At 45.0% G+C, this 71,016-nt stretch overlaps 6 protein-coding genes and 1 long non-coding RNA gene across 8 annotated transcripts; 5 read left to right on the forward strand and 2 right to left on the reverse strand.

The window, feature by feature from the left end:
- Positions 1-649: 649 nt before the first annotated feature.
- LOC135812530 (uncharacterized) lies at positions 650-3,881 on the reverse strand. Its single transcript, XM_065325860.1, has 3 exons — positions 3,734-3,881; positions 2,592-3,098; positions 650-2,014 (listed from the first exon to the last, which is right to left on the reverse strand). Exons 1-3 carry the CDS (start codon positions 3,774-3,776, stop codon positions 1,290-1,292), a joined length of 1,275 nt encoding a protein of 424 aa, XP_065181932.1. The 5' UTR covers positions 3,777-3,881; the 3' UTR covers positions 650-1,289.
- A 2,033-nt stretch (positions 3,882-5,914) lies between these two features.
- On the reverse strand, positions 5,915-8,676 carry LOC135811656 (uncharacterized). The gene is made up of 2 exons (XM_065324892.1): positions 8,581-8,676; positions 5,915-8,211 (listed from the first exon to the last, which is right to left on the reverse strand). The coding sequence occupies exon 2, from the start codon at positions 8,138-8,140 to the stop codon at positions 6,425-6,427; it is 1,716 nt and encodes a 571-aa protein (XP_065180964.1). The 5' UTR covers positions 8,141-8,211; positions 8,581-8,676; the 3' UTR covers positions 5,915-6,424.
- Positions 8,677-10,356: 1,680 nt separating this feature from the next.
- LOC135811659 (uncharacterized) lies at positions 10,357-42,822 on the forward strand. The gene is made up of 4 exons (XM_065324894.1): positions 10,357-10,658; positions 10,740-11,282; positions 11,850-11,978; positions 42,078-42,822. The coding sequence occupies exons 1-4, from the start codon at positions 10,649-10,651 to the stop codon at positions 42,632-42,634; spliced, it is 1,239 nt and encodes a 412-aa protein (XP_065180966.1). The 5' UTR covers positions 10,357-10,648; the 3' UTR covers positions 42,635-42,822.
- Positions 26,456-31,440, forward strand: LOC135811658 (uncharacterized). Of its 2 annotated transcripts, XR_010552678.1 has the most exons (3): positions 26,456-26,599; positions 26,948-27,033; positions 29,205-31,440. XR_010552678.1 is itself a non-coding variant. In XM_065324893.1 (2 exons), exons 1-2 carry the CDS (start codon positions 27,421-27,423, stop codon positions 30,587-30,589), a joined length of 1,425 nt encoding a protein of 474 aa, XP_065180965.1. In that variant the 5' UTR covers positions 27,391-27,420; the 3' UTR covers positions 30,590-31,440. The 2 variants fall into 2 exon arrangements, 1 of the variants encoding a protein (XP_065180965.1); XM_065324893.1 differs by lacking the exons at positions 26,456-26,599; positions 26,948-27,033 and adding an exon at positions 27,391-27,460.
- A 2,767-nt stretch (positions 42,823-45,589) lies between the features above and the next one.
- LOC135812532 (uncharacterized) lies at positions 45,590-47,941 on the forward strand. Its single transcript, XM_065325861.1, has 3 exons — positions 45,590-46,299; positions 46,742-47,507; positions 47,555-47,941. Exons 1-2 carry the CDS (start codon positions 45,855-45,857, stop codon positions 47,479-47,481), a joined length of 1,185 nt encoding a protein of 394 aa, XP_065181933.1. The 5' UTR covers positions 45,590-45,854; the 3' UTR covers positions 47,482-47,507; positions 47,555-47,941.
- A 2,105-nt stretch (positions 47,942-50,046) lies between these two features.
- On the forward strand, positions 50,047-53,517 carry LOC135811660 (uncharacterized). The gene is made up of 2 exons (XR_010552679.1): positions 50,047-50,374; positions 51,241-53,517. It is a non-coding gene; the product is annotated as an uncharacterized LOC135811660 (long non-coding RNA).
- Positions 53,518-68,177: 14,660 nt separating this feature from the next.
- LOC135812533 (uncharacterized) lies at positions 68,178-70,657 on the forward strand. Its single transcript, XM_065325863.1, has 3 exons — positions 68,178-68,297; positions 68,607-69,104; positions 69,527-70,657. Exons 1-3 carry the CDS (start codon positions 68,261-68,263, stop codon positions 70,261-70,263), a joined length of 1,272 nt encoding a protein of 423 aa, XP_065181935.1. The 5' UTR covers positions 68,178-68,260; the 3' UTR covers positions 70,264-70,657.
- The last annotated feature ends 359 nt before the right edge of the window (positions 70,658-71,016 follow it).

Genomic DNA, 71,016 nt, shown 5'->3' on the forward strand with positions numbered 1-71,016 from the left:
CAGAGAGGGGTTTAGTCCCACTTCCCTGTGTGAATCGTGATAATGCGTTAAGTGCAAAATGTGAGGAAAATGTTTAAAAATCATTGCTGAGATGACATTTACAGCATAGTCCAGCAGCAGAGAATCAGTCTCCTGCCATAATGTCACAGTCCCTTGTTCCCCGCACTTCTGAATATCTGAAGTATAGGATTTGCTTTTCCGGGTGCTTCACTGGGCATAATGTGTCGCACTCCACAGCATGCACCAAGCTGGACACTGACCTGGATTGTCTTTCAAATACAAGCTGGTTGCAGCTAAAATAACCGTGCATTGTTGGCGAGTAATTTATGAACCTTCCGAAAATGTGACCACAGTCTCTTATAAAGCTATGCCCCTTGTTGCCATATTAAAACTGATGTCTCCAAAACGCTCGTTTACAGTCTGCTATCGCTATTAAAAAAAATGAAAATGCGTTAATGAATTGACTGCTTGTCATACATGTGTAAATTTTGGCGTTAAACTATCAGTGCCAGAGCATTCACTACACGGTTGGCCGGCACGCATGCTGGCGCTACACGCAATTTGCACACATTGGGGGCCTTTTGGGGCCAAAAGATAACGCCAGTTAACTCGTATGTAACGGATCTTCATCATCTCATCTGTTCAGCAATTGTGTTTATCGGCATGAACAACTTTTTTTGACAGTATGGTTTGTATATCTAAGCCTTCAGTCGATGCAAAAACAAAGGCAGAATCTAAATAAGGTTCTAACAACCTACTATAAATCCATGTATAAACGTGAACGTTTCCTACTGCATGGTGACATGTTGAAATCGGTCTAATTAGGCTCCACACGAGCCGCTGTTCGTATTAGATATGAATAATATATTGATAACTAAGGAAAGATAATCTGAAATGGTTAGAAATGGTGTGCCTAAGCAAGTGTGACAAACGTTCTCCCTATCCTCGCGAAATGCATTGGACTGTGTTTCAGAGAGCACAGAAGAACACATTCGCATGGGTATGCTAGTTAAGCCAGGTTAACATTGAACACAAAAGTGCAAAACTCTTACATACTGTAAACTATCACTTGCTGCAACTGACGATGTAAAAGTGAGAGAAACTGTGGGTGAGACAATGAGCCGCACACATTCATTTTGTTCCAGACGTACGGTGCATCACTTGTAACTTTGGTAATTGGTATGGATATCCAGCGTAATCTCTTCCTCATTCGATGTGCGTATGATCTTCAAATTTAGATAATTTATCTTGAAAAAGAATGCTAGAGTAGACTAGACTAGTAAGCGATGTCATTGCTGCACGCTTGCCAGGAACGTTGGCTTCCTCATCGCAGTGTAGTGTGGTTCGCATTGCAGTTCATCAAAGCAGCAGTGGGGGTCCGTCTGTCGAACAGATGATGTCACATTGACGTAGCGATCAGACTCGTTCCGGGCAGATGGCTTTCCGACTTCACGCACGGTTTGTCGCTTACCCAGCTTATAGGCAACATCCATTAAGGACTCAGCCACAGCGCTGTTCCTGCCATGGAATTCGCCCACACTCGAGTTCTCTCCGACCCTGTGTACAGTGCCAGGGGCCGCATGGGATGTGTGAGTGTGCAGCGAGATCAGAGAGCTGCTGTGGTAGTCCATGCTGGTGCTCGGAAGCTCACCTGGAGGCCATTCTGCTTGCGTCTGTTGACTTTGCGCTTGAGTGGGCTCAGTTTCAGTTGCTTTCACGTGCTTGGCTATGAACACGACTGATAAAGAAATGATCATGAGCCCTAGTATTGCGCTACCACAATAAATTACCGTGAGATAAAGCTTGGAGTTCGTTTCTCCACTCACTGCACTCGCACGTGTACTGCTTGTGTCCCGATCGGGCTTGGAAGTAAATGTGTCCGGGGCATGGATTGAGGGCTGGCAGGAACAATGTACGGGATGAGCAGTTTGGCATGGTATGCATGCACCAGCAGCAGCTGTTGCGCTTGGGCACATTCGCTTGCATTCGTCCCAACAGTGCTGTGGCGAGGCGTCTATGAGACAATATTAGTCAAGCATCCAGACACAGAATACAACCCGATATGGGATGAATAAGAAGACAGTTCTGGCAGATCCATTAAATGATCAACATCACCTCACAAGCAATAAGAACATTAATCCAAATTATGCTTGCGGCCTTGTCGAGGCTTGGACTGTGGTTGTGGTGGTGATAGTAACGGTATCAGTATCGGTAGTGGGTATACACTGAAGAAGTGCCAAACTACAGGCTCTTGTAAAGTGGCAGGGGCACCCAAAAAGGAGTCGACGACTACAGATTACATGCATCCTTATGACAAGCTAATGCAATGCTAAATGTATTTCAACATATATGTATCACAGAAATATATATAAATCCTAGCAAAAATGAGAATATCGAGAACAAGCGCGCAAACTGGCATAGTGAGTTTTTCTGTAATGCGTCCGGATTCATACAATAGTCCACTGCTATTACCCCGTGGTAATGAGTTCTTTATTCCAGGTATCTTAAATTCAAGTTTGCCACCTGACAAAAACGATTTCCTCTTTTCCTACCGTAAACCCAACAGATGGAACAAGTAGGTGTGTACGTACCTTCAGCCAATATACGTATGCTTTTGTCAAGATCAACAATGCAAGTATTGCAGCGGTGTTTCGTGAACAGCGTCACCTTCACTTCAACCCTATAATGTCCTTCAGCTAGCCTGAGATTATCCGTCACAGGCACCGTGAGGAGAAGGTTAGCGCGTCTTCCACACTTTCTTACACTAGAACTTGCACGAACAGTGGTTTGGTATCTGCAGCAATTCCCGTAGTTGACAGTGCGTTCGATCATGGCGTTACAGGCGCCCGACCCATGAAACGTAATTTCAGTGATTCTGCCTCCGCAGCCTGGTTCAAGGTTCAGCGAAACGCTAGTGGTGTTATGCGTTCTGTTGCTGCTGGAAAGGAAGGTTGTCCCAGCGGATGTAAGGAACTGCTTCTGAGGTTGGTCACTGCCGTGACTTGTCCTATTGACAGACCATCCTGGTGAATGGCATGACCATGGGATTGCAGACTCCGCCAGAAGTGTCCTGGTGACCGAAACAAGCAGGAGTACAGCTGGAAAGAAGAAAAAACGCCCACAAGAGTTGGCATTAATTGACTTGACCGTTACCAAATACACTGTAGGACATCTGCATGTACTTAATAATTAGTGCTCCAATGCCGAGTGCAAAATATTCAATAACTTCACCATCAGGTATTGTGGCCAAAATACATACTAATTTTACCCAAGAGAGAGACTGGAAGCTTTGTTACAACTCTGAGTTTCACGTATTACTACGATCATCAGGCAACTTACTAATTTTATGAATTTCTCCCAATGTGAACTCACTAAACGTCTTAGTGGTCTTGACGAGCCCGAAACTAGTTGGCGCTCTTTTCTTGAGTTTATTGATTTTTGTATCTCAATGGAAACTGACATCTAAAGGCAGCATTATGATATTGACATACTGTGTTCAGTTCGGCTCCGAGGACCGAAGACCCTGTTCTACCACGATCTGCATCTACATGCGACAAAGCATTTTATCAAGGGCGGTTATCCAAACTTGTCCAACTGACTCTCTATCATTGAATCCATCCTTATGTGGCAACCTCTAAAGGCCCACACCTACGTTACTAGCATTGGCGGATATCCAAAACCAAATGCGACTACATACAATACTCTACCATTGAAACTTGCAATGCATTCTTACCTTGTAGAGTTTCAGATGACGATACCATGTTCACAGCTTCCATTAACAAAGCATAACATGTACGAATTGTTCAAACGTACTAGAAAGAGGTAATATCGAATGCCTTTCGACTCTAATCACGCAGACCTCTGGGATGGAGCACCCAAAGATAAATGCCACCGCGATAATGTATTTAAATGAGTTCTTAGCTTGTCATGGGAACTGTACTCTTTTCTCATGGTACATAAATCTGTCACGAGCAAGCTTCCTTGTGCAATATTGCCTCCCAGCAGATGGTAAGGAATGTTAATGCCAAAAGCAGTTTGCTAACATCTGTCCAATCGCCTGGGGACCTGTAGCGTCTATCCCCCGAAACCAACACTTGTACCCGACTTCAGACCAGATGTTGAATACTTTATTGATTATGGGAATCAATACAGGCCATGAAGCGAGGGACGTCAATACCCGAGGTTGCTATTATCATGCAGTGCAGTGCAACGATGACCGGGCTGATACAATTGCCCAACGATTTCCTTCCATGGTTGCCTGCCTCCATGAATCTCTTCTCCAATTTCTGCACGAAATGTGCGGGAAGTTATAATATAAAGCCATAGACACAGACATCTGGCAGTCCAAGATAGCAAGGAATAGCACTTTTATCAAAGGACATTCTATCCCAGAATTTCCGTTATTTTCAAACCAGTGCACCAGCGGTTGGAACTCTCTCCCTGTCGCTCTCCTGTCCCAGCCTCCCCAAAGCAAGAGAATACAATCATTCAAAACGCTCTGGGCAGTCGATTCGCTATGAATAATGTGATACTATGATAGTTTCTGACCCACACTCGCTGGTTTTAGGCCTTGGGGTTTTGCATCTTTTTGACCTGTACAGCTCTATCTTCTCCTTTTCACATTTTTTGGCCTGTGTTTTTGGCCTTGACGCGTAGACCTTAGGTCGGCAAGGTCATCAATGCCCCACCATCCCTGGTGCGTGTCGGTGCAGCGCCTGCTAAATAGTTTTCACGTTTCTCTTTCGAGCTGGTTATGTGAACATAGTAAAAAAATATAATAAACCACGCTCATCAGGTGTTCAGGAATGGATTCGGATGGAGAGTCAGTGTCGTGCAATGCTATCGCATGAGCTGATTGTTTAGTAACTGGTGGTTTTAGTGGACAGTATAGCGTAACTTGTAGTTTCTGGGTACTTTCGCATTCATCTAAAAAAACGCTCAAAACATTTTCCTAGTCATTTTTTCCTGCGAGTTGTTAAATTCTGTAAGAGCAGCGTTTAGCGAAAATACACTCGTGCATTGGAAGCATCCGTTTGGATTCAACCATGCCATTAGGAAGTGAATATTCAATAGATTTTTGGTTGGAGGAAAGCAAATCAGCACACGAAGCACAGAAGCCATATAATTTTTTCGACTACGCCTTTTATTCCATTACTCTTCTGCCTAAGTGCAGTCTGCAAACATGGCACCCACTCTCACTTCACCATTCAAGCGCGTGCGCGCAACAAGTCTCACCTTGCTGTGCTGGAGGCAGTGTACATTGGCAAGCTGAAGCCTGAACAGTGCGTGCAAAAGAAGTATGTTGCGAAAGTTGTCACTGTTTTGACAGTGCAGTACATGTACCATGGTCCCCACTGTTTTCTGATACTGGTAATATTCATTGTCTGATACTGGTAATACTCATTGGCTCACTGTGAAGTTGGCGGCACTAGCGCTGTCTTTTAAAGTGCTATTTTGTCTATCGTCGGTCGAGGAAAACACGGATGCAGTGAATGGGATTTTCGGTCATTGACCACATGCTGGTGAGCTGATCTACTCACCTCCCACCGCTTTAGGAGCTGCATCTGCGCCTTGATCCCTGAAGGGTGGTGGCGTTCCTACGGATGCGGAAAACTCGGCCTCTATATAGAGAAACCGAGTCTGACGCGAACCGTGAATTTGTTTTGGTCTATGCTCTGACCGCCAAATATGCTGTTGGCGCCACTAGCGCTATTTTTCAAGTGCCATTTTTGTCAATGCTCTGCCCGCTAAAAGTGCCGGTTATAAGGACTCGCTTACTACCTTGTTAATCACCATTGTATTCGACCTGAAAAGTTATGGATGGCAAAGGCCTAGTCGAAAACATTATATGACTTCTGTGCTTCGTGTGCTGAAGTGAATATTCACAAGAGATGATCACTCACATTGGACGGAATGAAATGGAACACATTTCCAGTCTTTTGAATTGGCACGATAGTGCCTAAATGCGTGTACTATGTACATAGGTTCAGTGTAATATGACGTTTAGCCTACTGGTGTTACAAGACTTTGTTATTTGGATACTAAACCTGTGTGATGACTGAATGCTGTAGGCACACAGGTACATATAGATACACGTATGTGAAAATTGGAAAGATGTTAACGACCTGCTGCGCTAGGAATACTTCTGGTTTGTGCTAACAAGCGTCTAGCCTAGGACTGCTGGCTTTATAAATGCCCGCGGACGATAAGGATATAACAAGTTAAATTACTACCTCGGTCAACTCAATCTACAATTTAAAGTTTTCAAATGGATGAAACAATGATATTGCGAAGCAATAACCTGCAAACATTGGTAAATACAAGCTCAAAGGCAATTCAAAATCCTTCAGAGATTTATTATAAAAAAGGAGAAGGACAAAAATGTTACGAGTTAGGACAAATCCGAGGTTAGATATATTGTCATTCAACTTTTCTTCAATTCGACCATCAGATAGGGCTGAACAGAAACAGGACGGTCCACAGAAGTAGTCTTGCAGAGTTGACGTGGTGAGGCAGCAGTAGCTTTCCCCAACTCCGCACTGTTGGATGCACGACTTTCCAACGTGTTCCTAGGCTTGAGGTTCATCGGTTTCGGAGTCTGGAACTGTCCAACAGGTCGTGTAGGAGTACGCCGTGAAAGAACACTACGATTTGGCGATGGAGTCGATCCTCCTGGGATGTCGGGTTTAATCACCAAGGCTGGTTGATCTTTCCAGCAGTCAGCGGAGTGGCAAGGATTGCCGGTTCTTGGGAGCTCGACTCGATTTTGCTGGGGTATGTCAGGTCGCGAGGATTCAGTGGCGTTGACTGGGTTGCCAATACATATATTTGTCTGGACTGATTCTGCCTGCGGACAAATGCCTTTGGACATGTGCTCTTGGGGATAGCCAGCCACATCTGACGGCAATAGGTAATCAGAGGGTATGAAGGTGCTTAGGCGTGACACAGTGCAGGGTGGCTTTGATCCATTTCCATCATCAGAAGGCAGTTCAGAGGCGGACAACTTTTCAAAGCCTAATCCAGGCACATCCTCGTCAACTGGTGCGATCTTGGCGATACTCCTTTTACTAGCGTTTCCCAGGCCTTTGGAAATCCGTGAAGGCTTTCGAAGAGCAGCCGACATTTGTTTAGTACCTCCAGAAAGAGTCCTTCTATCCGCCATTTCTCCATCGCGATTGCCTTTCTGGCTGGGGAATCGAGCCCATTTGTAGTTGGCAGCAACGTTGGGTTCAATTGCCGATATCGTTTCGCATGAGTGCACGTGATTGGTTCCTCCATCTGATTCAATTGGCTGAGCTGTGGGCTCTTTGCATGACGTGGAGTACTTTGATGCGCATTTAGTGAATTCTGGCAAGCGTTGACTGGCATTGTGCTGCGCCGAAAATGATGACCCAACATTGTTTATAGAGATTTCTTCGTATGGTTTTACCATGGAATGCCGCCGAGTACAGTCCAACGCAGATGGTCGTGAAGCGACTTCGGAGCTAGGTAGCGAGGTAACGTCTTGCTCAAAGCAAGTTTGGGAGTAGTCTTCTGTTTGTTGCAGCTTTATGCCAGGACATAGTGACGAATTGCCGTCGGCTAAAGGAAGTTCACTGTACGGAGAAATACTACTGCGTCTATTACTCGCATTGGCAACGGCACCGTCTTCATCTGTCTCGGCTTTGGGATGCACTTTTGCGGATTGTGCCAGTGACGAGTCTGATGCATATGATGAGGTAGGATCGGTGACACTGTTTGGCTTAGATGATGCGCCAGGGGATAAAATACCTTCTTCCAATACTTGCTTCTCCGTGTGCTGCGTGACTGCAGTCCTCTCAGCCTCGTCTGGGAGTGTTTCATCTGCACAGGCGTTCTCAAACTCATTTCCAAGATCTTCAATGTCTTCCAACGGTTTCGTATTCACATCACTAGCTTCTTTTTCCAAAGTCGAATCGAGAACAATTCCATCGATGTGCGAATTGTGCTTCTCCACATGGGTGCACTCAGTCTTCGCGCTGGCATTCCGGCGACTTCTGTTAGTCTTGCGTCGCTCTGGCTCTGATCTGCTCAGGCGGAAACACCAATAGACGCAGCATAAGAGAACGACCAGCACTAGTACGGGTGAAAGCGATATCAATAGCACAGTCTGCGGTCCCATGTTGCTGGTCAACGTATTCAGCTTAGAATGGAGTTGAGACTGTGTCCACAGCTTCGGATCACACGTACTCGCTGTAGGTGTGCAGAAGGGAAAAGAAACACCTGGTCCACAAATCTACCGAACTGTTGCACCTTTTACAATGTTCCCTGTATCCCATGCTTAGAATTCGAAAAATCTGCGTTAGATCAAAGCTCAAACGCTATGTCGCGTTCCGTGATCAGAATCATGCTCTGAAAATAGCATACTTTTCCATTGCGTTTGATATCAACATTACAATTGCTTTAACTCCCTACAAATTTTAGATCCCCAAAGAGTGTCTTTGTTTGAAGTTTTCGAAGGCACCCCAACAGAGAATCCCTAAGCTGGGGAAACATGTTATTCGTTTGGACAGCGATTTATCAGTATTAAGGAAGGAAGGCCACTAAAATAATTATACTTACAATGATTGTAAGGAAGACCAGAATCGGCACGCCCTGACAATGTTCTGCAACAAATATCCGGTACCCGTTGGTAAACAAAAGAGGCAATTTTACCCCGGTGAAGACGAAGGAACTTACGCTGCTCTGAAAATAATCCGGCGAAGTCAGTGAACCTTTACTGAGCACTAGCTGGCTTTCCCTGGAACCTTGCCATCAATACAGGAGTACGCATGCAGTTAGTTTAGCTGCAGCTAGTTTGACCACTCAGCTACGTGCCGCTACAGGATACAACACAGATGTTTCCATGTGATTCTTGTATGTAACAGCTGTTGCCTGGTGGATTTCCTGTACGTTATGGGTACATATCCGCGACACGATTTCACGAAAACAGACATGAGGTGAAGAGGTCCCTTCGCGCGTCTGCGTGCATATGCAGGACATATACAACAGGCATTGTTCCCAGTTGAACCTGCTTTGTTCGTGATGCACACTGTATGTGGTCGGTGCCATCTCCTATGGGATCCGATTCCGCAATGAAGTTTCTATACAACTTTGGCATTTCGATGTACGTTTGAAGCCGTGCAATGCAGCTTGGCATATCGCTTTTGCCCTTTAAAGGCATCCTCCTACGTCCAAATCGGAAAAACACACATCATGTCCCCGTCAAGAGGCTTTGACACAAATACGGACGATAACCGGGCCAATTTAGAACCGAATTATTCTGACAGAGATATTATTGATATTTAGTTTAGGCTACATACTGATCTCTAGTGGGTGCAGATATCTATGGGGCTAAACTAGCATCAGCGTATGGCACGAATGTAGTACAACAAAAAAATAAATAAGTCAGATGACGAAATCACATTACAAAATAACGTTAAGGGAAATGAGCGTGCAAGCTGTTGCCATCTGCTTGGCTACAAAAATCGCACTCACTGAATACTCTTTTAAGTTGGAATCTGGAAACGTTGGGCAGATGTTGACCTCAACAAAGCCTCTGGGGAATAGTACTGATCTTGTGCTCCCTTTGAGTTAGCAGAAAGACGATTGATTGGTTTCACTTTTCCTGTAAGGAGAACAGTTGCACAACTGGAATGCCATGCTCTGTCGGAGCACCTTAGCCTACTTTCTCCAACGTCGTAGCCTGATCGAGAATGTGACTCGCAACGAACTGTTTTCACTTCTTAATTGGCCCCCGTCCTAGCTATACACTTGCCTACGCATGATTTCTATCACGAATCGTTATGTGATCATATCCATGTTAATGTCTAAATATGTGGTTGAATGTGAAGATATAGATATCCCTTGGAAAACAAAACTAAATTCAAGTGGCTGTTTTCCTACATGATTCACTACAGCCCATTTCTTTAGAACTTCTTTTTTTCTCTCTCAATAATAGGAATGGGATGCGACAGGCCTCGCAATAGCCAATTAAGTTAATATCACAGGGTGACCACAACCCGATTGTCACGTCACTAATGCCATCCTAGCGGCACGTAGCTGCTATTATGAAGATCTATCAATATGAACTCAGGGAGAGATGTGCCGAAACCAAGAAGATGCGATGGCTTTTGGTCCAAATCTGCCACACCATGTACTGGCATTGCAAGGTAAAGGTTTCCTCGCCTTCCGTTTGGATCTATCACGTTTTTAGTACTTCGAAGTAAGTTGAAGCCAAATCACAGGAGGCTCAACCTAAATTAGCCTAGCCCTATGTTGGTTTGTGAAGTGCGCTCTGCCTGAGCGGTTTTCGACACTCTCAGCATACTGGGCTGACGTGTTGAGTAGATTGATGCGTGACCGATTTCCTGCTTCACTTGGTTTTGGAATTTATTTTTTTACGAAAAAATACGAACGTGGAGAGCAGAAAACTGCAAGATAAAGTTGGCTGGAGACGCACCTGTGGTGGTGAAGTTAGGTCAAGCTTACACACCATTCTTTGTTTTGCAATTGCGTTTCCTAATTCACCTTCTTTTGCTTCCAGTTTGTTTGTGATTTCAAGAGTAGTTGGTTACTAGATCTGTACCTATTTCTGTAACCCCTCCTAAGAGCAAAAAACAGGCTACCACTGTCCATACCATCAGTGAAAATGAATCTAGGTAATTGATGTTGGATGTATATGATAAATTGCACTCCGGTATTAATAAAATGTTGTCAATGTATACTTTTCTACTGTTCAGCTATCCTCACTATTCTCATAGTGGTCACTGAAGGCAGGGCTACGGGTACAACTCCTTCAGTAGCGTCTCAGTGTTTTTCGCCTGGATATCCTGCACCCCAGGTGATCCGAGATGATAACAAGGGGCATCAACTGCGCTATTCTAGTGTTCCCAGATCGGCAGCGACCCAAGTCTTCCGCTTTGTATCACCAAGGAGCCTGAGCTACGTTTTTCACGTGCCGTATGGATGCTCACTGAAGCTAGAGAAACTGACTATGACCGTGTTCGGTTTGTGCTCTGTGAGTGTTATTCTTCGACCCAGTCAGCATTCTCCTGTAACTAAGGGCTTGTTTAACGCCCCACTTGCTCAATGTGACAACCCAGTACGTGGCTGCAGTGGAAGCATCGGCCTCTCCGAAGTTGGTTCTACCAATGTAAGGGGAAGACAGTTGGGTGATGTGGCGACATTAACGGTGCAGTTGCAAGCATCGGCCACATGCAGAGTTCGTTGCGCTGTGCAGAGTGAGGGTCAAATCACGCCTGTGATGTCAGTGGACTGGAAAGGTAAGGTAGTAAATCGCGACCTCTAAGGGCTGTAGATATTGATAAGCCCAAACAAAATGATTTCCAGGACTACAGAGGCCGGAACATTGTGAATATGTCAACGCGTTAGTGCGGTTTTGCATGTACAGCCAGGCTTCGCTTAACCGCACACAACCATTTTCCACAAAAATATCAGAATAAGCGAGCGAACCGGATAATCGGACACACATACTGCATGTCCGTGTACGCATTACATGTGCTGTAAATTGGTAACCACCGATTTTCTTCCGAATGGCGAGGATCCGAAAAAAGAGAGGACTGGATGAGCGAGGTCTGACTGTATACTACACTCTCGATTATACATGTGAATGGTTCTCTAATTCTTCATTACTGGGTAGTCGTCAGCAGTTACAGACTTTTCCTTGTGACTTTATGCATCTAGACCTGTCAGTGCCCGGTGCCAAGGGGAGTCTGAAGAGGAAATAAGTAATCAAACCGAAACTGGCACTAAAAAGAATAATATGTTCAAAATCAATCAACAATTAAAGACGCCTGACTATTATGTCGGTATTTCTTCTGTACTCCCAGATATCAACGAGTGCAGGACTCCCGGATTACTGGGACCACGCTGTACAGGGTCGGCTTGTGTCAATAACATGGGATCGTTTCAGTGCTTGGGGGAAGAAATAACCGTAATTCCTGCGACGTTACCCGAAGGCAAGTCTTTGTGTTTCTAAGAATTAAATCAGGATGAATGTTACAAAACACAGCGTAAATTTTTAGGTTGTTACCAAAATATAGCTATTTATAGGATGAAGGCCGCAGACATCACTCATCTACGTTACTAGTTCGAAATGCACGTGTATTTTTCTCGTTCCTATCATCAGGGGCGAACAAATACGGAACTAAATAATCGATTTTGGGTTTCCATAATTTTATTTATTGTTATAAAATTCACATACACTTCGAACAATTAACGTAGTTGCGTGATGTCTCCGACCTTCATCCTATTCATAGCTATATTAAAATTATTATCTTCACGAAGATTTTTGTATGTTACCAATAATCACTTGTTCGTAGTTACAATGTAAAAAAATGTTTCAAGGCTGACATCGAACACAACTTCATCCCTTTGTTCTTTTCGTATCCCAGGTGGTACAAGGCTCGGAAGGTCAAATACTAGTCAGTCTTCCAGTACAAGGAACATGGTCGAAGATGCACAGCTACACACCAGTATGGTTCCAGCCAGGACCTCAGAGCTTGTTACCACATCATTTCAATCCACCGCACTCACTACCATTGCTGACACCACAGTGGGCGCGGCGGCTAATCCTGTTGTTCTTCTTGCTGCATCCGTGTCCGGTGCCATTGTGGGGACTGCGATTCTGTTCAGCATCACGTTCTTGGTTCTGCGCAAGACATGTCCGTCACGCAACGCAGATCCGACTGGGGATGTGCACTTGCGTCATGGAGCCAATCCTCCCGACACCATTGATCGCTATACCAGTTCAGGTCGGCGAAAGAGTCCCGCTCAACCACAGGTTTCAAACTTGGAATTGAAAGCCGGTCCTCCGAATCCAGTCGTGCCTCACTGCCAGAGTACCGTTCTTAGATCATCGTGTGCATGGCACGTGGAGCCCACTGAATGTAGGGCTTATGGATGCACTAGCCAGCAACCAGAAGAAGCAATATATTATGAAATACCTTGAATGTGACGTGCATCTAAACAGTTTCTCCATTCACGCAGAATTCCAGACCCTTTAAATCAATTTGATTTTAAATTTGGTTCCAAACCCGGATCTACAAGTATGCTACTATTATTCTTTGCTAGGTATTTCGTAATGCACATACTATAGTGTCGCTTGCCTGAATTTCTCACACGTTCAAGGGTTGTTGTGTGACAATGGCTTTTCACACCTTAAAGCTTAATTTTGCCCAGAATATTGTTTTGATATAGTAGCGAAAGCTGCGATACCAAATTATTTGTACACACACTTGAATGTACTTGTTTTCCCCCAGCCTATTTCTACATCATCTTAGACTGTATTAGGTGAGCATTCCCTTCACGAGCACTCTCATTCGTAGGGTTCAATTTTCCTCTTGAGATGTCGTGAATGTTTGGATATTTGTTCTTTAGCATTGACGTTCATGAGATACATGTAGTTCGTGGAGTATAGGATGTGGCGTTGTCGAATAGAGTTAACCTGCCTGCATAGCTTGGATAACCCGTCCAGACATGTTTTGTGAAATCGCACACTATACAGCGCTGCGAAGTGCACAGAAGACCTGACGCCTCCGAAAACAGACTATCATTATGTATACACTTTACCACCTGCTATTTTCTTCCCCGAACCGTAGGCACTGCGTGCCTTGATTATTATTTGCTAACTTCGCACTGTTACACCTTGCTTGGTTTCTTGCGCCCTACTATATACAATACATATTTGCCATGTGAATTATTCTTTTACTTGAAGGAAAGATACAAACGGGAAAATTCTGAAACAAAATATTAATATTTTCTGTCGCCACAACGATTCGAACTAGGCACCTTCGCTTGAGGCCAGCGATGCGTGTAAATTGCATAATCTTATTCAGAATCATTTCCCATGACGAGCCTGTGGTAGAAAAAAACAGCTTTCAGAAGGAATATTAGCAGTAACCATACTTGAAGTATCCGCGTTCACCGATTTGACTGGGCAGAAGTCGTGATGCAGGGCTGTGTATCTGCCGCTAGTTGGTGGAACATTTTTGTGTGTCTTCTAACCACACGCAGGCTTCATTTCAGCCATTCGCACATTAAAATCATTAGACCTCAATACACATACTCTAGTACGGTCTCTTTGGTGCCTGGGTTTCCTCAACAGATTTGTAGTACGGTTATTAGTTTATATACATTTAGCCTGTTTTAATTACCATGAAGATAAGCCTATTATCAAGAGTAGATAAACAAGAGTGTGCAACTCGCGGATGGGTTGGCCCACGGCGGAATTTTTTGTTGACGTAATCTTTTCGACGACGCACGCGCTGCGAGCCTTTTGGAGAGGTTTCCCTCGTGCACTTGGCCGGGCTTTACACTACAAGGTCGGTGCCCAGCACGTGCTCTCACACTGCTGTGCGGCAAAGTCCGCGTTTCTCTGAAAAAAGGTGACGTCAACAAAAAATTCCGCCGTGGGCGGGGGTATCTGCAGATTGTGCAGGAGAGATCCGGAGTTGCACACTCTTGTTTATCTACTCTTGCTATTATACACGGACTTGTGTCTCGGAAATGCGTTTTCAAATATGGAAAACGTCGGTTTGATTTGTTTAAAAAGAACTTTCCGCATTGGGTTTGACCCGGTGAAAACAGAAACCCCATTCTTTGTTTGGAATATGAAATTCATGGCAAGACATTCCAGAAGCTGGAAAGGTGATCATGTGACTACTGTCGGTGGAACTGGGAGTTTCAACATAACGATTATCTCTCTCTCTCTCTTTCTCTCTCTCTCTCTGCCGTTCCCTCTGTCTCTGTCTCTCTGTCTCTCTCTCTCTCTCTGTTTCTGTTTCTCTCTGTCTTCTCTCTAGATATCTTTGTCCCTCTCTGTCCCCTCTCTCTCTATCTCCTTCTGTCTCTTTCTGTCTCTCTGCTTCTGTCTGTCTATGGCTGTCTCTGTATCTGCCTCCTTCATTTTGTCTCTCCCTGCTCCTAATGTGTGAATGGTTATGCTCGTGGGGTTCACCGTGAGCTCTGATAGCGGCAGTAGCAAATTTTGTGAACTGAAATCAAGCTTGTTTTGCATGTGTCTGTATATACCATTTTATAATATAATTACTACTGTTACATCGGTAATGCGTGATGTACTCTAGTTCGGGAAAGGAGATGTCTTTCCTGAACATCTTGTCACACATACCTTTTACTTGCAGATGCACACAGATCTGCGCCACTTTTAACTATTCAGCATTCGGAGATGCCACAAAGTGCGTCAATAAAGTTTTTAATTGGCTGCTGGTACGTGCCCAGTCCTGTACAGCGTCAGATATGCCAAACAGCGGCTTGCACACATTTGGAATTGCTTTGGTAATCAAAGGGTGAAGAAGAGTATGACGAGTTCAGGTCGCGACTAATTTGACGCGAAATCTACCACAAACCTGCCCGCTGGCATGGTCCTGTGAATGCCTTACATCCGAAGTGTCTAGGCTAGCCTGGCTAACATCCGAACGCCTTCAGACAATCACAAATACAGAAGTGGCCAAACGAAGCACGTTTGACTAATTTAGACTATGTATGGTTATTTTGGCAGATCGCGTACTGAACAATGGTCTGCAGAAACATTGCAGGGCAGATATGCCAAATCGCCGTTCTCCCCAACCATAAACTGCAGTGGTTCAACTCGTAACTAACGTCGACTTCACAAATTAACCATGGAATTTAGGCTGAATCAAGTTGTAACTCGGAGTTTTACAGTCATCGTCAGACTGCTGGCCCTGCCCTCGTTCCAAAGAGCACATAGTTTGTAAAGTCAATTTAAAGCGTCCCAACCCGCATTGTAACTTGCTCACGACTGTCGATATGTCCAGTAAAATACATTGTGACTTGATAGAAATACAGCGTTAACAGGAGTGAAATTGATAGTGCTAGTCTCCAATGAAGCATTACTGAGCAGAAGAAGAGTACAAATAATTGTCTAAAGTTATACACGCATGCGAGGAAAGGCGAAATATTAAGTGTTATAACTAGCATTCTGTAAAACTAAATTCATAGTCATCTGTCACAGAAAGGCTCTAATGGTTCCTAACGTGAGTGAGGTTTCGTCGTGAAAAATGAGTCGGCACTGGATCATGGGACTGACCACGACTGGTAAGTGTCTTTGGTTCACCATTCAATAAGTACATGTATAGCATTAAATACACATTAGGTAAAACAAGTCAGCCATCATTCATTTCCTTCTGGAAAAGCTGAAAGTGTCAAATCTAAGAACCCTGTTACGCTTTTTGAACAATTCTGAGGAGGCTGCTCTAATTATCCATTCGTACTGTGCCCATAAGCGTGCGTACGGGTTACAGAGTTGTTACAGTCCATGGCGTATAGCATGCGTTGGTTTGGTGCTAACTAGGCCGGTTGCAAGTAAGACTTTGCTTCACATTCTTTGTTTTTTGTTCTATGCAGGAGTCATCTTACTCATAATCAGCATCACATCATGCCAGTCACGAAAATGTATGTCATTCGATGGCCAACGTGGCTCACCAGATAGTTCCTACGACGGGGTGGATTTTGACAGTGATCCGACTCTACCTCGCGCGTTCAGGAACGTAGGGTTTGTCAATGAAGACGTGTCGACTTTTAGGTTTTATAGTACATGCAATATGAGACTGAGGAAATTGTCCCTCCGAATGGGTCCCAACACAGAATGTTTAGTATCCGCTATCATAAGAAGAAGTAGACTGAGGGTAGCCAGGACAACAATGTCTACCATCCACCGCTGCTTGTCGAGCACTTTCTGCGACAAAGTCATAGATTTTTGGAATCTAGGAACGCCCCAGGTTGACATGAGAGTGCCACCTGTGCTCGAGGTGACGGGCAGAACGATAGGTCTGCGTGGTGCGTACAATTGCACTGTTCTCACATCTGGCTCCGGCAAAACACTTTGGACACTAAATTTGCGTTGTAAGTACATGTACCGGTATCCTTTTGCATTTGTCAATTATACATATTGTACATCATTGTCTCTCTCTAACTCCCGGCGGCCCCGTTATGCATTTTGATGGTGAACGATGTGTGTGCCATGGATTTAGAAAGTCACTTCGGCTCTTTGGGATGCCGCATGCGGGTAATATATTCGGTCGAATCCCACTAATTTTAAATTTCGTGTAGACAGGATAAGGGACCCATGACTATGAAAAATGAGCATATGTAAACCCTCTTACTAGACTGTACATGTAATGGAATCAAAAACTGCAACATATAGATTATAAAATCACCGAGTATCTAGACATTCCACGACAGAGCACTAGTAGGTCATACTGTCCCGTCTTCTTTCTAGATTTGTAATATTAGCTAGTAGTAATTCTAACTCAGTTTTTTTCATTATGTCTTTTTCAACACAGTTTGGGAAGATACGCCACCTCCGATTTTCACCACGGCAACCGCACAGCCCACTAAACCGTCGTACGCAATGACGTCCATTCCGAATACAGAGACTCAGACTCAGATCGCAAAGAGATATTATAGTTCGTCTCATTCACCGATGACGACCACCTCGCCATGGTTGCCGACATCATTCCGAGTTACCTCACCCCTGCATTACAAATCCACAGCCAAGCCATTCGAATCAGTTTCGTTGACTGCGTACACGGCCTCGCAATTGAAAAGAACAAATGCGGACCTGGCGTCACTCACACCAACTACAAGCAAGGACAGGCGTAGAACGCTCCGAGTTTCAGAGTCGCCAGTGTGGGGAACAATAGTTCCTAGATCAAGTTTCACAGTGCAGCAAGGGACTCGAGACTCAAAGTCTACGTCGTCCACACGTGACGCCGCAGTGATAGCTGGCGTGGCTGCAGGAGTTCTGATGCTGATCATTGCACTGGTTATTATCGCGTACCGATATCGTGGTTTAATTGCCAAGTTAACTGGCAGAATAGACAAAAATGATCATCCGGTAAATGCGAAAGGTTCGACTACCCAGTGTGATCCCGAGATCACACGCCCTACAGTCAATGTTCCGATGTACCAAAGCGTTGCTTATGTGTCTTCTACCAGTAGTTCGTCAGGTTTGACAACCAACGAAGCATATGATTCAGCTAACCAGGACAGAAGCGAGCACCTATATACTTACATTCACTGATAGATGTACAGTCCATTCCGTAGCACCTATATACTTACATTCACTGATAGATGTACAGTACATTCCGTAGCACCTAGCCGGTATAAAGAGGATAGTATTTTCGGATAGAATTTGAGCAGTCCAGTGATTTTGTTTGTTAACACAACCACCTCATGCTTCTTTATGAAATCGTTCTATTTGTTGAAGCTCTTGGTTAAATTAGCTTATTGTGTTATTACATTAGTATTATGTTTATAATTTTAGATTAAAATTACCTGGCCCGTTAGAAGCTCACTCTGAATCATGCACTACGAAAGGTGTGACATTGATAGTGTAATCTTCTAAAGACCTTTTAGTGATCAGTTAGGCTAATAAAACTAAGCTTATGGCTCAGAAACAGCCAGCAGCGCATAGATAACCGTGAAAGCCTACAGAAGGTCAAGTATATTCTATCTTGGTTGATATTTTGTAAATCTTCTCACTTGAATTTACTTAGTCATAATCTTTTTTGCCAAAATGTCGAATTGACTAAAGAACACAGTTTATCAAAACAAGTCTGAATCGCAATATGGCAAAGACCTAATGGGTATAGGGAAAATACCCCGTGCGAGATCACGTGTGAACGCGGCCTAACACGTTCCCTAGAGTACTAAGTAAAACACGGAGCTCCCATTCTCACTGCCGCCCCAAGTACCACAACTGCAATAAATCTGAATATAGCGGATGGTTCATGAGGTCGGTTGGGTGTCTGGCATAATGGCCTGGCACATCAGGCAGCAATCGGCACATTGAACATGCTGAAGACAGCTTAGGCGTCGCTTGATTGGGACACACCTTTGGTCCCAGCTGGACTCATCACCGGACTTTTTGTCAGGGAGAAAATAATTACAACCTTACAGGATGCGATAGATGTGTGCAATGGCACTTGTACACGACACACTAGGATAATACGCACCTTGGTTCGTTATTCCAAACTTGATACGAAGGTACAGGTTCTCAAAACTGACCGCCAACTAGGAGTGCAGTATCGACATATCCAACGGAGGTCCCTTTCATCACAGCGCTAACTCAACCCTCACTGCAAGCATCCGCTCTTGTGCCAATACTGATCGCCATATTTGCAGTTTTGATCCTGCTGACGCGCTGCTGTGCTGTGATATAGTTCTATTTGCTACGCTCCGGCAAGATACTACCATACTCTACGTCAAACTTGGTTACATACATTCGAAGAGTTCACTTTCAAGGCGCTAGGCCCTCTGAGAGGCCAGCCGCAAGCAATTAGGATGACGGGATCAGGCGCGAATCGCAGCTGTCCAATGTGTCTATTCGTACAACAGAAGAGGCTGTAGCATATTTTGCCTCAGGCCCTGCTGGTCCGGTGACATCTCGTCGCCTTTCCACCAATTACAGCTTTGAGGATTCCTGAGCCAGCGTGTCAAAAACAATGGGAGCAACAGAAGAAGTACAGACGTGTTCTTCAACATTTCAAAGCCCTGCCAAGCATGTGGATGACGTAAGAGGTACGAGTAAAATGGAAGGACAACAACTCAAGCATGATGATGTTTTGATCGGCGGAAAGGCTGCACAGTCTCCAAACAACCCACCCCACCTCAATATCTCTCGTGTAAGTCTGCTGACACGAAATGCCACGGTGGGACAAGCTTCGGCGGAGAAGAATGAAAGCGAAGATGGAGTGTTGGATATCTATGCAATGCTAATGAAAAAGAATCCTGCCTACGAGATGGCAATGGCTAAAGAGGATGGCGCAACTGGCAACACGGAAGACGGATCAGCAAATACGATGGCATCCATAAGTGAGAGTGCTGCGCTCCCAGGATCAGATCTGCCATCGAAGAGTACGCGCGTTCCTTTGCCTTCCGCCTCCACTACTCAAAGAGTAGGTCATCCAGATGACGTCATCTCCAGTCAGCCAATTTACACAGCACCAGACAAGTTGCAGTTCGCGTGCAAGGATGCGTCAGCGGGCGCAAGTGGCCTAGGGTTAGGTCCACAGCCGGCGGGCACGGTTATTTACAATAAAGTCATATTGAAAGTGAACATTGGCGGAAATCCAAGTTCAGCTGACAACATAAATTCCACGCTAGAAGCCACAATTTACGCAGGAGTTAAGAATCTATCCAAAGCGAGGTCAGAGTAACTTCGGCCACCATTTGAGATCTCTCTTCCAGTAGTTGGTATGGTCCTGCTCGCCTAAAATCACCGTTAGAACAATCTCCATCTAGCTTTGATAAGAGAAAAGGGGCTCAGAATGCAAAGGGTTAAAAGTTCAGACTTCAGCACGTATATTGCAGCATGTTCGTAAAGTAGCATCTTCCATTTCACGTTAGTGCCTTAGAGGATTCACACAGGACGAATTACATTGTTGCTCAATATAGGATTGCCGTTCTTGTATCACCTGCATTTTTTTACTTCGTTGTTCCCCTCTTTCTCCCCCTCCCACCCGTATGACCGTTATATAAACAATTCCAAAGTACAAACTAGTCGAACACACGTTTGAACAAAGCATACTGCGACTTAATTTCTTCCTTTTCAGGCGCTAGGATTGAAAAGCACACAAACATTCTGACTTACTCTGTCTGTAACCTGAAGTTTGCGTTCGCATCTATGTGTACTTATGGAACTTGTCTTGTTGGCTGGTGTGTGAGTGGTGTGCTATACACACCTCCTACGTGACACTTGACACAATCATATCCATACTTTACAGTATTGTGCATTAGCACCTGTATTGCTGTACTGGTATTTAGAGGGCGTCTGATTGTTGATAGAGGCGGAGTTATCCTGGACAATACAACCGTCTCACTGGTAGCAGCAGCTAGAGTCAACGCAAGGAAGAGGAGGGCAGCGAAGTTCAAGCACGAGTTTGGAGCATCCACAACACTGAGCGAGTGGAGAGTAATCGTCGCTGCATACGGGAGTACAAAGGCTCTCAACGACAAGCTGAAGGACGTGTCAGGAGAGGCCAAACTATGGGCGGAGGATAAGGAGTTCCGGGCTCGAATGATTATGCGACAGCTCCGGGGGGAACCGCTATTGTGGCTGAGCCAGGACGAGAACAAAGATGCCCTAAAGGATGATGAGGAAGTCATGAAGCTGCTGGAGTCACGGTATGGCCACACTAAGGCCAGGGTGGCCTACATTAACGATTTCGAAGAATCGTTCCAGGAAGGGAGAGAAACGACTCCAGCTTTCCTCAGACGTCTACAACAGCTGGCTGGCACTGCATTCCCGAACCTCTCTGACGAGGCTCGGCGGGAGAGAGTACTATCAAAGTCTGTGCGCAGTGTGCGGGACCAACGTCTAAAGGAGGAACTACGGGTGTTTGGATTCATCAAGGAGGAGGTGCTGAGTGGGCCAGGAGGGTGAGAGTTGGCGGGAAGGCGAGGTGTGGATATGCTGTTGGTGACACCGTGAGAATCAAGCTCCAACCTGCACAGCGCATGAAAGGAAAGCTTCACGCACACAAGTTCGAATTGTATACAGTTGTGCACAGGACTCGCAATACCTACCTGGTGAAGCCTTGCGGACCCAATGCCCTCACTTGCACGCTACAACGACACTGCGATGAGCTAGAGCCCGCACCCCCTCAGCGGTTGAGCCGGGAGCACAGTAGCAGCACCCACGAAACGGGGACGGAGGGGGAGCTTGACGTTTCTCAAAGTGGAGTTGCCGAGGAAACAACCCTGATTCGCAGGAGTGGAAGAGTTAGACGGCCAACCAAGTTTCTGGCAGTAAACCCCCGGCGGGTTCGTTATGGATCAAGCTCGGCCTGTAGTGGTGCCAACGCGGATGCGTCGGACGATAACGAGAGTGCGGGCGAGTTCTGACTCTGACCTGAGATGCTTGGTGGCGAACCAGGCAGGTCACATGAATGCTGGGTGGGAGGCCGGCTGTCGCGGAAACACTTTCTTCGAGTCGGCAAGGTGTGCCTCCATTTTGAGTTGGTGTTCATATTGTTGAGTTTGAGTGGGGGAGTGTGAGCGGTGTGCTATACACACCTCCTACGTGACACTTGACACAATCATACACTATTGTGCATTAGCACCTGTATTGCTGTACTGGTATTTAGAGGGCTTCTGATTGTTGATGAAGGCGGAGTTATCCTGGGCAATACAACCGTCTCAGGTGTGCACATCTTGGCACATACTGTGTGCTGTCGCAGTCCACCGCAGTACATAGTAATCCACATATAACTACCGATATTATAACATGATGTCACATACATACATATATGCATGCGCGCGCACCCACACCCACACGCGTGCGCGGACACACACACAAACATGAAGAAGCTGCCGAGTCCGACTATGCAGTCTCCCAGGCACGCATCCACGCGCACACACATGAACCAGCTGCCGAAGCCAATTATACAGTCTCCCGGGCACGCTCGCACACACACACACATGAACCAGCTGCCGAATCGACACAAACACACGCGCGCGTGCGCACACACACACACATGAACCAGCTTGCGCGACTATGCAGTCTCCCAGGCACGCGCGCGTGTGCGCACATACACACATGAACCAGCTGCCGAATCCGACTATGCAGTCTTCCAGGCACGCGTGCACAAACATGCTTGTGCGCACTCGTGTGCGCACACATGAACCAGCTGCCGAATCCACACAAACACAGGCGCGCATGTGTGCACACACACATGCACCAGCTGCCGAATCCGACTATGCAGTCTTCCAGGCACGCGCGCACAAACATGCTTGTGCGCACGCGTGTGCGCACACATGAACCAGCCACCGAATGCGACTATGCAGTCTCCCAGGCAAGCGCCCGCGTGCGCACACAAACACACATGAACCAGCTGCCGAATCCGACTATGCTGTCTCCCAAGCACGCAACCCCACTGGGAGAAGAACAGACTCGAGGAGGACGCCGGATCGGGAGGAGCACACACCTCAGTGAGTGCAAACATTTTTGTTTCCGGTTACCTGTCCCCTCGTGTGAGGGGCCGACAGACATGGAGATTTTTGCTGAGGCGAAGTCTCGCATCAACGTCCTAGCGAGATCTCCCAGACTTTTCTTGAATCCATTTGTTGTAGTTGTGCAGCTGGAATCCTCAGGTTGACTTGCAACCTGATCGCATGGGCTGCAGTGAGCTTTGCAGCAAGGTAGGAAGAGACGTTGACGGGTGCCACACGATGGTCCAACAGAGGTGACTTGGCCATGCACTGAAGTAGCAGATGGGGGCATATCCAGTCATTTGCGGACTGTCAGTCTGCATAACTGGGAAACCAGCGAAGTCATACAGTGCATTGGCTGCTGCAAGACTGGTCCGCCACAGGTTTGCGACGCTGTTGAGGACACTTGTGGCGTGGCAGGCCGCTCTTCGAAAAGGAAATGTTACAAATACTACACTGAATCCGATCACGGGAGGCCAGCTGTGGTGTTGAAGCAATTCTGAATTCTGTGTGCCACTCTCCTCGCTGCTGTGCAGTGTCGAACCAATGTCCTTCAAGATGTAAGTGATGGATGTCTCTTCGGACAACATCACACCAATTCAGTCGGGTTTCACCCACCCACACACACACACACACACACACACACACACATACACACACACATGCGCAAATACACTAACGCGTGCGCGGATACATAAACACACGCAAACATACATGTGCAGATATGCGCACACACACCTTGCCTTGCATACATCTGCCAGCGCCTGGCCACACCGCTCTCGAAGGGAAAAGTTAATGACATGGCATTTGTGACGAGATTTGTCTCCTGGGTGTTCGAAAAGCAGCGCAGCCACACACTAAACCGTCAGTTATCTACGCTGCTACATCCGGCAGCGTACACCTTGTCGATAATAATAATAATAATACAGCACGCATATAGCTCATATGAAAAATCAAATGAGGGTCATGCATCTGTCAAAAACGTCGAGCCAGTGCGTTCTGTCTGAGACAAGTTGCTCCGCTTCCAAAAGAGACAGTCATATTGAGAAGTAAAAGGTAATTCCTAATGTTGTCTACCCATCTGGTCACTGGACGACCCCTGGGCTTCTTTATATCTGTTATATTCATTGCCATGTGAAGGGCTTTGTAGGACACAGCGTCCTTCCCTTCACGAATGACATGTCCAAACCATAATAAACGCCGGAGTCTACAGACTGCACTTATTGGGCATTGAGCAGTTTTAGCATAAAGAGCATTATTCGAAATTTTATTTGGAAAGATGATTCCAAGTATGTATCCGAGTTTACGGCGGAGCCATACATCAATTTTGCTTTCTAAGGCTTTTGTTAGAGTCCGTAGCACGCAGTTGTATAGGAGAACTGGCAAAATGAGACAGTTGAACATGCTTAAGCGGGACTCCTGGGTATGGCGTTTCCATGATACACTGGCAAATGGCCAGTTCGCTGCTATTATATGTGCACCAATGTCCTCCGCTGACCCCAGACGAGAACCCAACAGTTTGACCGACCTCCAGGAGGCATCTGACTTTGTAGCTGTTACAAATTGTGTTTTGCTGATGTTTAGTTGTCGACAATAGCGGAATCTTAAACCCACCACCGACCTGAAACACCGATCTCACTGGCCGCAGTGGCTGGGGCAACACCTTGCCCCAACACCCACCATCTGGCCCGCAGTAGTAGCCTGGGGTGGTGTCACCAACAAAGGAAAGCGCCTAGCACGCACATGCACGCGCGCACACACACACATGCACGCTCTCACACACATGCACGCGCACGCACACACACACACACACACACTAGCGCACAAGTGCGCACACACACATACACAGACAATTCTATGATATGTTGCCCGCAAAGCAGCCAGGTGATCTGGCTTGGACCTCCAGCAGCGCTGGTTTTGCCCTCGCTACTTGTCGTCTTGTCCTCTCCAATGCTGCCTGCAACAAAACATTCCCTTCCGGAAACTCTGGGTGAACAAGTTCTGTGTGTTGTGTTTACACCGTGCTCTGCTTTCATATGGCATTCGTTGTTCGTATCAACCCCTAAGCTCCTGGTAGGTGGCCCCTTATTGGCCTTAGGATGTGGCTCTGGGTTCACTTCAACATGCACATCACTCTAAGCAAGTACAGACAAAGCAAAATCAGAGGCACTGGTCTTTTCCATTGTTGTAATTCCTATCAAATGCGTGCAATTGGTGTAGCACTTTCCATGATACCAGCCACACCATTTACTCCTCCCTGAGGTCTTGTGCTGGCAGAGAAAAGCCCAGACATGGTCGTCCTTCTCTCGAGCAGCGCTGACGATGCGACACCAATTTGTAGACTCGATATAACTCACTGCAGGCTTCTCGTTTCTGCTAAAATTGGGCGCTGTCACACAGACACAAAATTCCAGCAATATTACTTTGCTGGGCTGTGATTTGCCCCTTCGTTGCCGTCAGCTGCCTCATCCGGCACCTCGTCTTCCTCTTCTTCCATTGTTGTCAAACAACATCAAGGTACACGAGACTAAGCGGAAAGGAATACATTTCAATAAAGTGATCACAATATCCGAAGTCCATATTGTTGTCAACGTCGTCATCTTCTAAAAAATACATTATTTTTCCTCACCTCACGCGAACTCGTGTTTTGCGCTTGCTCATACGATGCACAACTCAGCACTCGCGTAAAAATATTTGTTCTCACGGTGGAATGTGGAAAAAAAAGAAGCCATCGCGAAAGTCTCTGAGTCGGTTCTGGAACGTCCAACAAGCGAAAACGTATCCCGGCTTTGTGATGTCCTTGACCAACAATGTAAGCGATTTGTCCCTCCGAGAGTGCAACGGCACTTGTGATTTTGAGTTTTGGCTCACGGACTATAAGGGCCCTAAGACAGTAAGAGATACATATCTGACTGACTTACACCACGGACACACAGGGTCAACTTGGTATGATACATCACTTACACACATCATGTCACGCAGCCAGTTCTGGATTCAAGGACAAGACAATCAGATATGGGACCATGCTTACCCATCTGTTTTCTTACTAAAATTTCCGAAAATCCGAAAAAGGACGGCAACGAGCTCCTAGCGTTAGCACACCAATACAGACGTTCACCCTCACGAATGACACGCAAAAACGATTTTAGGCGTACAGAAGGCAGCACATGTTTGATTACGTGCCATACTATGACCACCTGGACATTGACGGACTGAGCTTCCTGTGCCATTCATGTTGTGCGATCCCATTGGCAGTGTGCGGCATCCTTGTGCGACCGCCATTTTCAAAATTATGGCCTGGCCCATAACCTGCCTCATGCCAGGTTGACTGTAACGTCAGAGTGTGAAAATCACATGCACGCACAAATCCTGCTACGACCGTGGAGCCTTCCCGCTTGGTCGATCACAAGCTAGGCTGGCGGCATTTCACTGCGAAGTCAACGTACAGTTCATAGCTCTAAAGTTGTCGCAGATACATGAAGAGGCGCTGTGCACCCAGTAACTTGTGAAATCAACACATCGTTGGGGAACACCGTCTATGCTTTGCCCACGTTGTCTCAACTCCTGAGTATTACTGCCGTTATGATGAGGATCTCTACAGCACTTAGTAAGTCTGGTTTCTTTGATGTCTATTTATTTTAGGCAGGGGTAAATTGGATGATTCCCCCACGTCAGTGACTCCACAGACTCCCTGGATAACAAACCAAGAATATCTAGTCTCTTTTTGTCCGCTGAATTGAACCCAGTGTTTCGGTGTTATGTGTGTATGTTCATATTATATATATTTTTGTACTTTTTTTTAAAAGTATCAAACAAGGCCAGTCTAGGTAGGTCCAGGTAGAATGCTCAATTCACAAATGTGCAGAGCACTATATACGCTCTGTTGTGTGTTTGAGTATCTATACATTTCCTGACGGCAATCGTGTTCGATCTTCTCTTTTGCCCATCTCTACAGTGCTTTTCCTCTCGATTACATTCACTCTGGTATCTGCCACCGAAATCCGTCCCGCATGTAAACCATCGAATGTGCAGAATGTTCAAGTAAGGGAGTCGAGTAAAGGACAACTCAGTCTTGCATTGAAACCGTCTGATGAGGTAGATGTTGTTGCAGATACAGTTATTGGACGGAGGTGGTTAAATCTTACCTTTGAAGCTCAATGCAGGGCCTTCATCACATCTATAACTCTGAGAACAATCGGCAGCTGCACTGTAAAAGTGGAGAGAAAATATCACGGTTTTGAGGGTTCCACAACCATATTCCAGAAATCCTCGTCGCAGTGTGGATTGCAAAAATTTCAGGACTCGAAATATGATACTCGGAGACCTGTTCAATTGTATGAAGGTGCTAGCCCAGTTCAGATCAGAATCTTGGTCAGTAGCAATAGAAGTTGCGCAGGACAGTGCGGAGTCAAAGTAGACCGTCTTCCAATGGCAGGTTACTTACCCGTAATGATCATCCAGGCTCGTGGTAAGACACATTACATGCACATTCCCAATCATACTCTAATGTCCTCTAGATTAGGCCAAAACAAAACCAAAGTTTACATGCATTACACCTGCCTTCTTACCCGAACCCATACCACCAAATCAAGATCCCTTCTTGAAAGGACTCAACCATCACTGTTTTTCTCACCACTGCTACTAGCTTTCTGAGTATTTAAATTCCTTCTCACAACTGATTTCGGAATGAAGAATAACAGGGTGAGGTGAGAAGTAAATATAAATGTATGAGCACCTACCTTATACAGGGAAATGGCGCACAGATACACACCTTCCCATTATCTAGGTGGTGAATTTAAAATGAAATAATATGCGTGGAGACAGTGACAAATGGGGACCACCGGCTTGTGTAGTTGTGAAGCATGAGTTTCGAAAAATCCAGTTTCAGCCGAGAAGAATTGCGTTCGTTGCGCACCTCTGTGCATACCCTGCAGGAAACCATGCCATTCGTGGTAGTCCTCAAAGGCTTAACTAACGCAGGGTCTATTTTTTTCCAGGGTCTATCTCCTTGTATTGTGTAGTCAACTTGCAGCATTCCTTGACAGCGAAGCACAAGAAGCCATATACCACACTCACATTGAAGTTGACGAAAAATCCTAGTTAGGCAGAAAAACGTTAGTTCTTCCCTGACTCACATGCTTCCGCCAGACACACACACACACACATACACACACATACACACACATACACCCACCCACACGTGCACACACACACGTGCACACTTCACACGCAGACTTGTACTTGTTGCTCATTGCCAAAACTGGTCACATGGGTCTCCCGGGAAAGGGGAGAGAGACCCAAAAAGAATCTTGGAAAGATTACTCAATTGGCTATTGAACCGCGCAACAGCCGACCACCCCCCCCCCCCTGAAATCCCAAAAACTCTGGGTGGATTTGAAAATGATCCCACTTATGGGCTCACCACACCTCAGTACGTGGGTGAGGACAAGGTGCAGAAAAAGGATTGACGGCATCAGGATACCCGTCCAGAGATCCAATTGCAGTTGACCCTGCCCCCAGTTAATACTTGCCACTAGTGTGGGTGGCTAAATCAGGGTGGATCGGATACAAGCTTCACTAGCATCATGATTTACACAAGAATCTAGTCAGAAGTAGTCCATGGTAAACAGGTATGTATACTTCAAATAGAAAGTATATGAACTCTGAAAGCAACAAAGGTGGTAGGTACAACATTTCACCTTCCAGCAGCCGAGCTTGTCGGCAACAGACCCAACACCACCCGGCATAAGTGTACCCAAGGACCAAACTAACTCGCACACACACACACACACACACACACACACACATCACCAGCTTACAAACAACTGATGGGACAGCCACAGCGACGCAAGGTCTATATTGTTATATGGTGTAGTCAACGTGGAGCATTACTGCACTGCCAAGCATTACAGGCCACAAAACAGACTCGCATTGAAGTTTACGAAAACTCTTAGGCAGGAATAAAATATGAGATCCTGGTCTTGAATACGTCCATTTCTATAGATTGCGAATTAAAAGTCTTGGAGAGAGCAGTTTTGATTTACATGTAGCGACAAGGTGGACTAATTTGGCTGTAAGCATTTCCTATTTTTCGACATACAAAAAGAAAAAAAGAAGATCATTTCTCATGTGTTTGTTGATTTTGATCATTATACGTGGATTTAGGGAGGCTGTTGAAGATGTTCGTCCTGCCAACTTTGCTTCCCTTCTAGATGCTGACGAATGCGCTAATCAAAATCATGTCTGTCAAGCGCCTGAAATTTGCCATAATACGCTGGGCGGATTCAAATGCAGCTCTTCACGAAAACCGACATCTCGGGCGTTTACCTCCACTTCCCCCACTCTTCGGATGACAACAGGTTCAATCACATCAACTCCGTGGCCTGGTACTCTCCGCATGTATTTGACAAGCAACAAGTCCTCAAAACTGAATACAGGCTCAACTAGCAGTACCGTATTGATATATCCAACGGAGGTCCCTCTCATCACAGCGTTCACTCAACCCTCAGTGCAAGCATCCGCTCTCGTGCCAATACTAATCGCCATTTTTGCAGTTTTGATCCTGCTGACGTGCTGCTGTGCTGTGATATCGTTCTATTTGCTACGCTCGGGCAAGATATTACCATACTCTACGTCAAACTTGGTTACACACATTCGAAGAGTTCACTCTCAAGGCGCTAGGCCCTCCGAGAGGCCAGCCGCAAGCAATTGGGATGACGGGATGAGGCGCGAATCGCAGCTCTCCAATGTCTCTATTCGTACAACAGAAGCGACTGAAGAGGCTGTAGCATATTCTGCCTCAGGCCCTGCTGGTCCGGTGACATCTCGTCGCCTTTCCACCAAATACAGGTTTGAGGATTCCTGCGCCAGCGTGTCAAAAAGAATCGGAGCAACTGAAGAAGTACAGACTTGTTCTTCAACATTTCAAAGCACTGCCAAGCATGGGGATGACGTAAGAGGTGGGAGTAAAATGGAAGGGCAACAACTCAAGCATGATGAAGTTTTGATCGGCGGAAAGGCTGCACATTCTCCAAACAAACCACCTCACCTCGACATCTCTCGTGTAATTCTGCAGACACGAAATGCCACGGTGGGACACGCTTCGGCGGAGAAGAATGAAAGCGAAGATGCAGTGTTGGATATCTTTGCATTGCCAATGGAAAAGAATCCGGCCTACGAGATGGCAATGGCTAAAGAGGATGGCGCAACTGGCAACACGGAAGACGGACCAGCAAGTACGATGGCATCCACAGGTGAGCGTGCTGCGCTCCCAGGATTAGACCTGCCATCGAAGAGCACGCGCGTCCCTGTGCATGCCGCCTCGACTACTCAAAGAGTAGGTCACCCAGATGACGTCATCTCCAGTCAGCCAATCTACACAGCGCCAGACAAGTTGCAGTTCGCGTGCAAGGATGCGTCAGCGGGAGCAACTGGCCTAGGGTTAGGTCCACAGCCGGCGGGCACGGTTATCTACGATGAAGTCATATTGAAAGTGAACATTGGTGGAAATCCAAGTTCAGCTGACAACATAAATTCCTCGCTAGAACCCACAATTTACGCGGGAGTTAAGAATCTATCCAAAGCAAGGTCAGAGTAACTTCGGCCACCATTTGAGCCCTCTCTTCCAGTAGCTGGTATGGTCCTGCTCGCCTAAAGTCGCCGTCAGAACAATCTCCGTCTAGGTCTAAAGGTTCAGCCTTCAGCACGCATATTGCGACTTGTTCGTAAATTAGCATCTTCTATTTCTTGTTAGTGCCTTAGAGGATTCACACAGGACGAATTACATTGTTGCTAAATATAAGACTGCCGTTCTTGTACCACCTGCATTGTTTTACTTCGTTGCCCCCCTCCTTCTCCCACTCCCACCCCAACGAGCGTTATACAAACAATTCCAAAGTACAAAGTATAGTCCTAAGCACGTTTGAACAAAGCATACTGCGACCTAATTCCTTCCATTTTACCCGCTAGGATTCCAAAGCACACAAACATTCTGAAGTTTTCATTCGCTGCTATGTTTACTTATGGAATCTTGTCTGATTGGCTGGTTTGTAAAACATGGATATACTAGTGAAGTGGTATGCTCCATGGCAATGGATGGAACTTTATGTGTTGCTCGCTGGCTGATTCGAGGGTGACATTGTATTTCCCATTTAATTGCCAATATGTATTATTAGGCGTGAAAATTTCAGCCTGATAAATGACCATTGTTTTGCTTTGTGTCTGATTCCAGGTGTAGACTAAGCCAATGTGTTGTAACCTTTTTTCAACTTTTTCTCTTAGCTTGATCCTAATGCGCCTTCCTGTCACGCATCCAGTACTTTTCATCATTCATTCAGAATTCATTTCACTGGCTTACATGTTCACTTCTTTCCATTAAGCATTGTTTCAAGGTCAGAGAGCGAATTCAATTTTCCGCTGGATTTGGAATCACGACATCACGTGAATTCGTGTCCTTTGCATTGTTTGTCATGTTGTTTTGCGTCTTGATCACGTTATTGAGAAATAGAACGGATCGATTAGAGATTGGAGACTCCATCCACATGGAGGGGTAAACTTGCTGTTTCCGTCATCTATGCCTCATGAATGCAGCTACGAGCTTAACGTGCATGTAACTGGTTCAAGTTCATGATAAGTTCATTTGAACCCATCATGTGTTACGAATACTTGGCCCTTTCATGGATCTCTTTCTATGAAGATCCGTTACTGGAATGCATTCCAGCTTCCAAAGCCCAACCATCACGATAACAGCATACCCCTCTAGCTGATTTCAGCAGTTCGAGTGAAATGCCAAACGCTGAAATTATAAAAATCCAGAACCTGTACGTCTTGACTGGTGATCATCCAGCAACCGTGTCTGTGTTCAGTGTAGGCACTGTCTCTTTGGTGCATCGGTACCTGACGGTAGACGCAACAGGAGCTAGGTCAAACAGTTAAAGATACATATCTGACTGACTTACACCACCAACACACAGAGTCGACTTGGTATGATACATCACTTACACATGTCATGTCACCAAGACAGTTCTGGATTCAAGCACAAGATATGATATAGGACCATGCTTACCCATCTGGTTTCGTAGTAACATTTCCGAAAATCTGAAAATGGAAGGCAACGAGCTCCTAGCGTTAGTACAAAACTCCAGACGTTCACCCTTTTGAATAACAACCATGCTCCCTGAAACCTAGACCATGATCACTTCCATGTGGCACAGAATTCAAAACGTGTATTTGTAGTTTAAATGTCTTAACGCGTATACAAAAACCTTGTAGACGGGATGACCATGTCAGGGACTGGCATAACAGTCGATGAGAATTTTTTTAGGTAGATGAGGAAAGGATTAGACACTCTAATTTACTTCAGGTGTATTGCTCTTATTTGAAAAGGCAAGGATGCCGGCAGAGACCCAGTGACGCACAAAATTAGTAATGTCTCTTCGATTACCGATCGAACTGGTTCAATGGTATTTGAAACTGTGAACAAGTTAGAGGCGCATGTGAAAACATTCAGTGTCGAAATCAGAACCAGATTGACCTCGTCCTTGAAGGCTTATTCGCTGTTACTGGACTACTAATGGGTGCAAATGTCCTGGCGCTGATTCTCAATTACGTTAGGCAGCGAAGAATGAACAGAGAAAGCAGCGACTTGCCAGTGTATGCGACCCGTCGAACAGGGACTAACTGGGCAACCTGCCGCTCAACGGTTGTTACTGTCACAGCATCATCATCTTAAATCAACACTGGTGAATCAGAAAAAGGTGTCGTGACGAAGTTAACAACCCACGGCCACAGTTATGGACCAGGCAGCGTTGAAGGGGGAAGGTTTTATCCTGTTACCACTGTTGCAGAGCAGGAGTCAAACCCCGGCGGAGAGCCTTGTGAGCAGCCAGAAAATGCTACTCCAACGTGTCCTGCTACTAAACAGGAGGGCTGGGTACCGACGGAGAGTACGTATATCGATCACCGCAGCAAATGCAGGGACTCTATGGGACCAGTTGCTACATGTGAAGATAGTTTAACAGTCAATGCCGCCTACGAAACCAGACTATCTCTCAATGTTTCTGATCAGGACCTGTATATGGAGATAAAGTAATGGAGAGCAACATCTTGTCTTGTCTGATTTATCCAACTTGCTTCAATTCTGTTTTGTGGACTTCAAACGTCGTGTTTGCGTACACGTACATGAGCAAATCCCCATAATATAGCGGATGCGAAATTATAAATACTTGATATGTGAAGTTTTGGTCTAAGCAGTGCAAGTAGCTCCTTGGTTAAAACTCACCTGCATTGTAACCCCCCTAAACTGTTGACTATAGTTATTTGTTATTTATGCTGTGCACATCTTCTGTATCCGCAATATAGAACTTTCATCCAACTAGTATACATCACACAGCACAGTCCCCTCATTTATGCAGCAATGTTCACCGCCCCACCGCATTCTTTGGAAACTTCACAATTAGAACACCAACAGGACCATTGTGAATTAAACGAGCATCTGAGCCAGCATAAAGTTCATGGCATGTGAAATGCTCTCTGGTCGCAAAGCGATAAAGATCTTGTCTACGCCCAACAACAGAGTGCCGGGCAGAGAGTTGTGTGCTTTATTGCCGAATTTCTGAGTGACATTGCGTGAGACTTTTCCTTTCACGAGGTACAGCGTCGAGTATAGCACACAACTCCTCTCATCTTATGCTTGATATTAGGAATATATTAGGCCTCGAACAAATATGCTAAAAAGAACATATTGTTATGTGAGTTACGAAGTCTGAAGAAAATGTTGAACAGTCTCTGCTGGGATGACGACTACACCATAGCTCAGTGGTTAGAGCATCGTTAGCTACAAGCGAAGGTCCCTGGTTCAAGTCCTGGTGGTGACAGTCAATTTTTTCTTCAGACTTTTCCCGTTTGTCTCTTTCCCTCAAACTAGTGAAGATATTGTTATGCTCGCCGCATATCAGGGAAAACCTCCATAAAATGCCAAAGGCTTGGCAAGTTATGCAAAAAGATAAGCCAAAATATGCTAAAATATGCTCGACATAAGCAGAAAGTGTAGATCATTTCAGTAAAATTACAACCTTGGAATATTCATTGGCTTCACGGCTATCATGCTTATGGTGCAAATCAAAACACATGCGGAATAGTGTGGCTGAGGTGTGTCCCCAGCAACCGTAGCGATATTGTTCATCCGGGGGTAAATGTAGCAAACGCCTCAACCATTCCAAATTCATCCATAAAAGGCATTTCTGAACGCATTTTGTCCATAAATACGAATGCTTTGTCCATATTTTCTTCAGAATATTTGAATAATATGCTGCCTTCATTCCAATATTACCTTTGTCACTCAATATGCCATATATGAACTGTGTCACAAAATATGCGGAAAATATGCAAAAGCAGATTTGGTCGAGGCCTAAAATAATAATTGTTTAGATTTAACCATTGTTAAATCTAAACAATATATTGTTGACTCACGCTGCTATTTGGTGTTCATGAGGTGTTTGTCGCGCTGGAAACGGAGCGTCTCTGTAAGTTTGTATCCCTGGTGATGTGTGTGCCTGGAGAGCACTATAAGTGGTGCTCTTCAGGCACAATCTTCCTCAGCCTACTCAAGCTCAACTGATGAGGGGTGAATTCCCCGAAACACTGTGTATTGAGCAGGAAGTGGCGCTTTCTTGCTGGTCTGCCGAGTCGAAGGTTCGATAGACTTCTCGTGTGCTCTGGATGGCAGTCGTGACTCAGTCAAGTGTCAAGTAAAGTCGGCGGAATAGCGCGAGCTCCGATGTGGGGAGCAAACCCTTTCTTACAAATCATCGCCTAAGTCGCCACCACTACTGCGTAGATTTAACCATGCTGTGAATTTCCAACAATGTCTGCATCGCCGTGGCTGAAACAGACTCACTCTTCCTCTAGAGGTTTCGAAGAAATCGTCGCGCTTCAAACGGAGCAGAGCGTCCCACCAAAGCCTCAATACATGTATAACAACATTTATAAATAGCGCAGTGCTCCTCAACTACAATATTCATCTTCTTACCAATGCTCAACTGACTAGAGAACTTCCGAAACCGTAATATTTGGATAGAGGGGCGTACTTACCTTTGCGCTTTGCTAGGCAGAAAGTTTGGTAGGCTGATCAAGTGCTGTGAATGGCAGACAGGAATATATCACAAGAGCAGCTGAATGAAAAGGTGTGTGTTCCCAGTTAGATGCTCACTCTGTCTCATTACTGGCATCGACATAATATTCTTACACATTTTCGTGGAAGTAGTATACGAATGATGAAACATACAAATAAGAGATGAAAAAGACAAAACAAATTTATTGTACACACAACTTCATGGAGTACTAGAGTGCCGTGCCCTGACTAAAGCATTTCGTAAAATTGGTCTTTGCTAACTGTGAATAGATACTGTCTGACTTCCAGTTGCTTCCTATGACAAATACTGCAGAACCGGTTTCAGACATAGAACAGAATAAATAGAAAGACTACAAGGGTAACAACCTGGAACAATGAGAATATACCAAAATATACGACCAGTTGCCACAGGTTCCAGCCTCCAGTCGAAATCATGGTAGTAATTATAATATCATGCAGCTGGCAAGCACATAAATTAGAAATTCGCGGCTTGGCACCAGGATAAATACTCCAATAAAAGACATTGTAAGTTACGTCTCCCGTTATGCGGTCTCTTTCGAACAGGCAAAACGTGATTGCTGTGCTGGGTGATGTACCCAAGTTTTTGAAGACCCTCAAAATCTAACGTTATGCAATGAGCTGTGGTTTCCTTATTTTCAATGCTCAGACAAAAAAAAAGTGATAAATTTAATTGTGAAGAAGTCTGCTCAATATTTTGAGATGGAGTGGAACTTACAACTATCAACCTGCCAGATGTTTCCAAGAAGGGTTGAACTTGTGTGCAAATTATACTTCAGTACGGAGACAGGACTCTTCTTAGCAAGCATGCTTACACACTAGACCTGTATAACTTAACCTGAACTAAATGGGTAGTTTCAAACGATTCCTTACAACAATAATTATCTTTCGACTGCATGCAGGCGCTGTTGCGTACACTCCTTTAACCAGCTCATGCACATTTTTGTTTTTATTCTACGCATTCCCGAGTTTATGTGTAGCAGCAGTATGTTGCGTCCACAGCAGAATGGCTTGGGTCAGAGGAGAGCGGAGAGAAAGCAACAAGGCAATCATCATCTATGAAATAGGTCACAATAATCATTAAATGTTGTCAGTGTATTCTTTTCTACTGTCCAGCTATCCTCACTATTCTGATAGTGGTCACGGAAGGCTGGGCTACGGGTACAACTTCTTCAGTAGCGTCTCAGTGTTTTTCGCCTGGATATCCTGCACCCCAGGTCGTCCGAGATGATTACAAGGGACATCAACTGCGCTATTCTAGTGCTCCCAAATCGGCAGCGACCCAGGTCTTCCGCTTTGTATCGCCAAGGAGCCTGAGCTACGTTTTTCACGTGCCGTATGGATGCTCACTGAAGTTAGAAAAACTGACTATGACCGTGTTCGGTTTGTGCTCTGTGAGTGTCATTCTTCGACCCAGTCAGCATTCGCCTGTAACTAAGGGCTTGTTTAACGCCCCTCTTGCTCAATGGAACAACCCAGTACGTGGCTGCAGTGGAAGCATTGGCCTCTCCGTGGTCGTTTCGACCTATATAAGGGGAAGACATCAACTGTGGGTGATGTGGCGACATTAACAGTGCAGTTGCAAGCATCGGCCACATGCAGAGTTCAGTGCGCTGTGAAGAGTGACGGTCAAATAACGCCTGTGATGTCAGTGGAATGGAACGGTAAGGTAGTAAATCGCGACCTCTAAGGGCTGTAGACAAGCACTAAAAACAAAATTTCCAGCACTGCAGAGCCCGCAACATTGTGAATATATCACGCGTTAGCGCGGTTTTGTATGTACAGCCAGGCCTTGCTTAACCGCACACATCCATTTTTCTCCAAAATATCAGAATAGGCGAGGCAACCGGATAATCGGACACACATACTGCATATACATGTTGCATTACATGTGCTGGAAATTGGTCACCAACGATTTTCTTCCCGATGGCCAGGGATCTGGAAAAATAGAGGACCGAAAAGGCGACGTCTGACTGCACACTGCGCTCTCGATTATACATGTGAATGGTTCTCTAGGTCTTCATTGCTGGGTAGCTGTCAGAAGTTACAGACTTTTCCTTGTGACTTTATTCATCTAGACATTCCATTACCAGGTGCCAAGGGGAGTCTGAAGAGTAAATCGGTAATCAAACTGAAACTGGCACTAAAAAGAATATGTTCAAAATCAGTCAACAATTAAAGAAGCCTGACTATTATTTCTTCTGTACTCCCAGATATCAACGAGTGCAGGACTCCCGGATTACTGGGACCACGCTGTACAGGGTCGGCTTGTGTCAATACCATGGGGTCGTTCAAGTGCTTGGGGGAAGAAATAACCGTAATTCCTGCGACCTCACCCGAAGGCAAGTATTTTATTGTTTCTAAGAAGGAAATCAGGATGAATATTACAAAACGCAGCGTAAATGTTTAGGTTGTTACAAAAATATATCTATGAATAGGATGAAGGCCGCAGACATCCCGCACCTACGTTACAAGTACTATTTTTCTCGTTCCTATCATCAGTGCGAACACATACCAAACTAAAAAATCGATTCTGGGTTTCCATAATTTTATTGTTATAAAATTCACATACACGTCGAACAAGTAACGTACCTGCGTGATGTCTCCGACCTTCATCCTGTTCATAATATTATTAATAATGCAAATAATCGACGTGGAGACAACAATTTTATAATAGCAATAAAAAGAACAAATTCTGCAGTCATCGCCACACTACAACGAAGTCATGAAAGTTTACCAGAATTAATTTTCTTGTCACATTCATCAGTGGAAAGTCGTGACTGAAGAGTAACCATGCTGAACAATGATTAAATATACATTCAATGATGTGTTACGAGAACAAAATACAGTGCCAAAATAGAAAGAGGGAAGGTGAGACAATAGCAGTGAAGTGAGAGCTAAGTGCAACGGTGGGTGAAAAACTAATAATTATAACGCTAAAACTGTGTAGTGAGACAAACAATCATGCTGTGCACCTACGAAAACAATTTTAACGCACCTACATGTTTCTTCTGCTTACAAAGATCAGGCTTATGCAAACGAATACAAACAGCCTCAAGTACTTTCAACTGACTAGCATACCGTGCACGACAAAGAACAGAAAAACTAAAATCATCATACACCTGCAGACACTTAGGGTGAGACAACAAGTGAAGAAAAACGGCAGACTTCTTACGATCACAATCACCATCAGATTCCTCGTCTCCAACAACCGCAACCTCGTCCTCCGTTTCATCTCCCAACTCGTCCTCAGTGTCGTCCTCCGTGTCATTCTCCTCATCAACACTGATCGGTCCCAGGCTCGTTTGACGTTGTTTCACCTCTGTTCGTTGACTCCTCCTTTGATCTTGATGGCAACTTGTTACCATTGTTGTTGTTGTTGTTGTTGTTATTGTTGTTGTTGTTGTTAAATCTTGTGTTCCCAGTGTCCTCGCCGGTGCTTGATCTCCAGTACTGTAATAATTCATTGAATAATTAGCCGTTGATCGTCTAGGTCTTTGAATGTTGATTGTGTTACTTTCTTTGTTGAATTCCGTTCCCTTCAGCCTTCTTTCTCGTTGTTCACAATCAGTGCTTGCCTCATCCATATATGCACGTGCCACCGACACCACAGACTCAGCCCCAGCACCGCCGATGATACATGTAGGTGGCGGTTCTGGGGGAGGCAACGGCAAAGACGCGTGTGACGGCGATGAGGGCATTACCTCATCACAGCGTCCACTTTGGTCTTGAGCTGAATGTTGTTGTGGTGTGTTATCTTGCATTGTTATGGTGCATTGTGTTGTGGTGACAATATGCCCATTACCCGACTCCAAGGCTCTCGATACGGGTAATGGAGGCACTATTGCCGATGACGGAAATTGTGCTAACGATGGCTGTGGCCGAGGGTTCTTCGGTGGCCTGCCGCGTTTTGGTCGCAGTGCCCGTGCCGAGCCAGTCAGCATATGCAGTGGGACGTGCTGCTTGATACGTGCGTTCAGATGTTGAAGAGTCCTACCAACGTACCGACTACCGTATTGTCGGCACTCAAATTGGTATACCAATTTAGATGCAAGTTGGGTTGGTAGGACATCCTTCCTCACCGTGAACGCACGTACAGTTGTGAAAACGGGTACAAAATGTACCGCGTAGTAAGTTTGCTGTACAATTTTCCGTACCAAGCGACTCATGGATAATGAGAGGTTACCTTTCCAGGGGAGAGAAAGATACGTGGGACATTTGTCCGGGCCAAAACGTTTTTCCTTTTTATCCAGCCTTTCGCTCATGAGTTCCTTCAATAGATCGTCAGGGTACCCGTTCTTTAGAAAAACGGACTTAAGGAAGTCCAGTTCCTCAGCTAGTTTGGAAGAGGAGCAAATACGCTCTGCTCGATCCACCAAGTTACGCACTAAATTCACCTTGTATTGGTACGAACAATACGAGTCAAACATTATGTACTGGCCGGTGAATGTAGGCTTTCTGTACACAGATGTTACGGTACCCTGACTATACTTTTCCACAAGGACGTCTAGAAAGGGAAGTTTGTTGGCTTGTTCGTGTTCACACGTAAAACGTATGGAAGGATGTAGGTCATTTAGAATACCAAGAAAGATTTGGCTATCTTCAAGAGAATCAAACCAGGTGAAGGAATCATCAACAAAACGAACGTGCAATGCTGGCCACAACTGTTCTGCAATCAGTGACTCGCAGTAACCAACGAACACATTCGCTAAAACTGGACCCAATGGAGAGCCCATGGCTACCCCATCAACCTGCCCGTACATAATGTCACCGAAGGAAAACTCCACACCAGTCGTCACGAGCAACATCAGTTCCCGGAACGCCGTCTCCGATATCCATGGCGTGTCAACTTCATCATTTCGGTACAACACATCTAGGCAAATATTGATAGTCTCTTCTAACGGGACATGCGTGAACAGACTAACAACATCAAACGAGCACATATGCGCGGAGGCCGGAACCGGGTGGGAGCGAAGGACGTCAATGAATTCGAAGGTGTCTTTAACTGTATGTTTGCAATAGAACGTTTGCACGATGTCAAGCCAACCACACAGCCATTTAGAGATATTATATTGTGGTGATGCAACCATGGATAATATGGGGCGCAACGGACAGTTCGGTTTATGTATTTTTGGTAGCCCATAGAGACGTGGCCGGACGGAACCAATGGGCCGCATTTTGAAGAACTCTTCCTCCGATATCTGTTTATTTTCCTTAAGTCTCTTGAGAAAACTATTCAACTTTTTCTCTACTCGAACTGTGTTGTCATGAGTAGATACCGGACCGAGTTGGACAAACTTACTCATGTCCTCAAGGAGCACTGCGACCAAAACGCGGCAGGCCACCGAAGAACCCTCGGCCACAGCCATCGTTAGCACAATTTCCGTCATCGGCAATAGTGCCTCCATTACCCGTATCGAGAGCCTTGGAGTCGGGTAATGGGCATATTGTCACCACAACACAATGCACCATAACAACGCAAGATAACACACCACAACAACATTCAGCTCAAGACCAAAGTGGACGCTGTGATGAGGTAATGCCCTCATCGCCGTCACACGCGTCTTTGCCGTTGCCTCCCCCAGAACCGCCACCTACATGTATCATCGGCGGTGCTGGGGCTGAGTCTGTGGTGTCGGTGGCACGTGCATATATGGATGAGGCAAGCACTGATTGTGAACAACGAGAAAGAAGGCTGAAGGGAACGGAATTCAACAAAGAAAGTAACACAATCAACATTCAAAGACCTAGACGATCAACGGCTAATTATTCAATGAATTATTACAGTACTGGAGATCAAGCACCGGCGAGGACACTGGGAACACAAGATTTAACAACAACAACAACAATAACAACAACAACAACAACAACAATGGTAACAAGTTGCCATCAAGATCAAAGGAGGAGTCAACGAACAGAGGTGAAACAACGTCAAACGAGCCTGGGACCGATCAGTGTTGATGAGGAGAATGACACGGAGGACGACACTGAGGACGAGTTGGGAGATGAACGGAGGACGAGGTTGCGGTTGTTGGAGACGAGGAATCTGATGGTGATTGTGATCGTAAGAAGTCTGCCGTTTTTCTTCACTTGTTGTCTCACCCTAAGTGTCTGCAGGTGTATGATGATTTTAGTTTTTCTGTTCTTTGTCGTGCACGGTATGCTAGTCAGTTGAAAGTACTTGAGGCTGTTTGTATTCGTTTGCATAAGCCTGATCTTTGTAAGCAGAAGAAACATGTAGGTGCGTTAAAATTGTTTTCGTAGGTGCACAGCATGATTGTTTGTCTCACTACACAGTTTTAGCGTTATAATTATTAGTTTTTCACCCACCGTTGCACTTAGCTCTCACTTCACTGCTATTGTCTCACCTTCCCTCTTTCTATTTTGGCACTGTATTTTGTTCTCGTAACACATCATTGAATGTATATTTAATCATTGTTCAGCATGGTTACTTTTCAGTCACGACTTTCCACTGATGAATGTGACAAGAAAATTAATTCTGGTAAACTTTCATGACTTCGTTGTAGTGTGGCGATGACTGCAGAATTTGTTCTTTTTATTGCTATTATAAAATTATTAATAATACTTGTAATAATAATGACAGTTCGCATATCACTCATTGCATGAGGTCAGCGCATCCGTTAAAAATTTCGGGCCAAGCAGCTATATCAGAAGCAGATTGCACAGCATCCAGAAGCGACAGATTAATGCATTGTTAGTCTTTCTTGAAAACGTCGATCCATCTAAGACGTGGTCGTTCTCGGGGTCGTCGTATATCTGTTGTGTTGATTGACATTCATAGCTATATTTAAAGTAATACCTCCACGTAGATTTTTTGTAAGTTACCAAAAATCACTTGTTCGTAGTTACAATGTAAAAAATGTTTCACAGCTGACATCGAACACAACTTCATCCCTTTGTTCTTTTCGTATCCCAGGTGCTACAAGGCTCGGAAGGTCAAATACTAGTCAGTCTTCCAGTACAAGGAACCTGGTCGAAGATGCACAGCTACACACCAGTATGGTTCCAGCCAGAACCTCAGAGCTTGTTACCACATCATTTCAATCCGCCGCACTCACTACCATTGCCGACACCACAGTGGGCGCGGCGGCTAATCCTGTTGTTCTTCTTGCTGCATCCGTGTCCGGTGCTATAGTGGGGACTGCGATTCTGTTCAGCATCACGTTCTTGGTTCTGCGCAAGACATGTCCGTCACGCAACGCAGATCCGACTGAGGATAAGCACTTGCGTCATGGAGCCAATCCTCCTTACACCATTGATCGCTATACCAGTTCAGGTCGGCGAAAGAGTCCCGCTCAACCACAGGTTTCCAACTTGGAATTGAAAGCCAGTCCTCCGAATCCAGTCATGCCTCACAGCGAGAGTGCCGTTCTTAGGTCGTCGTGTGCATGGCACGTGGAGCCCACTGAATGTAGGGCTTACGGATGCACTGACCAGCAGCCAGAAGAAGCAATCTATTACGAAATACCTTGAAAGGAACGTGCATGTCTTTAGTTTCTCCATTCATGCAGAATTCCGGACCCTGTAAATCAACTTAACTTTAAATCTGGTTCCCAATCCGGATCTACAAGTATGCTACTATTCTCCTTTGCTACATGCATGTATTTCGTACTGCACCTACTAAAGTGGCGCTATTGTGGAATTTTCACAGCCTCAAAGGTTGTTGTATGACAATGGCTTTTCACACCCTTAAAAAAGCTTACTTTTGCCCAGAATATTGTTTTGATATAGTACCGAAAGCTGCGATAGCAAATTGCGCGACACCATTAGTACACATACTTGAATGGACTTGTTTTCCTCCAGCCTATTTTTACATCATCTCAGACTGTTTTAGGTGAGCATTCCATTCACGAACACACTCATTCGTAGGGTTCAACTTTCCTCTAGAGATGTCGTGAATGTTTGGATAGAACATTCTTAAGCATTGATGTTCATGAGATACATGTAGTTCGTGGAGTATAGTATGTGCCGTTGTCGAATAGAGATGACCTCCCTGCATAGCTTGGATAACCCGTCCAGACATGGTTTGTGAAATCGCACACTATACAGCGCTGCGAAGTGCACAGAGGACCTAACGCCTCAGAAAACAGATTATAATTATGTATACAGTTTCCCAGCTGCTATTTTCTTCCCCGAACCCTAGGCACTGCGTGCGTGCGGCCTTGATTATTATTAGCTAACTTCGCACTGTTACACCTTGCTTGGTTTCTTGCGCCCTACTATATACTATACATATTTGTCAGGTGAATTATTCTTTTACTTGAAGGAAAGATACAAACGGGAAAATTCTGAAACAAAATATTAATATTTTCTGTCGCCACAACGATTCGAACTAGGCCCCTTCGTCTGAGGCCAGCGATGCGTGTAAATTGCAAAATCCTATTCAAGATCACATCCCATGACGAGCCTGTGGTTGACAAAACAGCTTTCCGAAGGAATATTAGCAGTAACCATACTTTAAGTATCCGCATTCACCGATTTGACTGGGCAGAAGTCGCGGTGCAGGGCTAACTTGTGAGTCTTCCGCTAGTTGGTCGAACATTTGTGTGTGTCCCCTAACCACTAAATAACTAGCTTCATTTCAGCCATTCGCACATTAAAAATCATTAGACCTCAATACACATACTCTAGCACGGTCTCTTTGGTGCCTAGGTTTCCTCAACAGATTTGAAGTACGGTCATTAGTTTATATACATTTTTGCTTGCTTTAATTATCATGAATATAAGCCTATTATACATGGACTGGAGTCTTCGAAATGCGTTTTTAAATATGGAGAACTTCGGTTTGATTTGTTTAAAAAGACTTTCCGCATTGGGTTTGACCCGGTGAAAACAGAAACCCCATTCATTGTTTGGAAGATTAAATTCATGGCAAGACATTTCAGAAACTGGTAAAGTGATCATGGGACCACTATGGGTGGAACTGGGAGTCTCAACATAAAGATTAGCTCTCTCTGCCGTTCTCTCTGTCTCTCTTGTTCTTTCTGTATCTCTCTCTGTTTCTCTTGTTCTTTCTGTCTCTCTCTCTATTTCTCTCTGTTTCTGTCTCTCTCTCAGTCTTCTCTCTAGATATCTCTGTCCCTCTCTGCCCCTCTCTCTCTATCTCTTTCTGTCTCTTTCTGTCTCTCTGTCTCTGTCTGCTTATGGCTGTCTCTGTCTCTGTCTCCCTTATTCCGTCTCTCCCTGCTCGCCATGTGTGAATGGTTATGCCTGTGGTGTTCACCGTGAGCTCTGATAGCGGCAGTAATAATTTTTGTGAACTGAAATCAAGCTTGTTTTGCATGTGTCCGTATATACCATTGTATAATATAATTAATACTGTTATCTCGGTAATGCGTGATGTACTCTAGTTCGGGAAAGGATATGTCGTTGCTGAACATCTTGCCAGACATTACCTTTACTTGCAGATGCACACAAATTTGCGCCACCTTCAACTGTTCAGCATTCGGTGATGCCACAAAAGTGCGTCAATGGAGTTTTAAATTGACTGCTGGTACGTGCTCAGTCCTGTACAGCGTCAGACATGCCGAACAGCAGCTTGCACACATTTGGAATTGCATTGGTAATCAAAGGGTGAAGAAGAGTATAACGAGTTCAGGTCGCGACTAATTTGACGCGAAATCTACCACAAACCTTCCCGCTGGCATGGTCTTGTGAATGCCTTACATCCGAAGTGTCTAGTCTAGCCTGGCTAACATCCGAACGCCTGCAGACAATCACAAATACAGAAGTGGCCAAACGAAGCACGTTTGACTAGTTTAGACTATGTATGCTTGTTTTGGCAGATCGCGTACTGAACAATGGTCTGCAGAAACATTGCAGGGCAGATATGCCAAATCACCGTTCTCCCCACCCATAAACTGCAGTGGTTCAACTCGTAACTAACGTCGACTTCACACATTAACCATGGAATTTAGGCCGAATCAAGCTGTAACATGGAGTTTTTTAGTCATCGTCAGACTGTTGGCCCTGCCCTCGTTCCATGGAGCACATAGTTTGTCAATTTAAAGTGTCCTAACCCGCATTGTAACGTGCTCACGAATGTTGAAATGTCCAGTAAAAGACATTGTGACTGGATAGAAATACTGCGTTGTCAGGAGTAGAATTGATAATGCTAGTTTCCAATAAAGCCATACTGAGGAGAAGAAGAGTACATAGAATTGCCTAAAGTTATACACGCATGCGAGGAAAGGCGAAATATTAAGTGTTATAACTAACATTCTATAAAACTAAATTCATAGTCATCTGTCACAGAAAGGCTCTGGTGGTTCCTAACGTGAGTGAGGTTTCGTCGTGAAAAAATGAGTCGGCAATGGATCAGGGAACTGACCACGACTGGTAAGTGTCTTTGGTTTACCATTCAATAAGTACATGTATAGCATTAAATACACATTATGTAAAACAAGCCAGCCATCATTCATTTCCTTCTGGAAATGCTGATAGTGTCAAATCAAAGAACCCTGTTACGCTTACTGGACAATTCTGAGGATGCTGTTCTAATTATCCATCCGTACTGTGCCCATAAGTGCGTTCGAGTTACAGAGTTATTGTAGTCCATGGCGTATAGCATGCGTTGGTTTTGTGCTAACTAGGCCGGTTGCAAGTAAGACTTTGCTTCACATTCTTTGTTTTGTTCTATGCAGGAGGCATCTTACTCTTAATCAGCATCACATCATGCCAGTCACGAAGGTGCATGTCATTCGATGGCCAACGTGGCTCACCAGATAGTTCCTACGACGGGGTAGATTTTGCTAGTGATACGACTCTTCCTCGTGCGTACAGGAGTGTAGGGTTTGTCAATGAAGACGTGTCGACTTTTAGGTTTTATAGTACATGCAATATGAGACTGAGGAAATTGTCGTTCCGAATGGGTCCCAACACAGAATGTTTAGTATCTACTATCATAAGAAGGGATGGACTGCGGGTAGCCACCGCATTGTCTACCTTCCACCATTGCTTGCGGAGCACGTTCTGCGACAAAGTCATAGATTTTGGAAAGCTAGAAACGCACCAGGTTGACATGAGAGTTCCACCCGTGCTGGAGGTGACGGGCAGAACGAAAGATCTGCATCCGGACTACAATTGCACTGTTCTCACATCTGGCTCCGGCAAAACACTTTGGACACTAAATTTGCGCTGTAAGTAAATGTTCCGGTATCCTTTTGCATTTGTCAATTATACATATTGTACATCATTGTCTCTGTCTAACTCCCGGCGGCCCCGTAATGCAATTAATGGTGAACGATGTATGTGCCATGGATTTAGAAAGTCACTTCGGCTCTTTGGGATGCCGCATGCGGGTAATATATTCGGTCGAATCCCACTAATTTTAAATTTCGTGTAGACAGGATAAGGGACCCATGACTATGAAAAATGAGCATACGTCAACCCTCTTACTAGACTGTACCTGTAATGGAATCAAAAACTGAAACACATAGATTCTAAAATCACCGAGTATCTAGACATGCCACGACAGAGCACTAGTAGCTAGAAGACTAGTGTCCCGTCTTCTTTCTAGGTTTTTCATATTAGCTAGTAGAAATTCTAACTCAGTTTTTTTTAATGTTTTCTTCAACACAGTTTGGGAAGATACGCAACCTCCGATTTTCACCACGGCAACTGCACCGCACACTAAACCGTCGTACGCAATGACGTCCATTCCGAATCAAGAGACTCAGACCCAGATCGCAAAGAGATATTACAGTTCATCCCATTCACCGATGACGACCACCTCGCCATGGTTGCCGACATCATTCCGAGTTACCTCTCCCCTGCATTACAAATCCACAGCCAAGCCATTCGAATCAGTTTCGTTGACTGCGTACACGGCCTCGCAATTGAAAAGAACAAATGCGGACCTGGCATCACTCACACCAACTACAAGCAAGGACAGGCGTAGAACGCTCCAAGTTTCAGAGTCGCCATTGTGGGGAACAATAGTTCCTAGATCAAGTTTTACAGTGCAGCAAGGGACTCGAGACTCAAAGTCTACGTCGTCCACACGTGACGCCGCAGTAATAGCTGGCGTGGCTGCAGGAGTTCTGATGCTGATCATTGCACTGGTTATTATCGCGTACCGATATCGTGGTTTAATTGCCAAGTTAACTGGCAGAATAGACAAAAATGATCATCCGGTAAATGCGGGAGGTTCGACTACCCAGTGTGATCCCGAGATCACACGCCCTACAGTCAATGTTCCGATGTACCAAAGCGTTGCTTATGTGCCTTCTACCAGTAGTTCGTCAGGTTTGACAACCAACGAAGCATATGATTCAGCTAACCAGGACAGAAGCGAGCACCTATATACTTACATTCACTGATAGATGTACAGTACATTCCGTAGCACCTATATACTTACATTTACTGATAGATGTACAGTACATTCCGTAGCACCTAGCCAGTATAAAGGGGATAGTATTTTCGGATAGAACTTGAGCAGTCCAGTGATTTTATTTGTTAATTAACACAACCACCTCATGTATCTGTATGAAATCGTTCTATTTGTTGAAGCTCTTGGTGAAATTAGCTTCTTGTGTTATTACATTAATATAGTGTTTATAATTTTAGATTAAAATTACCTGGCCCGTTAGAAGCTCACTCTGAATCATGCAGTACGAAAGCTGTGGCATTGATAGTGTAAGTCTTCTAAAGATCTTTCACCGACCTGTTCGGCCAATAAAACCAAGCTGATGGCGCAGAAACAGCCAGAATCGTTTAGATAATCGTGAAAGCCTACAGAAGGTCAAGTATATTCTATCTAGGTTGATATTTTGTAAATCTCCCCATTTGAATTTACTTACTCATAATCATTTTTGCCAAAATGTTGAATTGACTAAAGATCACAGTTTGTCAAAACAAGTCTGAATCGCAATAGGGCAAAGATCTAATGGGTATAGGGCAAATACCACGTGCGAGATCACGTGTGAACGCGGCCTTACACGTTGCCTAGAGTACTAAGTAAAACCCGGAGCTCACATTCTCACTGCCGCCCCAGGTACCACAACTGCAATAAATCTGTACGTAGCGGGTGGTTCATGAGGTCAGTTCGGTGTCTGGCATGATGGCCCGGCACATCAGACAGCAATCGGCACATTGAACATGCTGGAGACAGCTTAGGCGTCGCTTGATTGGGACACACCTTGGGTCCCAGCTGGACTCATCACGGGATTATTTGTCAGGGAGAAAATAATTACAACCTTACAGGATGCGATAGTTGTGGGCAATCGCACCTGTACACGACACACTAGGATAATACGCACCTTGGTTCATTATTCCAAACTGGATACGAAGATCACGAACATTCACGACAGATGGCCACAAGGACCACCGTAGTGAAAGAGAGTATCGAAATGTTTGTGCGCTGGTATATGTGAGGAAGTCATGTCCTCAACATTGCCATTTGCACTAAGCAGTAATATTATTGAGGTGTAAAGAAAGCAGGACATGTTTAGTAGCGTGCCATGCTGTGACAACCTGGACACTGACAGACTGAGCTTGCTGTGCTATTCATGTTGTGTGCTCCCAATGGCAGTGTGCGGCATCCGTGTGCGTCCCTAAGTTCAGATCGCCTGGCGCATACCTTGCTTCATACCAGGTGGACCCTAAAGACAGAGTGGGAAAAGCATGTGCACGCACAAGAACTGTAATGACTGTAGAACCGTTCTGTGTGAGATCCTTTTCATTCAGTTTTTTTCACTACGTTTTCAACGTACAGTTCGATATAACTCATTGTGTTTCAAATAGTCGGTGGGTTACCGTTAACTTGAGAAACTAAGACGTCATTGGCGTTCACTGTATGTACCTTGCCGCGTTTTCTCAATTCCCGAGTCTTACGTCCGCTGGATAATGAAGAGCCCTACTATACTTTGTAAGTCGGGTTTCTCTGGTGATTACTTTATGACAGGTTACATTGGACGATTCTGCCACATTCCACCACACGAATTGATATTTTTGGTGCATGTTTTTGACCATGATTCGGATACCTCAACCAGGTCGGCAGAGACGTCAAACCCCCACCCTCAGCGTCTGCTCTGCAGTTGTCACCTTTGTCTCAGTCTCAGTGCTAATTTCGTTCATAATTATTTTCAATATGTGACCGCGACTTCGTTCGTGTATTTGAACATAGTAAAAAAATCATAAATTTCCAGAATTGAATACCAAGAAAATGAAAAAAAAATGAAAGAACAGCTAGTCATCTTTTTTACCTCTGAGTTCAAACAAGTGCTATGTTTGTGTTATGTGTTTATGACCATGCTTTTCGTTTGCCATATCTGCCGACTATAATCTGTTTGTATATTCATGCGTATGAAAATGTACACAGCATCAGTGGTGCCGTCCACCGCCACGAGTGTTCAACAGTGATGGGGTGCAGTGGATCTTTTTTTATTTTTTTTATTTTTACAAAATACCCACAAACCATAATGGTGCAAACACCGGCAAAAACGAACAGAAATACACATAGGGATGGCAGGCGACGCAGTGGAGGAGGGGCAAAAGCAGCTCAACCGACCAAGGGTCTCGATTTCAGCACTTTGTACACACATTTGAAGCGGTTGGTTCCTCGGTGAGGACTCATCAGCTTCCATAGTGTGCACATGTACATGTATATAAATGTACTCAATCTACCTACACAACCTATCTAAAACATTCTACCTGTCAAACATATTGATTTTCTCTTTGACCGTCCTTCTACAGTGCTTTTCTGCTCAATTGGATGTGCCATGGTAACTGCCATCGACATCAACACAGCATGTAAACCAACGAACGTGGGAGATGTGCACATCAGTGAGTCGAGGACAGGACAACTCAGCCTTACCTTCATGCGGAAAAATGACCGATCGTTTACTGCAGGAGGTTTCAATGGAAGGTTCTGGGCGAATCTCACGTTTGAAGCACAATGCAGGGCCTCCATCACATCTGTCTCTCTCATCACCTCGGGCGGTTGCTCTGTGAATGTGGAGAGACATTTTCTTGCTCCTGGAGGTCTCATGAAAACTACGACGTTGTTACAGAAATCTTCGTCGGAGTGTGGAGCACAAGAATTTCAAAACTCAAACTATGAAACGCAGAATCCGGTTCAGTTGTACAATGGTGATGGTCCAGTTCAGATCAGAATCTTGGTGATTAGAAATTTAAAATGCGCAGGAGATTGCCAATTCAAGGGAGCTCGTGTCACAGGGGGTTACTTACCCTCAATGATCATCCAGGCTCATGGTAAGACATATCCCATGCACATTCCCAATCATACTCTAATATCCTCTAGATTAGGCCAAAACAGAACAAGAGTTTACATGCATTACACCTGCCTTCTTATCCGAACGCATACCACCAAATTAAGATCCCTTCTTGAAATGACACAATCATCTCTGTTTTGCTCTCCACCCCTAATAGCTTTCTGTGTATTTAAACTCCTTCTCACAACTGATTCGGACATGGGGAATTAAAGCGTGAGGTGTTAAGTGAATAGAAATATACGAGCACCTACTTTATACAGGGGAGTGGCGCACAGATGCATTCTTCTCATCCTCTAGGTGGTAAACTTAAAAAAATGTGTAGAAACAGTGAGAAGTAGGGCCCACGGCTTGTGTAGTTTCTCAGGAAGCATTAGTTTCGAAATTTCCAGTTCCTGCTGAGGACAATTGCGACTGTTGGGCTTTTCTGTGCGTACCCGGTAGGAAACCAGGCCATTCGTGGTGGTCCTCAAAGAGTTAACTAACACAGGGTCTATCTTGCCATATGGTGTAGTCAACATGCAGCATTCATTGCCTGCGAAGATAAAAAAGAAGCCATAAACCACACTCACATTGAGGACGAAAAATCCGAGGTAGGAAGAAAATGTGAGATCATGGTCTTGAATATGTCCATTTCTATAGATTACGAAAAAGGTTTTGGAGGGAGCAGTTTTGATATACATGTAGCAACAAATTGGACAAAATTTTGGCTGTAAGCGTTTCCTATTTTTCCACATATAAAAAGAAAAAAGAAGATCGGTTCTCATGTGTTGATTAATTTTATCATTATACGTGGATTTAGGGAGGCTGTTGAAGATCTTCGTGCTGCAAACTTCGCTTCCCTTCTAGATGCTGACAAATGCGCTCGTCATAATCAAGGCTGTGATGCGCCTGACATTTGTCATCATACGCTAGGCGGATTCAAATGCAGCTCTTCACCAAAACCGACCTCTCGGGCTTTTGTCTCCACTTCCCCCCCTATTCGGATGACAACTGATTCAATAACATTAACCCCGTGGTCTGCTACTTTTCGCACGTATTTGACAAGCTACAGGTTCTCAAAACTGACCGCCAGCTCAACTAGGAGTGCCGTATTGACATATCCAACGGAAGTCCCCCTCATCACAGCGTTCACTCTACCCTCAGTGCAAGCATCCGCTCTCGTGCCAATACTAATCGCCATATTTGCAGTGTTGATCCTGCTGACGTGCTGCTGTGCTGTGATATCGTTCTATTTGCTACGCTCGGGCAAGATATTACGATACTCTACGTCAAACTTGGTTACATACATTCGAAGAGTTCACTGTCAAGGTGCTAGGCCCTCAGACAGGCCAGCCGCGAGCAATTGGGATGATGGGATGAGGCGCGAATCGCAGCTGTCCAATGTGTCTATTCGTACAACAGAAGCGACTGAAGAGGCTGTAGCATATTCGGCATCGGGCACCGCTGGTCCCGTGACATCTCGTCGCCTTTCCACCAAATACAGGTTTGAGGATTCCTGCACCAGCGTGTCTAAAACAATGGGAGCAACTGAAGACGTACAGACGTGCTCTACAACATTTCAAAGTACTGCCAAGCATGGAGATGACGTTAGAGGTACGAGTACAATGGAAGGGCAACAAGTGAAGCATGATAAAGTTTCGATCGGCGGAAAGGCTGCACAGTCTCCAAACAAACCAGCCCACCTCAACATCTCTCGTGTAAGTTTGCAGACGCGAAATTCCACGGTGGCACACGCTTCGGCGGAGAAGAATAAAAGCGAAGATGCAGTGGTGGATATCTATGCAATGCCAATGAAAAAGAATCCGGCCCACGAAATGGCAATGGCTAAAAAGGATGGCACAACTGCCCACACGGAAGATGGACCAGCAAGTACGATGGCATCCACAAGTGAGAGTGCTGCGCTCCCAGAATCTGAACTGCCATCGAGGAGCACGCGCGTCCCTGTGCCTGCCGCCTCGACTACTCAAAGAGTAGATCACCCAGATGACGTCATCTCCAGTCAGCCAATTTACACAGCACCAGACAAGTTGCAGTTCGCGTGCAAGGATGCGTCAGCGGGAGCAACTGGCCTAGGGTTAGGTCCACAGCCGGCGGGCACGGTTATCTACGATGAAGTCATATTAAAAGTGAACATTGGTGGAAATCCAAGTTCAGCTGACAACATAAATTCCACGCTAGAAGCCACAATTTACGCGGGAGTGAAGAAACTATCCAAAGCAAGGTCAGAGTAAATCGGCCACCATTTGACCTCTCTCTTCCAGTAGTTGGTATGGTCCTACTACTCGCATAAAGTGACCGTTAGAACAATCTCCATCTAGCTTTAAAAGTTCAGCCTTCAGCACGCATAATGCGGCTTGTTCGTAAATTAGCATCTTCCATTTCTTGTTTGTGCCTTAGAGGATTCACACAGGACGAATTACATTGTTGCTGAATATAGGACTGCCGTTCTTGTACCACCTGCATTTTTTTTACTTCGTTTCTCCCCCCTTTTTCTCCCCCTCCCACCTCTATGACCGCTATGCAAACAATTCCAAAGTACAGACTAGTCTAATGCACGTTTTAACAAAGCATACTGCGACCTAATTTCTTCCTTTTCAGCCGCTAGAATTGAAAAGCACACAAACATTCTGACTTACTCTGTCTGCAATCTGAAATTTGCATTCGCATCTATGTGTACTTATGGAATCTTGTCTGATTGGCTGGTGTGTAAAACATGCATATACTGTTCGTCTCTTTCCCTCAAACAAGTTAATGATACTGAAGTAGTATGCTCCATGGCAAAGGATGGAACTGTATGTGTTGTTCGCTGGCTGATTCTAGATGACAGTGTATTTCCCATTTAATTTCCAATATGATTGTATTCGTAGGCGTAAACATTTCAGCCTGATAAATGACAATTGTTTTGCTTTGTGTCTGATTCCAGGTGTAGACTAAGGCAATGTGTTGTAACCTTCTTTTTTTCAAACCCAGCCTCTTAGCTCGTTCATAATGCGCCTTCCTGTCACGCATCCAGTACTTTTCATCCTTCATTCGGAATTCATTTCACTGGCTTGCATGTTCACTTCTTTCAATTTAACACAGTTTCAAGGTCAGAAAAATGTCAAATTTCCGCTGAAGTTAGAATCACGACATCACGTGCATTCGTGTCCTTTGTATTGTTGGTCAGGTTGTTTTGCATCTTGATCACGTTTTGAGACATAGAAGAGATCGATTAGAAACTGGTGACTCCATCCACATAGAGGGGTGAACTTGCTGTTTCCGTCATCTTTGCCTCATGATTGCAGCTCCAAGCCTAACGTGCATGTCAATGTTCAAAGTTATGACAAGTTCATTTCAACCCTTCATGCGTTACGATACTTGGACCTTTCATGGATCCCTTTCTATGAAGATCCGTTACTGGAATGCATTCTAGCTTCCAAAGCCCAACCATCACGATAACAGCACACCCCACTACCTGATTTCAGCAGTTCTAGGGAAATGCCAAACGCTGAAATAAATAAAAAATCCAGAACCTGTACGTCTTGATTGGCTATCATCCAGCAACCGTGTCAGTGTTCGGTGTAGGCACTGTCTCTTTGGTGCATCGGTACCTGACGGCAGACGCAACAGGAGCTAGGTCAAACAGTTAGAGATACATATCTGACTGACTTACACTACCAACATATAGGGTCAACTTGGTATGATACATCACTTGCACACGTAATGTCACGGAGCCAGTTCTGGATTCAAGCACAAGACAATGTGATATGGGATCATGCTTACCCATCTGTTTTCGTACTAACATTTCCGAAAATCAGAAAACGGAAGGCAACGAGCTCCTAGCGTTAGTACGCCACACCAGACGTTCACCCTTTTGAATGACACGCATGCATGCATGACACGCATGCTCCCTGAAACCTAGACCATAATCACTTCCATGTGGCACAGACTTCAAAACGTGTATTTGTAGTTGAAATGTCTTAATGCGTATACAAAAACCTTGTAGACGGGATGACCATGTCAGGGACTGGCATAACATTCGATGAGAATTTATTTTGGGAGATGAGGATAGGATTAGACAATCTCATTTACTTCACATGTATTGCTTTTATTTGAAAAGGCAAGGATGCCAGCAGAGACCCAGTGACGCACAAAATTAGTAATGTCTCTTCGATTACCGATCGACCTGGTTCAATGGTATTGAAACTGTGAACAAGTTAGAGACGCATGTGAAAACATTCAGTGTCGAAATCAGAACCAAATGGACCTCGTCCTCGTAGCCTTATTTGCCGTCACTGGACTACTTATGGGTGCAAATGTCCTGGCGCTGATTCTCAATTACGTTAGGCAGCGAAGAATGAACAGAGAAAGCAGCGACTTGCCAGTGTATGCGACCCGTCGAACAGGGACTAACTGGGCAACCTGCCGCCCAACGGTGGTTACTGTCACACCATCATCATCCAAAATCACCACTGGTGAATCAAAAAAAGGTGCCGTGACGAAGTTAATACCCCACGGCCACAGTTATGGACCAGGCAGCGGTGAAGCGGGACGGTTTTATCCTGTTACCACTGTTGCAGAGCAGGAGTCAGACCACGGCGGTGAGCCTTGTGAACAGGCAGAATATGCTACTCCTACATGTCATGCTACTAAACAGGAGAGCTGGGTACCGAAGAAGAGAACGTGTATCGATCAACGCAACAAATGCAGGGACTCTATGGGACCAGTTGCTACATGTGAAGATAGTTTAACAGTCAATGTCGCCTACGAAACAAGACCATCTCTCAATGTTCCTGATCAGGACCTGTATATGGAGATAAAATAATGGAGAGCAGCATCTTGTCTTGATTTATCCCACTGGCTTCAATTCTGTTTCTTGGGCATCGAACGTCGTGTTTGCGTACAGACACATGTGCAAATCCCCATATAGCGGATGCGAAATTATAAATACTTGATGTGTAAGGTTTTAGTCTAAGCAGTGCAAGTAGCTCCTTGGTTAAAACTCACCTGCATTGTAACCCTCCTAAACTATTGAAAATAATTATATGTTATTTATGCTGTGCACATCTTCTGTATCCGCAATGTAGAACTTTCATCCAACTTGTATTCATTATACAGCACAGTCCCCTCATTTATGCAGCAATGTTCACCGCACTACGGCATTCTTTGGGAACTGCACAATTAGAACACCAACAGGACCTTTGTGAATTAAACGAGCATCTGAGCCGGTACAAAATTCATGGCATGTGAAATGTTCTCTGTTCGCAAAGCGATAAAGATATTGTCTACGCCCAACAACAGAGTGTCGGGCAGAGAGTTGTGTGCGTTATTGTATAGGAAAGCTAGCACCCGCGGACCAAGCCAAGAGTAGAGATCAAGCACAAACATGAGGATTGAGGGTGGCTCGCCGCGCACGAACAGTCCACAAAGAGCGAACATTACTGCGAACATTTGCATGTTTCTCGCTCCAAGAAATTTTCGTGTGCACTCGCTTGTTTTTGAGAATTGTTCTCCATCCGATTATTTGTTTGTTGCGAGTGGCGGCACGCGCACCAGGTACCCTGAGTCACGGCCTGAGACGAGAGCTTTTTGACTACGTTGTCCATGGCCGGAGACCCACAGACAAACGGGCCGGGTTGGCCGTGTGCCGTAATCTTGCGCATCAACACCTGAGATTCAAAAAGGCATCATTGATGTAACCGATTCTGAGCAGTGAGAAGACGAGCAAGCAGGAGATCGGAGATGGTTCTGGAGATGAAACAACACGGGCTGCCAAAACTATCGGAAAGCTAGCACTCGCGGACCAAGCCAAGAGTAGAGATCCAGCACAAACATGAAGATTGAGGGTCGCTCACCGTGCACCAGGCTGACCAGCGGTCCTCAAAGAGCGAAAATTACTGCGAAAGTTTGTTTCGCGTTTCCTGCAACTTTCGCGTTCAAAACTGCGAACGTTCGCACAAAGTTTCGCTTTTCGTGACGTCAAACGAAAATTTGCGCGAACGTTCGCTCTGCAAAACCTCTCTATTAGGAATATATTAGGCCTCGAAAAATATGCTAAAAAAGAGCATATTATTATGCTCGTCGCATACCAGAGAAAACGTCCATAATATGCCAAAGGCTTTGCAAAATATGCAAAAAGATATGCCAAAATATGCTAAAATATTCTTGACATAAGCAAAAAGTGTAGAACATTTCAGTAAAATTACAACCTTGGAATATTCATTGGCTTCACGACTATCATGCTTATGGTGCAAATCAAAACACATGCGGAATAGTACGGCTTGAGTGTGTCCCCAGCAACCGTTGCGATATTGTTCATCCAGGGGGAAATGTAGCAAACGCCTCAACCATTCCAAATTCATCCATAAAAGGCATTTCTGAACGCATTTTGCCAATAATAAGAATGTTTTGTCCATATTTTCTTCAGAATATTTGAATGATATGCTGCATTCATTCCAATATTCCATTTGTCACTCAATATGGCATATATGAACTGTGTCACAAAATATGCGGAAATATGCACAAGCAGATTTGGTCGAGGCCTAGAATAATTATATTGTTTGGATTTAACCATTGTTAAATCTAAACAATATATTGTTGACTCACGCTGCTATCTTGTGTTCATGAGGTGTTTATCGCGCTGGAAACGGAGCGTCTCTGTAAGTTTGTATCCCTGGTGATGTTTGTGCCTGAAGAGCACTATATAAGTGGTGCTTTTCAGGCACAATCTTCCTCAGCCTACTCAAGCTCAACTGATGAGGGGTGAATTCCCCGGAACACTGTGTATAGAGCAGGAAGTGGTGCTTTCTTGCTGGTTCGCGGAGTCGAATGTTCGATGGACTTCTCGTGTGCTCTGGATTGCAGTCGTGACTCAGTTGATTGTCATTAAAGTCGGCGGAATAGCGCGAGCTCCGGTGTGAGGAGCAAACCCTTTCTTACAAATCATCGCCGAAGTCGCCACCACTAGTACTACTTCGTAGATTTAACCAAGCTGTGAATTTCCAACAACGTCTGCATCGCCGTGGCTGAAACAGACTCACTCTTCCTCTAGAGGTGTCGAAGAAATTGTCGCGCTTCAAACGGAGCAGAGCGTTCCACCAAAGCCTCAATACATGTATCACAACATTATAAATAGCGCAGTGCTCCTCCACTACAAGATTCATCTTCTTACTAATACTCAACTGACTAGAGAACTTCGGAAAACCGTAACATTTGGATAGAGGGACGTACTTACCTTTGCGCTTTGCTAGGCAGAAAGTTTGGTAGGCTGATCAAGTGCTGTGAATGGCAGACAGAAATATATGAGCCAGGGACTATAGAAACCGCCCTACGACGTTTGATATCAAAATCAAGTTATGACGTTTTAAAGTCACGCGACTCAAAGTTACGCGAAGCGCAGAACTCGTCACTTTTGTTTTGACAAGACTCAAGAGCTGTCCTCTTGTTAGGTGTTCGGGGAAGGATTCCGAGCTCGAGCGATTGTCGAGTAACTCATGAGGCTCCACTTACTGTGATTGATTATGGCAACAACATCTAGTAGACGACGCAGCTCGATTCTGTGTGGAGTCGACTAGTCCCTGATGCGAAGGTGCTTGAACTGGACGACGAGAATTTTTACGAATTCAGCGCTGGCACCCGCGAGTCGTCCGCGAGCGATTCCGACGCCGATGCTGACAGCGACGGCGATGATATGCCACCCAGAAGGAGAAGAAGACGTATGGAGTCACAGCAAGCTCGAGTGCTGCTAGTGTTGTGTCGAAAACGCCAAGCCCCGACAGCTCGGAAATTTCAAACGCGGAGAGTGACACCGACTACTTGGAATCGGATGACGAACCAGATACCCCCGCACCTGAGCCACCGACGACGGAGCAGGTGAAGCGTGGTCTCCTCGGACATACGCGATGGGATTGAGAGAGGCTGTGGATGCAAGTCGAAGAATCATTGGAAAGTCATCCCAGAGCAGCAGCTCGAGGACTACATATTTGAAGTCTCTAAACTGCGAGAATCGAAAAAGCGCTTCAACAGTTCAAGCAGTTTGTTCTGGGCGCACTGACTGGAAGCATGCGAAAGTCGATGACTGGCGGTGGTGATCGACCTTTCTATTTCCGCTATCATGTACGTGGTTACGAGTTGTGCAAAGACGTGTTCATGGCAGTTCCTGCTGTTGGAAGTCATGTAATGAAGCGCCTTCAAAAAAAGCAAACAAAGGAGTCGTTCAACTGGCACAACATGGCTTGACTGGGAGAACACCAGAGCACTTGGCCATTTCAGCAGACATGGAGCAGGATGTAGTGCAGTTTATTTAGTCATAATTATGCTAAAATGTACGGTCTACGTCAACCTGCAGCGGAGCGAGGTCGTGCTGAGGACCCTCCAGTATACTTACCAGCATCCGAGAACAAGAAGTCTGCATACAACATCTACACCAAGACCGTCACACAGTATTCGCCTGTTCATTACAGGTCATTTTGCCACATTTGGAGGAGACAGGCAGCACATATCAAAGTGATGAAGCCAAGGACAGACGTATGCGCATTGTGTCACAATTTGTGTGACAATCTGTGGTACAAAATTCGTGTCGCCCGTACAGAGGAAGAGACGGAATGTAGTGTCCAGGCGCTGCGTTCGCACACATCGCTAGCACAAGAGGAGCGGCAGTACTACCGAGATTTAGTGGACGGCGCGCAGGCGTCACTGGATGAAGCTGAGGGCATAGTTCACTATACATTTGAACTGCCTAACTAGCAAGAATGAAGATATACAAAGAACATTACATACTGCGTACATAAAAAATAATTTGCTCTATATCGCTCAATTGATATGCCATTATTAAATAGGTGGTTAGGCACATTTTACCATCGCAGATCAACTTGAAATTTTGTTTGAGCACATTACCATACCATACCAACATTTTGAGAGAAAAAAAATTTTTTCTCCAAAAAGTGCCATAGGGTGGTTTCTGTAGTCCCTGGCTCATATCTCAAGAGCAGCTGAATGAAAAGGTGTGTGTTCCCAGTTAGATGCTCACTCTGTCTCATTACTGGCACCGACATAATATTTATACAGATTGTCATGGAAGTAGTATAAGAATGATGAAACATACCAAGAAGAGATGAAAATGGCAAAACAAATTTATTGTACACACAACTTCATGGAGTACTAGAGTGTCGTGCCATGACTAAAGCATTTCGTAAAATTGGTCATTGCTAGCTTCCACAAGGATGTCAACTGTGAATAGATACTCTCTGACTTCCAGTTGCTTCCTATGACAAATACAGCAGAACCGGTTTCAGACATAGAACAGGATGAATAGAAAGCCTACGAGGGTAAAAACCTGGAACAATGAGAAGATACCAAAATATACGACCAGTTGCCACAGGTTCCAGCCTCCAGTCGAAATCATGGTAGTAATTATAATATCATGCAGCTGGCAAGCACATAAATTAGAAATTCGGGGCTTGGCACCAGGATAAATACTCCATTGAAAGACATTGTAAGTTACGTTTCCCGTTATGCGGTCTCTTTCGAACAGGCAAAACGTGATTGCTTTGCTGGGTGATGTACCCAAGTTTTTGAATATCCTCAAAATCTAACGTTATGCAATGAGCTGTGGTTTCCTTATTTTCAATGCTCAGACAAAAAAAGTGATAATTTTAATTGTGAAGAAGTCTGCTAAATATTTTTAGATGTAGTGGAACTTACAACTATCAACCTGCCAGATGTTTCCAAGAAGGATTGAACTTGTGTGCAAATTATACTTCAGTAGGGAGACAGGACTCTTCCTAGCAAGCATGCTCACACACTAGACCTGTATAACATAACCTGAACTAGATGGGTAGTGTCAAACAATTCCTTACAACAATAATTATCTTTCGACTGCATGCAGGCACTGTCGCGTACACTCTTTTCACCAGCTCGTGCACATTATTGTTTTTATTCTACGCATTCCCGCGTTTATGTGTAGCAGCAGTATGTTGCGTCGACAGCAGAATGGCTTGGGTGAGAGGAGAGGGGGGAGAAAGCAACAAGGCAACCATCATCTATGAAATAGGTCACAATAATTATTAAATGTTGTCAATGTATTCTTTTCTACTGTCCAGCTATCCTCACTATTCTGATAGTGGTCACGGAAGGCAGGGCTACGGGTACAACTCCTTCAGTAGTGTCTCAGTGTTTTTCGCCTGGATATCCTGCACCCCAGGTCGTCCGAGATGATTACAAGGGACATCAACTGCGCTATTCTAGTGTTCCCAAATCGGCAGCGACCCAGGTCTTCCGCTTTGTATCGCCAAGGAGCCTGAGCTACGTTTTTCACGTGCCGTATGGATGCTCACTGGAGCTAGAGAAACTTAATATGACCGTGTTCGGTTTGTGCTCTGTGAGTGTTATTCTTCGACCCAGCCAGCATTCGCCTGTAACTAAGGGCTTGTTTAACGCCCCTCTTGCTCAATGTAACAACCCAGTACGTGGCTGCAGTGGAAGCATTGGCCTCTCCGAAGTCGGTTCGACCTATGTAAGGGGAAGACATCAACTGTGGGTGATGTGGCGACATTAACAGTGCAGTTGCAAGCATCGGCCACATGCAGAGTTCAGTGCGCCGTGCAGAGTGACGGTCAAATAACGCCTGTGATGTCAGTGGACTGGAAAGGAAAGTTAGTAAATCGCGACCTCTAAGGGCTGTAGATAAGCACTAAAAACTAAATTTCCAGCACTGCAGAGGCGCAACATTGTGAATATATCACGCGTTAGTGCGGTTTTCTATGTACAGCCAGGCCTTGCTTAACCGCACACATCCATTTTCCTCCAAAATATCAGAATAGGCGAGGCAACCGGATAATCGGACACACATACTGCATATACATGTTGCCTTACATGTGCTGGAAATTGATCACCAACAATTTTCTTCCCGATGGCGAGGATCTGGAAAAATAGAGGACCGAATAGGCGAAGTCTGACTGCACACTGCGCTCTCGATTATACATGTGAATGGTTCTCTAGGTCTTCATTGCTGGGTAGCCGTCAGCAGTTACAGACTTTTCCTTGTGACTTTATTCATCTAGACATTCCATTACCCGGTGCCAAGGGGAGTCTGAAGAGTAAATCAGTAATCAAACTGAAACTGGCACTAAAAAGAATAATATGTTCAAAATCAGTCAACAATTAAAGAAGCCTGACTATTATTTCTTCTGTACTCCCAGATATGAACGAGTGCAGGACTCCCGGATTACTGGGATCACGCTGTACAGGGTCGGCTTGTGTCAATAACATGGGGTCGTTCGAGTACTTGGGGGAAGAAATACCCGTAATTCCTGCGACCTCACCCGAAGGCAAGTATTTTATTGTTTCTAAGAAGGAAATCAGGATGAATGTAACAAAACGCAGCGTTAATGTTTAGGTTGTTACCAAAATATGGGCCAGTGCATGCAATACCGTGTCTAAGGGCAAATTTTTCGAAATTTTTTTCTTTCTTGAAAATCAATCACAGGGGTCTAGAGAACACCTCTGTGGAAGATAAAGTTGGATATCACATTTGAAAGTACATAGAGACCATGATTTCTATGGCATTGTCCAACATAGAATATGCCTTTTCTAATGCATTATCTACAGTGTCGCTGAAAGCAGCAACGGTTTTGCGTATCAGCCTTTAGTATTGGCCAAGACATTCAATGAAGGCTGCCTTGTTCTCCAGTCCAAACCAGGCAACATTGTCCAGCAAGTTCTTGCGGCGTTGAGCTAACAAGAACTCGCGTTCTTTTTGTGCAAAGAGTCATGGTCACAATGGTTCCGTTGCAGAATTCTTTTCATCCTATGCACGAGGAGAACGAATATCGTCCCGGAGCAGCTCACACTTGTTGCACACGTCCATCCGTCGCGTCATGAACTCGATGGACTTGCACTTCTTAGTCCACAGATACGAAAATTTAATGGGTAACCCAGGGTTTGCTCTGCACTAGACAGCTCAACATGTTCCGAAAGGACAAACTTGTAGGCGACAGATGTAGGTAAGTTTATGGGAGATTCCTCACCTCTCCCTCTTCGTGCTGCAGGCAAAGGGAGACTGAACACTAAGCTGTAGTTCAGAATATACTGCTGCGCTCTGTCTCCCACTTCTGCACAAAATTTATTCCAAGGCACATTGCCAGATTTCCATGTTCACCAGGATGACAGCTATTGTTCTCCTTGTCCACTTGCACACAGTCATGTTCTGCCAACCACATGGAGCTGCATAAACGCGGTTCCACACACGATGTATCCCATCACAGTTTATCCAAACGTGATGCGCGTCCGTTCCGTTGCGGAAGCTGTCGACTGATGCACGACAGTTGACAGGATCGTCATGCGTGCAGCGCAGCCAGCACACCAATAAAAAAATGCCGAGGTCCTTCGATTTCATCACCGAAATTTAGTCGTCGTAATGGAGGATTGCGCTCGACGTGAAGCTGCTGAAATGGTAGTTCCGAACGCAGCCACAGCCTTCAAGAATCAGTGAGTCCACAGCGGCAATCCTCTGAAGCGCATCCTGCTCATCGTCGCTTTCAGAGTCCACATAATCTCCGCCTAATTCATCCGCTCTCGACTCGCCTTCAACCTCAACGCAGGAGTCTTTCACTCCCGGATGCATAGCTGGGGCTTCGTCAGAGTCACTGTGAGCAGTACAGCGGCTAGTTGCCGACTGCTCCGACTCACGACTCGCCAAATAAATTGTCGTCTTCCTCCTCGATAGTAAACCTTGCCGATCTCTTCGGACGCGCCGACGATAATCACGCGAGCGGTACAGCTCAACCAACGTGCTGCTCGGCGTCTGCCACGAGTGTGTCTACTCAGAGGCCCTTCCTCAAGTGCTACTTCCAAGTCCTCCTACGCTGCCACGTCCATGACTATTGCTGCAAGTCGATCGCTTGTCGCTTCTCCTGTCGTCTTGAGATCGATTGACAAGATCCGCGATCGAGCCACAAAAAATATAACTCTTCTTTCCGAGCGATTTTCTCAAAATTCTGAAAGAAATCGGTTTCCCCCGAAGACACGTTTTCGCATGCACTGGCCCATATATCTATGAATAGGATGAAGGCCGCAGACATCCCGCACCTACGTTACTAGTACTATTTTTCTCGTTCCTATCATCAGTGCGAACACATGCCGAACTAAAAAATCGATTCCGGGTTTCCATAATTTTATTGTTATAAAATTCACATACACGTCGAACAAGTAACGTACCTGCGTGATGTCTCCGACCTTCATCCTATTCATAATTAATAATATTACTTGTAATAATAATGACAGTTCGCATATTACTCATTGCATGAGGTCAGCGCATCCGTTAAAAATTTCGAGCCAAGCAGCTATATCAGAAGCAGATTGCACAGCATCCAGAAGCGACAGATTAATGCATTGTTAGTCTTTCTTGACAACGTCGATCCATCTCAGACGTGGTCGTTCTCGGGGTCCTCGTATATCTGTTGTGTTGATTGACAATCATAGCTATATTTAAAGTATTACCTCCACGTAGATTTTTTGTAAGTTACCAAAAATCACTTGTTCGTAGTAACAATGTAAAAAATGTTTCACAGCTGGCATCGAACACAGTTTCATCCCTTTGTTCTTTTCGTATCCCAGGTGCTACAAGGCTCGGAAGGTCAAATACTAGTCAGTCTTCCAGTACAAGGAACATGGTCGAAGATGCACAGCTACACACCAGTATGGTTCCAGCCAGAACCTCAGAGCTTGTTACCACATCATTTCAATCCGCCGCACTCACTACCATTGCCGACACCACAGTGGGCGCGGCGGCTAATCCTGTTGTTCTTCTTGCTGCATCCGTGTCCGGTGCTATAGTGGGGACTGCGATTCTGTTCAGCATCACGTTCTTGGTTCTGCGCAAGACATCCTTACACCATTGATCGCTATACCAGTTCAGGTCGGCGAAAGAGTCCCGCTCAACCACAGGTTTCCAACTTGGAATTGAAAGCCAGTCCTCCGAATCCAGTCGTGCCTCACAGCGAGAGTGCCGTTCTTAGGTCGTCGTGTGCATGGCACCGAAACTGCGATAGCAAATTGCGCGACACCATTAGTACACATACTCGAATGTACTTGTTTTCCTCCAGCCTATTTTTACATCATCTCAGACTGTTTTAGGTGGGCAATCCATTCACGAACACACTCATTCGTAGGGTTCAACTTTCCTCTAGAGATGTCGTGAATGTTTGGATAGAACATTCTTAAGCATTGATGTTCATGAGATACATGTAGTTCGTGGAGTATAGTATGTGCCGTTGTCGAAATAGAGATAACCTCCCTGCATAGCTTGGATAACCCGTCCAGACATTTTTTTTGTGAAATCGCACACTATACAGCGCTGCGAAGTGCACAGAGGACCTAACGCCTCAGAAAACAGATTATAATTATGTATACAGTTTCCCAGCTGCTATTTTCTTCCCCGAACCCTAGGCACTGCGTGCGTGCGGCCTTGATTATTATTTGGTAACTTCGCACTGTTTCACCTTGCTTGGTTTCTTGCGCCCTACTATGTACTATACATATTTGTCAGGTGAATTATTCTTTTACTTGAAGGAAAGATACAAACGGGAAAATTCTGAAACAAAAGATTAATATTTTCTGTCGCCACAACGATTCGAACTAGGCATCTTCGCTTGAGGCCAGCGATGCGTGTAAATTGGAAAATCCTATTGAAGATCACATCCCATGACGAGCCTGTGGCTGACAAAACAGCTTTCCGAAGGAATATTAGGAGTAACCATACTTTAACTTAAGTATCCGCATTCACCGATTTTACTGGGCAGAAGTCGCGGTGCAGGGCTAACTTGTGAGTCTTCCGCTAGTTGGTCGAACATTTTTGTGTGTCCCCTAACCACTAACTAACTTGCTTCATTTCAGCCATTCGCACATTAAAATCATTAGACCTCAATACACATACTCTAGTACGGTCTCTTTGGTGCCTGGTTTTCCTCAACAGATTTGTAGTACAGTCATTAGTATATATACATTTACCTGGCTTTAATTACCATGAAGATAAGCCATTTAACAAGGACTGGAGTCTCCGAAATGCGTTTTTAAATATGGAGAACTTTGGTTTGATTTGTTTAAAAGGCCTTTCCGCATTGGGTTTGACCCGGTGAAAACAGAAACCCCATTCTTTGTTTGAAAGATTAAATTCATGGCAAGACATTCCAGAAACTGGTAGAGTGATCATGGGACCACTATGGGTGGAACTGGGAGTCTCAACATAAATATTAGCTCTCTCTCTGCCGTTCTCTCTGTCTCTGTCTCTCTGTCTCTCTTGTTCTTTCTGTCTCTCTCTTTGTCTCTCGTGTCCTTTCTGTCTCTCTCTCTCTGTTTCTCTCTGTTTCTGTCTCTCTCTCTCTGTCTTCTCTCTAGATATCTCTGTCCCTCTCCGCCCCAACGCTCTATCTCTTTCTGTCTCTTTCTGTTTATTTGTCTCTGTCTGCTTATGGCTGTCTCTGTCTCTGTGTCCCTTATTCTGTCTCTCCCTGCTCCTCATGTGTGAATGGCTATGCCTGTGGTGTTTACAGTGAGCTCCGGTAGCGGCAGTAGCAATTTTTGTGAACTGAAATCAAGCTTGTTTTGCATGTGTCCGTATACACCATTTTATAATATAATTAATACTATTATTTCAGTAATGCGTGATGTACTCTAGTTCGGGAAAGGATATGTCTTTCCTGAACATCTTGTCACACATAACTTTTACTTGCAGATGCACACAGATCTGCGCCACCTTTAACTGTTCAGCATTCGTAGATGCCACAAAAGTGCGTCAATGGAGTTCTTAATTGGCTGCTGGTACGTGCTCAGTCCTGTACAGCGTCAGACATGCCGAACAGCAGCTTGCACACATTTGTGATTGCATTGGTAATGAAAGGGTGAAGAAGAGTATAACGAGTTCAGGTCGCGACTAATTTGACGCGAAATCTACCACAAACCTGCCCGCTGGCATGGTCCTGTGAATGCCTTACATCCGAAGTGTCTAGGCTAGCCTGGCTAACATCCGAACGCCTGCAGACAATCACAAATACAGAAGTGGCCAAACGAAGCACGTTTGACTAATTTAGACTATGTATGGATATTTTGGCAGATCGCGTACTGAACAATGGTCTGCAGAAACATTGCAGGACAGATATGTCAAATCGCCGTTCTCCCCAACCATAAACTGGTTTAACTCGTAACTAACGTCGACTTCACACATTACCCATGGAATTTAGGCCGAATCAAGCTGCAACACGGAGTTTTATACATGTAGTCATTGTCAGACTGTTGGCCCTGCCCTCGTTCCATGGAGCACATAGTTTGTCACTTTAAAGCGTCCTTACCCGCATTGTTACTTGCTTACGAATGTTGACATGTCCAGTAAAAACATTGTGACTTGATAGAAATACAGCGTTGATAGCAGTAGAATTGATAGTGCTTGTTTCCAATAAAGCCATACTGAGGAGAAGAAGAGTACATAGAATTGTCTAAAGTTATACACGCATGCGAGGAAAGGCAAAATATTAAGTGTTATAACTAACATATTTACACAAGGGAATGGTTTCAAACTGCGGAGAGTGCTCAATGCAAGCGAGGCAGAGCTTCATCACACACAAGCCGAAAAACCGTCAGAGATCAAATTCCATTACACCGTGTTTCACCGTTCAAGCAACGGATCATCAGATGGATGATCAAACAAAGTATGATACACTGGTTATATACTCAGAAGGTGTGAACTCCGTCATTATGGAGTGTGAAAATTATCATTATGTCGGGTCCCGGATGTGACAAGTCCATTTTTCATGATGCATTGTACAGAGTGCCTAGGTGCTGGATGAGGGTGATGATATTGCGGGGTGTGACTAGCCCATTTTTCATGATGCATTGCACAGAGTGCCTAGGGAAAGGTGATAGCGCAGAGTGGTGCCACGCCAGGTAACAGATATAGAGGCGCTACCAAGGCCATGGAATAATTACTGTTCTTATGTGATGGGCACAATATTTGATAGGACATATTTGCTTTCGTGCCTGCATTTTGACACAATCTCATTTCGCTTGTTCAGCCTAGTGCGGGCGTCGGTTTTGAGGATGTGATACTTCTCGGTAGTGCAGAGGCCACATCTCTTGGACGTGTTATCGAACGAGGTGGCCCTGTCGCGGATCTTCCAGTCAATGACGTACTGTCTGTTGTCCCGCTTGGTCGATGAAGCGGGACAACAGACAGTACGTCATTGACGGGAAGTTTCGCGACAGGGCCACCTCGTTCGATAACACGTCCAAGAGATGTGGCCTCTGCACTACCGAGAAGTATCACATCCTCGAAACCGACGCCCGCACTAGGCTGAACAAGCGTAATGAGATTGTGTCAAAATGCAGGTACGAAAGCAAATATGTCCTATCAAATTTTGTGCCCATCACATAAGGACAGGGAATATTCTATGGCCTTGGTAGCGCCTCTATATCTGTTACCTGGCGTGGCACCACTCTGCGCTATCACCTTTCCCTAGGTACTCTGTGCAATGCATCATGAAAAATGGGCTGGTCACACCCCGCAATATCATCACCCTCATCTAGCACCTAGGCACTCTGTACAATGCATCATGAAAAAGGACTTGTCACATCCAGGACCGGACATAATGATAATTTTCACACTCCATAATGACGGAGTTCACACCTTCTGAGTATATAACCAGTGTATCATAATTTGTTTGATCATCCATCTGATGATCCGTTGCTTGAACGGTGAAACACTGCGTAATGGAATTTGATCTCTGACGGTTTTTCCGCTTGGGTGTAACTAACGTATTTATAAAGCTTAATTCGTAGTCATCTGTCACAGAAGGGCTCTGATGGTTCCTAACGTGAGTGAGGTTTCGTCGTGAAAAAAATGAGTCGGCAATGGATCAGGGGACTGACCACGACTGGTAAGTGTCTTTGGTTCACCATTCAATAAGTACATGTATAGCATTAAATACACATTAGGTAAAACAAGTCAGCCATCATTCATTTCCTTCTGGAAAAGCTGAAAGTGTCAAATCTAAGAACCCTGTTACGCTTTTTGAACAATTCTGAGGAGGCTGCTCTAATTATCCATTCGTACTGTGCCCATAAGCGTGCGTACGGGTTACAGAGTTGTTACAGTCCATGGCGTATAGCATGCGTTGGTTTGGTGCTAACTAGGCCGGTTGCAAGTAAGACTTTGCTTCACATTCTTTGTTTTTTGTTCTATGCAGGAGTCATCTTACTCATAATCAGCATCACATCATGCCAGTCACGAAAATGTATGTCATTCGATGGCCAACGTGGCTCACCAGATAGTTCCTACGACGGGGTGGATTTTGACAGTGATCCGACTCTACCTCGCGCGTTCAGGAACGTAGGGTTTGTCAATGAAGACGTGTCGACTTTTAGGTTTTATAGTACATGCAATATGAGACTGAGGAAATTGTCCCTCCGAATGGGTCCCAACACAGAATGTTTAGTATCCGCTATCATAAGAAGAAGTAGACTGAGGGTAGCCAGGACAACAATGTCTACCATCCACCGCTGCTTGTCGAGCACTTTCTGCGACAAAGTCATAGATTTTTGGAATCTAGGAACGCCCCAGGTTGACATGAGAGTGCCACCTGTGCTCGAGGTGACGGGCAGAACGATAGGTCTGCGTGGTGCGTACAATTGCACTGTTCTCACATCTGGCTCCGGCAAAACACTTTGGACACTAAATTTGCGTTGTAAGTACATGTACCGGTATCCTTTTGCATTTGTCAATTATACATATTGTACATCATTGTCTCACTCTAACTCCCGGCGGCCCCGTTATGCATTTTGATGGTGAACGATGTGTGTGCCATGGATTTAGGAGGCCGCATGCGGGTAATATATTCGGTTGAATCCTACTTATTTTAAATTTCGTGTAGACAGGATAAGGGACCCATGACTATGACAAATGAGCATATGTTAACCCTCTTACTAGACTGTACATGTAATGGAATCAAAAACTGCAACATATAGATTCTGAAATCACCAAGTATCTAGACATTCCACGACACTGCACTAATAGTTCCTAAAGGGGTCCCGTCGCCTTTCTACATGTTTAGTATTAGCCAGTAGAAATTCTAACTCAGTTTTTTTCATTATGTTTTCTTCAACACAGTTTGGGAAGATACGCCACCTCCGATTTTCACCACGGCAAGCGCACCACCCAGTAAACCGTCGTACATAATGACGTCCATTCCGGATACGGAGACTCGGACACCGAGCGCAAAGAGATATTATAGTTCTTCCCATTCACCGATGACGACCAACTCGCCATGGTTGCCGACATCATTCAGAGTTACCTCTCCCCTGCAATACAAATCCACAGCCAAGCCATTAGTATCAGTTTCGTTGACTGCGTACACGGCTTCGCAATTGAAAAGAACAGATGTGGACCTGGCGTCACTCACTCCAACTACAAGGAAGTACATGCGTAGTTCGCTCCCCGTTTCAGAGTCGCGAGTGTGGGGAACAATAGTTCCCAGATCAAGTTTCACAGTTCACAAAGAGACTGGAGACTCAAAGTCAACGCCGTCTGCACTTGATGCTGCAGTAATAGCTGGCGTGGCTACATCACTTCTAATAGTGATTGCTCTGGTTATTATCGTCTTCCGATATCGTGTATTGATTGCCGAGTTCACTGGCAGGAGAAACAAAACTGATGGTCCGGAAAATGATGAACGCTTGCCTACTCAGTCTGATATTGAAGTCACACGTGCTTCAAGCAATGTCCCGATGTACCAGAGCGTTGCTTATGTGACATCCACTAGCGCCTCATCAGGTTTAACAACCAACGAGGCATATGGTGCAGCTAACCTTCAGGGAAGCGAGAATCTGTATACCTACATTCAATGACGTACAGTCTATTCCGTAGCACCTAGCCCGTTTCCAAAGCACATTTTTTGGATTTAACTGTTTTAGTCCTATTACACATCCAATGACTTTGTAAATAATTTAACACTATCTGTTAAAGCTCTCGCTGGAATAATTATATGTTCTTGTGTTATTACAGTAATCTTGTGTTTGGAATGATATTCTTGGCTTGTGAGAAGCTTGCTGTGTTCTCGGGTTAAGACAGGTGTGGTAGTTTGATGTTCTCAGGCTTTGAAATTCACAATACGTCGTGGAGGTCCGAGAGGCCAATCACTCTTAGCTGACGAGACAGAAGTAGCCAGCTGAACGTCTTTAGTCTTGAAACCATACATAATTTCAAGGCAAGTCAATCATTGTTGATATTTTAGAAATCTTTTCACTTGAATTTACTTAGTTATCATGTTTATTACCGTAATGTTGAAGAGACTAAAGACCACTGCTTGCCAGGCCTGATTTGAATCGCATTATGGTAAAGACACGTACAGTGTAGCGAATGGCCACGTGTGAGGCGGCTTGTGTACGCGGCCTCACACGTTCCCTAGGGCACTAAGAAAAACGAGGAGCTATCCTTCTCACTGCCACCCTGATCAAAACAACTAACATCAGTCTGCATATATTGCCCAGTCAATGCACGCGGATGTGGCGGTATCATGATGATAGGATGGGCTAGCACATCAAGTGTCAACCTGAACATTGAACCTGTCCGACACAAAGTAGAAGTCACTTGTTTGGCAG

This window comes from Sycon ciliatum, chromosome 3 (genome assembly GCF_964019385.1).
Source record: "Sycon ciliatum chromosome 3, ocSycCili1.1, whole genome shotgun sequence".
In the NCBI taxonomy this organism is placed as follows: Eukaryota; Metazoa; Porifera; class Calcarea; order Leucosolenida; family Sycettidae; genus Sycon; species Sycon ciliatum.

What these genes read in the sequence shown, in the direction of transcription:
- LOC135812530 (XM_065325860.1), bottom strand. Translation starts at nt 3,776, where the DNA reads ATGGAAGCTGTGAACATGGTATCGTCATCTGAAACTCTACAAG. An exon ending in GTCATCTGAAACTCTACAAG is followed by an intron (nt 3,099 to 3,733) that starts GTAAGAATGCAT and finishes TCTTCTTTCCAG; the next exon opens with CTGTACTCCTGCTTGTTTCG. An exon ending in CATACGTATATTGGCTGAAG is followed by an intron (nt 2,015 to 2,591) that starts GTACGTACACAC and finishes ATTGTCTCATAG; the next exon opens with ACGCCTCGCCACAGCACTGT.
- LOC135811659 (XM_065324894.1), top strand. An exon ending in GATGTCAGTGGACTGGAAAG is followed by an intron (nt 11,283 to 11,849) that starts GTAAGGTAGTAA and finishes CTGTACTCCCAG; the next exon opens with ATATCAACGAGTGCAGGACT. An exon ending in TCCTGCGACGTTACCCGAAG is followed by an intron (nt 11,979 to 42,077) that starts GCAAGTCTTTGT and finishes TTCGTATCCCAG; the next exon opens with GTGCTACAAGGCTCGGAAGG.
- LOC135811656 (XM_065324892.1), bottom strand. Translation starts at nt 8,140, where the DNA reads ATGGGACCGCAGACTGTGCTATTGATATCGCTTTCACCCGTACTAGTG.
- LOC135811658 (XM_065324893.1), top strand. Translation starts at nt 27,421, where the DNA reads ATGGCAGGTTACTTACCCGTAATGATCATCCAGGCTCGTG. An exon ending in AATGATCATCCAGGCTCGTG is followed by an intron (nt 27,461 to 29,204) that starts GTAAGACACATT and finishes CTTCCCTTCTAG; the next exon opens with ATGCTGACGAATGCGCTAAT.
- LOC135812533 (XM_065325863.1), top strand. Translation starts at nt 68,261, where the DNA reads ATGAGTCGGCAATGGATCAGGGGACTGACCACGACTG. An exon ending in CAGGGGACTGACCACGACTG is followed by an intron (nt 68,298 to 68,606) that starts GTAAGTGTCTTT and finishes TGTTCTATGCAG; the next exon opens with GAGTCATCTTACTCATAATC. An exon ending in TTGGACACTAAATTTGCGTT is followed by an intron (nt 69,105 to 69,526) that starts GTAAGTACATGT and finishes TCTTCAACACAG; the next exon opens with TTTGGGAAGATACGCCACCT.
- LOC135812532 (XM_065325861.1), top strand. Translation starts at nt 45,855, where the DNA reads ATGTCATTCGATGGCCAACGTGGCTCACCAGATAGTTCCTACGACGGG. An exon ending in TTGGACACTAAATTTGCGCT is followed by an intron (nt 46,300 to 46,741) that starts GTAAGTAAATGT and finishes TCTTCAACACAG; the next exon opens with TTTGGGAAGATACGCAACCT.